At 49.2% G+C, this 69,617-nt stretch overlaps 2 protein-coding genes across 8 annotated transcripts in view; both read left to right on the forward strand.

Moving 5' to 3' along the window:
- The window catches only part of NOS1 (nitric oxide synthase 1), a 154,823-nt gene extending 143,304 nt beyond the window's left edge, over positions 1-11,519 (forward strand). For all 5 annotated transcript variants that reach the window (XM_066370812.1, XM_066370816.1, XM_066370814.1 and 2 more), the window contains 8 exons: positions 622-791; positions 3,164-3,374; positions 4,070-4,157; positions 5,451-5,572; positions 6,642-6,790; positions 8,073-8,267; positions 9,639-9,757; positions 11,166-11,519. In XM_066370812.1, coding sequence (XP_066226909.1) covers positions 622-791; positions 3,164-3,374; positions 4,070-4,157; positions 5,451-5,572; positions 6,642-6,790; positions 8,073-8,267; positions 9,639-9,757; positions 11,166-11,181 — 1,070 coding nt within the window. In that variant the 3' untranslated portion in view covers positions 11,182-11,519. The remainder of the gene's footprint in view (positions 1-621; positions 792-3,163; positions 3,375-4,069; positions 4,158-5,450; positions 5,573-6,641; positions 6,791-8,072; positions 8,268-9,638; positions 9,758-11,165) is intronic.
- Positions 11,520-27,844: 16,325 nt separating this feature from the next.
- FBXO21 (F-box protein 21) lies at positions 27,845-60,537 on the forward strand. 3 transcript variants are annotated; one of them, XM_066370818.1, is made up of 12 exons: positions 27,845-28,116; positions 28,993-29,128; positions 30,969-31,063; positions 36,471-36,592; positions 38,486-38,632; positions 38,944-39,080; positions 40,058-40,194; positions 42,798-42,977; positions 44,076-44,208; positions 49,918-50,129; positions 51,692-51,849; positions 58,181-60,537. In XM_066370818.1, the coding sequence occupies exons 1-12, from the start codon at positions 27,878-27,880 to the stop codon at positions 58,366-58,368; spliced, it is 1,884 nt and encodes a 627-aa protein (XP_066226915.1). In that variant the 5' UTR covers positions 27,845-27,877; the 3' UTR covers positions 58,369-60,537. The 3 variants fall into 3 exon arrangements, with proteins under 3 accessions (XP_066226915.1, XP_066226916.1, XP_066226917.1); XM_066370819.1 differs by having other exon boundaries at positions 49,939-50,129; XM_066370820.1 differs by lacking the exon at positions 58,181-60,537 and adding an exon at positions 57,881-58,174.
- Positions 60,538-69,617: the final 9,080 nt, after the last annotated feature.

Genomic DNA, 69,617 nt, shown 5'->3' on the forward strand with positions numbered 1-69,617 from the left:
GAGCTGTGTGACCGTGGGCCAATTCCTTAACCTCTCTGTGCTCCCACTGATCTCAGTCGCAAAAGGGAGATTAACAATAGCACCTACTACTCTGGTTTCTCTTCAGATCGCATAAATCTTTTGCCTTTTTAACAATAGCACCTACTATCTCGGAGAGTCTCATGAGTTTGGGGAGATGAGAAGGATTGTACGAAATCATAATATAAAGTGCTGAGAATAGTCCTTGCCATACGAAAGTAGTAGGCAAGTGTTAAAGCATGTTTGTGGTTTTAAACACTTAGAATCCCACTCAGGAGTGAGGGGCTGATACCGCGAGAGGACAGACAGAGCCAAAATAGACTCCTCACTCACGCTCCGTTGGTGGCTCAGTGCATAGAATGCCAGGGACTGTCTCGTGCTATTTTAATATTTGTTTTTTGTGGGTTTTTTTAAAATTTTTGGACTAGTCCGCTCAGTGGGCTTTGGAATGGCTCCTTGCCCCCGTGAAGTGGAGATGGGGGACATGGAAGGTGGAGAGGGTGGTTGGGCTCAGCCAGCCCCATCCTAACTTGGACCCAAGCCCTCAGAGCTCAGACTGTCCTTCCCCCACCCGACCCCCTAACCGCCACTGGGCCTCCACAGGAGTTATCAGTAACTGGACGGATGAGCACCGCCTCCCGCCCTGCACCATCTTCCAGGCCTTCAAGTACTACCTGGACATCACCACGCCGCCCACGCCACTGCAGCTGCAGCAGTTTGCCTCCTTGGCCACCAGCGAGAAAGAGAAGCAGCGTCTGCTGGTCCTCAGCAAGGTGGGTCCCTGCCTCCTACCACCCCAGGGGGTTCCTTTCCACCTCCTTCATCCTTGGGGAATTGTACTATATAGTATTACAATGATATTCCAGCAGATGGCAGTTCTGAGCAAGCAGTCCCGTTATCTAGTTTGCCGGCAAAGTCGCCTTATTGGCTGGTCCATGTGGGTTGGTCCTGACTTTCTGATTCTAAGCCCTGATAGAACAAGGGTGACCTCATTGAATCTCAGAGTCCTTTGACCACAGCAGAAATTGCCATTCCTCCTTCCTTTGGGACCCTGGAGCTCTCATTAGTTCCATCTTAGCCAATGCTTAGAAGAAAAAGAAACAGAGAATCCCACAATGCCCTGTTTTAAAGATAAGCCTTTTCCAGTGCAGAGGAGCTGTAGATGGGATTTCAAGGCAAAGGGGGCCTCCCGTGGAAAGGCAAAGCCAGCAATCACAACTGCTACTACCCTTGCTTAGAAACTGCGGACTCGTCTGCTCCAAGCTGCTGCAAAGCCTTGCTCAGGAAGAATCCTACCCAGGAAGTCTGACTGAGTCTCTCCCAGTGGGGGTCCCTCCCCAGTATGCAAGCCACCAGCAAAGGATGGTTTAGCTTTTGTCTGCTGTCCAGGAGAGGGGACAGAGTGCTGGTCAGCAAGGGTGGAGAAGCAGATGGTTGCTTCTCCTGTGTGCCCTGACCGGGAATCAAACCTAGGACATCCACATGCCCAGCCAACATTCTACCACTGAGCCAACTGCCCAGGGCTGAGGGGTTTTCTTAGGGGAAACTCTGTGAGATAAAATGGGAAGGGAGTCAGATACATCAAAACAAGTCTGACCCCAAGAGAAGGAAGGGGAAGAAGGTTGCGGAAGTGTCCAGGGTTCTCCATGCAGCCTAAGGAGAGATCGACACAGGTGATTGTGTCGGCTTCAGGTGGACGTCAGCTTCAGAGACAGCTGCTGGGCTCCTGGCCAGTTGTGCCCCTGCAGATGAAAGTCAGTGAGGCCGGAGTCTGGGAGGCGTGTCCTCACCAGTGCCCCACCCTATCAGTAAAGCAGAGGTGGTCTTTAGAGACACGGAGAAAGGCTTTGTTATCCAATGCACTTATAATAGTTTTACCCTCCTCAGAGTCTGGACCTCCTAGAACAGTGGTCCCCAACCCCCAGGCCGCGGACCAGTACCGGTCCATGGGCCATTTGGTACTGGTCTGCAGAGAAAGAATAAATAACTTACATTATTTCCGTTTTATTTATATTTAAGTCTGAACGATGTTTTATTTTTTAAAAATGACCAGATTCCCTCTGTTACATCCGTCTAAGACTCACTCTTGACGCTTGTCTTGGTCACGTGATACATTTATCCGTCCCACCCTAAAGGCTGGTCCGTGAAAATAGTTTCTGACATTAAACCGGTCCATGGCCCAAAAAAGGTTGGGGACCACTATCCTAGAAGCAATGTGGGACTTCCCAGGGCAGCTTCTGAGATGTAGGAAAAATAATTCCAGAGCTCCAGAGAGCCTCTCTGTTCCCAAGTAGCAGCTGGGCTTGGCTGTCAACATGCCCCCCCCCCTCCCGAATACAGTTGCCCACACCCTGACCTGCTCCTTTGGGGCTGTCATTTACCATCTGAGCATGCTCTCTGCAAATATACCTCCACCTCTGAAAGCCCACATACTGCACATCTGCATTCTGTACCTGCAAGTCCTGACCCCTCCACGGTATGTCTCTCTTGACCCTCACACACTATGGGAGCATGTCATGGTCAGGAGCCAAGATTCCGGGGCCAGAAAGCCTAGGGCTAGGCTCAGAACACTTTTTTCCTTAAAGGGCCAAGTAGTGAATCTTTTAGGCTCACGGTCCACTTGGTCCCTTTTGCAACTATTCAACTCTGCCACTGTAGCCCCGTGTGTGTAGAGAATACATGCGTGCATGGGTGTGGCTGGGTCCCAATCGAACTTGATTTATGGGCACTGAAATTGGAATTCTATATCATAGGTTTGTCATAAAGTAGTAGTTAGTCTTCCGCTGATGTTTTCCCCAAACCATTTGAACACGCAAAGCAAGGGAGGAGCCGGGTTTGGTTTACGGACTGAAGTTTGCCCCCCACCCCCGACCTAGATTCAAAACCCAGAATCACCCCCCCACCATAGGCATGGGACTTCCATCCCCCTCAGGGTCCTCTTCTGTCAAATAGGTCCAACAGTCACACTCATTTCATAAGGTCCTCGAGCGAGTTAAAACCGGGCACGGAATATTGACTGTGGATGTGTTAACTGTTATATTACTATTTTCTATTTGCCTTCTTCCCCGGACTTCCTCAAGCCCTCGCTGGAAATTTGTTCCAGGGTCTGAGTGAGAGCTCCCCTCTGTCCCTTTCCCTGGCACAGGGTTTGCAGGAGTACGAGGAATGGAAATGGGGCAAGAACCCCACCATTGTGGAGGTGCTGGAGGAGTTCCCATCCATTCAGATGCCCACCACGCTGCTCCTGACGCAGCTGTCGCTGCTGCAGCCTCGCTACTATTCCATCAGCTCCTCCCCGGACATGTACCCTGATGAGGTGCACCTCACCGTGGCCATCGTCTCCTACCGCACCCGAGGTGGGCCAAGGCGCTGGGAGAGCCTCCGGGTCTGCCACCCCCATGTCTACATCTCCCCCCACCCCACCCTGCCTGGGGCCCCTGCCGGTCTGCCAGAGCTCAAGTCCCTGGCTGGAGATCCACACCCACAGCCAGGAAGCTTTGAGAAGAAGCAGGGCAGACCAAGTGTCCCCTTAGACAGAGCCATCTCCATGCCGACTTAGGATGGGATTTGCATTACTCCCTTCCTCTCCCTCACACCCCCAAGGCAGCCGCTAGAACAAGCCACCATAACCATGCCCTCCCAGCAAGCAGGGAGCGCCCTGCTGCAGGAAGTTCAGCTGGTTGGAGGTCAATCAAAAACCTGACTTTTTCCTCCCGGACTTTCCCTTCTTAAAAAAGCAAGTGCTCGGTGCCTGAGAGAGTTCTGAGCCCAGGATTCCAGCACACAGAGAAAACACCCTGGCCGGGGCCCTTTTAGTAGGCAGGATTTGAATCCGATGCACGCCTACCCAGCAGGACCCCAGGCACGTTCACAGCTTGCACGCCCACCCCCAGCCGTCTTCCCCTTCAGAGGAAGGGGTCCAGGCAAGAAACTCCTAGGCAGAAACGTGGCGTTGGGGCTGCCAGCCTTCTGGGCAGAAGGGAGGGGGAGACCAATGACGGGGACGCAGGGGGACAGGACGTGAGCCAGACCACCTCGGTTGTTCCGCCAGATGGAGAAGGACCAATTCACCACGGCGTGTGCTCCTCCTGGCTCAACCGGATACAGTCTGACGAAGTGGTGCCCTGTTTCGTGAGAGGGTGAGTGGCGAATGCTGGGCCATGAGCAGCCGTCCCAAATCTGTGTACTGATGTCCTGAGTCAGGGCGGGTAGGCGGGCCAGCCCGAAGGGCTCTGGAGAGACGGCTGAATCAGATGGGCTCAACGTTCTGCATCCCTCCAAGTTGTCACTAGACGGAACACAGCAGAAGCTGAAGAAGTAAGTCCTCTAGCCAAGGTCAAGTCAATACAATGGATTGGCATCAAGTACATGCACTATGCTCGATGCTGAGGCTACAGTGGGGAACCAGGTGGATGCAGTCTCAGCCTTCATGCAGTTTGCAGACCAGGGGAGAGTCTATCCAAATTTTATAAGACACCCCATCTGTCCCCAGCTTCTGAGAAACAGGGGAGATCCAAACACCTTCCCCCAACCCTATCCACCAGAGCCTTCCTCCCCAAACCCAGTTTTAAAGGATATTCTTGCCTATAAATCGCCATACGTCATTGTGCACTTAAAAATTTGTTAAGAAGGTAGGTTTCGTGGCAAGTGTTCCTAACACAATCAATCAACCAAATAAAAAATAATACTATAAAAAAGAATGAAGGCTATGCCTGAACTCAGGCTCATGGTAAGTATCTGCTTTGTCAACCAATAAGTTCTCTACCTGAGCAGTGACCTTGGCCGGCCATGTTCCCGACTGTTGAAGGTAGAACATTCATGGGATGGCCCACATACCTTCAGGGGTGCTTCAGAAACAAGGTGTCCTAGCCCAGCCTCCCTGCATGGCCCAGGAATCCCTTTTAACACCCCCAGGTGACTCCCTGATTATAGATCTCATGGATGGTCCTCAATGAGGGGGTAATTTCCTCCACCCTCCCAAGCGACATTTGATAATATCCGGAGATATTCTTGGTTGTCACTGCAGGAGGTTGTTCCTGGAATCTAGTGGGTGGAGGCCGGGGTGCGGCTCAATAGCCTACAATGCACAGGACGGTCCCCACAACAGAGAAGTACACAGCCCCCGAAGGTCGGTAGTGCTGAGGCAGGGAAACCGAGTCCGATCAACCCACTGCTCTCAGTGGCTCGGCTCAGCACAGCACTGGGAATATTTGGGAAATGGAGGGATAGCCAGACTCTGAGGACCTCCTGCTTTGGGAATTATCCACGTCTGTGGGAACTCCCACCGCAGTGAGGGGCACCTAACCCAGGCCAAAGAGTTGCAGGTCCTGCTGTAGTTCTACCCAAGATGGCCGGCCACCTGGTCTACCCAAGACCCAACCGTTCTTGATCACAGTTGACTCAGGAAGCCTGATTTTGTCTTCCTGGTCCAGAGCGCCGAGCTTCCACCTGCCCCGGAACCCCCAAGTGCCCTGCATCCTGGTTGGCCCAGGCACCGGCATCGCCCCCTTCCGGAGCTTCTGGCAGCAGCGGCAGTTTGATATCCAGCACAAAGGTGGGTCCCGGGCCAGCAGCCACGTGCTTTCTGCCCCCTGGGCCCGGGGAGGCCCCCTGGGCCTCAGCAGCTCGGGGATACGTGATGGCATTATCTCTCCGTTACATCGCTGCCTGGGGAGGGTTGGGGGGGCGGGGGGCCAGTCCTGACCTGGCCCGTGGTGTTATTCAGAGGACCTGTCCAAACAAATCTGGCAGTCAGCTCACCCTAGGGCCTGGAAATTTCCCAACCCTGGTGTAATTCAGAGGACCTGTCCAAACAAATCTTCTACTCCGCTCATGCTGGGGCCAGAAAGTCTACATTTCTCTGATGGTTAAGATAGGACCCCTCCGTAAAGTTCAAGCAACCCTGGAAGGGGTGAGCATGGAGCCTTCGCCAATAGATGTGTGTGCTCATGGGAATCTCAGAGGCTCTGATGCGAGGGCAGGCTCTGCTGGGTGAGACGCACGCAAACGAGCTCACAGTGTTGTCCGTAAACAGGGATTTATTGAGCATCTAATAAACGCCAAACACTTCTGTAGGCACTGTAGGCGTGCCAACAAACAAGACAGAAAAAACTTAAAAACAAACAACCAAACAAAGAAACCTGCCCCTACGGAACTGTCACCTTTCTGCAGTATTTGCTCTGTGCTAGGCACAGTGCTAGTGTTTGGCGTTCATTTCTAACAATAACCCCGTAAGGCCGTTGCTGTTATTATCTCCGTTTTGTATGTGGAGGAAACGGAGGCATGGAAAGTTAAGTAAGTTGTTCACTGTCAGACAGAGCTGGGATTTGAACCCAGGCAGTATAGCACCGAGGTCTGGGCTCTTAGCACTTCCCACATGGGTCAGGTGGAAAGCTTGAGTCTCAGGCAAGGGAGGTTTGCTAAAGTCTGAGCACATGTAACCTACTTCTGTTTATGTGCGTGTCTGCGTGTGTGAGTCCATATACTGGCCTGCCGCTGTGTTCACGTACCTTTCTCCGCACGGTACCCCGCTGAGGCTCCCAGTAGCCCACCCCTGGCACTACCAGCCACCCCCAAATCAGGCATCAGAGCTGCTGGTGACACGAGATCTTCCTGGTCCCCAGGAATGAGTCCCTGCCCCATGATCCTGGTCTTTGGGTGCCGGCAGTCCAAGATAGACCACATCTACAAGGAGGAGACCCTACAGGCCAGGAACTCGGGGGTCTTCCGAGAGCTGTACACCGCCTACTCCCGGGAGCCAGACAAACCAAAGGTAACCCCATCTCATCCCCAGTCCCCCACCCGGCCTTCGCTCAGGCACGCTGGTGCACGCATGCAGGTCCCCTCCCCGAAGTCCCCTTCTCCTTCCTGAGTCCTCCGTGAAATCGCTCTGCTCTTCAGGAAGCATGGAGCCTAAAATTATCGATTTAAAATATTTAACAGCTCATAGTATAGGATGCCACTTATATGCAGTGTTGGAAACTGCCAAGTCCATAGAGACAGAAGGCAGATTGTGGTTGCCAGGGGCGGGGGGAGGGGGGCGTGGGGAGTGACTCCTAATCTGTATGAGGCTTCAGCTGGGGTGAGGAAAGGTTTGGAACTAGATGCTGGTGATGGTTGTACAACATCGTGAATGCACTTAATGCCGCTGACTCATACACTTTAAAGTGGTTAAATGGTAAATTTTATGTTATGTGTTTTTTAAAATACACAGTAAAAAAAAAACAACTTTAATGTGAATTTAAAAACATAATTAACAGCCCATAAGAGACCCGACCAGTCAGAACAGGCATGGGCCACACAGGACTGGAGCACACTCCTGCTGAATGTTGGGGAGGTCTGGGGGTTGGGGGGTCCCAGAAAGGGGGGTCAGGATGGCTGGGGTGAGGGGGAAACTCAGAGAATCTGGCCCCTTGACCACTGGCGTAGACGTAGATAGACGTTTTAACAACTAGGACAGCCAAGCCAGGTGTACCAGCTGAATGTCAGCCTCACCCGGTGGGAAGGTTCCTGGGCTAAAGACATCCCGGAACAAACCAGACAAGTTCCCTGGAGGCTGTAGCAAGCACCCTTGTGCCCACGTCGTGTTCTCTTAGCCCACTGCTTGCTCCAGCTGCAGCAGCTGGCTTTGCACAGGTGTAGCCTGACAGCCCCTTACCTGGCCCGTCTCTCGCTGTCTTCCTGGGGCTTCTCTGGTTCTCCTGCATAGGACACCTGCAGTAGGACCCTGCTCCTGTGAGTGTATAATATATAGTGTTCAACTGTGGGTCATCACTGGTTGTTGGAGAGAGGAGCAGGTAGACAGTGCCCTCTCTTATGCTCCTCCAGGTGATGGTTCTGGGGTCCTCGGCAGAGTTGAGGTCCAAAGTGGGGAGTGGCTCATTCATCTAGCCTCAGTTGACTTGCCCTCCTCCCCGATTTCACTCTTCCTAGCCCCCAGGGAACACCTCGCCAACCCTACTACCTGCCCAGAAGCTCCCGTCTCAGGCTCCGCTCCCTGGGGGTGGGGGGCCACGCGGCCCAGCTCCCCCTCACGGGTCCCCTGCTCCCCGCAGAAGTACGTGCAGGACATCCTGCAGGAGAAGCTGGCGGAACCCGTGTACCGAGCCCTGAAGGAGCAAGGGGGCCACATTTACGTCTGCGGGGATGTCACCATGGCTGCCGATGTCCTCAAAGCCATCCAGCGCATCATGGCCCAGCAGGGCAAGCTCTCGGTGGAGGACGCCGGCGTGTTCATTAGCCGGCTGCGGGTGAGTGACCAGCTGGCTTCTAGGCTCCCGTTCCGGACCCCATGCAGTGGCCTGTCTCCTCTTCCTCACCCCAGCTGTCTCGATGGCTAGGGCAGCCACGATGGCATCGCTGCCCTTTTCCCGCTTGTGGCTGGGGTAGAGGACTTAGGTGGTCCCGCCCGCAGGTGAGCGGAAGGGAGGAGGGCTGGGCGTGCAGGTGAGGTTGTTAAAGACAGTTGAGGGTTGTGGCGTGTGAAAAGTAGCAAGCGGGTAGGTCACTGGGTGGCTAGACAGAAACCATCCTGACCCAACTTTTCCTAGCCCCGGAACCAAGTGGTAGCACTGCCCTGGGCAGTCATGCAGGTTGGCCATTGCCCAGAAAGCTCGACCCCAGGGAGGCAAGTGGACGCTGTAAGCCATCCAGCCTTGGCTCCCTGAACTGTGAGCTGTGTCCGTCCAGACGGAGGGGTGCCTTTTCCAAATGTGCACAGAACAATGGCTAAGGGCAGCCCAGCATGCAAAGTCCGTGTAACCAACTGCTCCAAACAGAAAAAACTGAGTCCCCGTCTCCACAGAGCTCCAGGGGCGGTCCCATCCTCCCCCCTGCTACCCTAAATGAGCGGGAATCCAACATTTTTGCAGAAGGAGCCCTTGCTGTAAATCTGATTCGAAACCCCAGCAGGTTCAAGGAAATAAATAAACAAAAGGACTTCCTGGCAGAAGTGTCAAAGACCCAAGTACAGTTGTGGGGGGTGGGCATCCTCACTCAGTGCCTTTGGTATTGCCCTCAGGCGACACTTGCATAGACTCCTGAGAGTTCTGCAGAGTAAGGTTGAAAAGCCACCCCAGCTAAAAACAAACCCATTCTCCAGATGCACAGCTTTCTTCATAAACATCTGAATTTAAACCTATGCATCACGGTGTCCACATCTCCATGCTGTCAACCAGGGAGGGGTCCCCTGAGTGCTTAGTGGCACGTTTTCTTTTCTCCCATCTCTGCTGGTCTCTCTGGGCTGTGATGTTTCACGCTAAACCCTGGCCAGATCTGAGCTGGGCAGGAGTGAGGAGGGGGGTGGAACAGGGAAGGTGGTGAGGTTTCCGTTCCACCTTCTCACCTCTGTCCTCAGAAAGCAGCCGCATTGTTCCTGGATGGGAACGTGAGTGTCCATTGTCATCTGGGCTGGACAGGACCCCTGCCATGGACGACAGGGGGTCTTACACAAACAGAGTCTTGGAGACCTAGGGTGCTCCAAGGGGCGCAGCCTTATGCCTTGCTTCTTCAGGGACCATTTTCTTCGGGGATAGTTCATCCTGTGCGTTAGTGTGGCCGCCCCTCTCTGTGCCCTTGGCTGGCATTTGAGGGCTGTTCCCCGACTGTTTCTGCCCCTGTAGGATGACAACCGCTACCATGAGGATATTTTTGGGGTCACCCTACGAACGTATGAAGTGACTAACCGCCTTAGATCTGAATCCATTGCCTTCATCGAGGAGAGCAAAAAAGACACGGATGAGTAAGCTGGCCCCGCCCCATGGGCAGAGGGTGGGCAGATCCCTCTCTTCTGGGTCCTGATGGGTAAGGATGTCTGACCTCATGACCATGGCTTTCCCACGGAGGAGTCCCCTGAGACAGCAGCATCGCAACACCTGCAAACGGGTTAGAAATACAAATCCTAGGCCACTCCAGACATGCACAATCTAAAACTCTGGGTTTAGGGTACTGCAGTTTGTTTTTGTCTTTTGTTTGTTTGGTTTCGGGGTTGTTGTTTTTTTTGGGGGGGGTTGTATTTTTCTGAAATGAGAAGCGGGGAGGCAATCAGACAGACTCCCGCATGCGCCCGACCAGGATCCACCCGGCATGCCCACCAGGGGGCGATGCTCTGCCCATCTAGGGCGTTGCTCCACTGTAATCGGAGCCATTCTAGTGCCTGAGGCAGAGGCCGTGGAGACATTCTCAGCGCCTGAGCCAAACTTTGCTCCAATGGAGCCTTAGCTGCAGGAGGGGAAGAGAGAGAGAGGAAGGAAAGGGAAAAGGGTGGAGAAGCAGATGGGTGCTTCTCCTGTGTGCCCTGGCCAGGAATCGAACCTGGGACTCCCACGTGCCATGCCAACGCTCTACCGCTGAGCCAACCGGCCAGGGCCCGCAGTTTGTGTTTTAATACGTGCTCACCTGTGGGAACTCCAGCTTGGGATGCCGGCTTCTGCCTGGGGTGCCCCCTAGTGGAACAATGGCTCAAGGCTCTGAAAAGTTGTATTCTTCTGGTTCCCACCACCTCTCTCACCCTCCCCTCACATTGCTGGGAATGGTCTCATTGATGTAAACCCCAACTGGCATTCTTTCGATAACTCCACTCCTCTGGAAATTGCTAGAAACAATTTAGGGTACCCCAAGATGGGGACTGAGTCTCACTATTTAAACCTGATCATCACGCCACGACACAACCAACCTCACTTCCCCCATTGCCGGCCCCAGAATTCCTCGTGACTACCACTGTGCCCTTTAAATGAGGTGGGAATGAAGCCACCTGGTTTTGGGGGGCCAAAGGCACACATTCCACCTCTCAGGCACCCTCCAGTTTTCCCCTGATGACACAGCAGTCTCGAAAACCTAGTTTTGTGTCCAGAAGGCTCACATTACTGCCATCAGCATCACAGCTCCTTTGGTTGTCACAGAGCCCCTTGATGTCACCATGTCCCTCTCCCTGGCCAGTTGTGTCGGTGAGCGAGCAGTCGCTCATTTGTTAGTTCGTTCATGACAAGCCACAGCTGGGTACCGGGTGCTGTCCCAAGACCCCGGGGCTGTGGAGGAAATGACGGTGGGGAAGCCCACGTGCACAGAGGTCAGGGGACCCTCGCTGGTGTCTGTAAGGAAGCGGGCTCGCTCCTGTGGTGCTAACTCCCTCCTCGCTTCTTCCTCCACAGGGTTTTTAGCTCCTAACCGGACCTCGGACCTCGTTCCCAGACGGACGGCAGGGGGCCGCCCCGTGCGCTCCGGCGGGGGTGGCAGGTTGCGTAAGCGTGGACACTGCTGAACCTTTCCTTCTGGGACCCCGTGTGGCCCCTGCTCTGCCTCTGGTCCTGTCGCCACCATGTCCTGGTTTTCTTCCTCTGGGTCCCCACCTCTCGGTGTTTCCTTGGCCCTTCTTGGGTTTTCTCCCGGCGTTTTCCTGCTGCAGTGCCATGCCCTTATTCTCCGCAGTGGCTCTTACACAACTGTCCCCCACCTCCGCCAAGGACACACCAGCGGTGCGTGAAGACAGCAGAACGTGGGTGTCGCTTGTTTTCTGGGGCTTCCCTGGGGAGGCTGCAGGGACCACACAGGAGAGTTTTCTGAGCCAGTTTCCCTGCCGCTCAAGTCCCACCTCACCCTTTCGTATGACGTTCTGGTCGTGTGTACGTGTGACGCGCCTGGGTCGCTGTCCCTCCTCTTGCCTGGAGGAGCGCGTTGCCTGCAGACCCTCGGTGCTGAGAACCACGCCCTGGCCTGTGTTGGTTGCTCACATGTCCATGACTGAGTGTCCGGGCCTGTGTCCCTGTAACATTGGAACTACCCTAGTAATCTTGGTTATAAAGGGTCTGGGCGGGCAGAGGGGCATCTGATGAAGGGGGAAATCTCTAATGAAAGGGAGGACCAGAGAACTAGATGCATTTAGGCTCTGGCACAGTTAGAGGAGCCCTGTTGGGCAAGTAACCCATGGATTGAATGGGACAACATTCCCCCAACCCACCCACCCCAGTCCCTCCCGGGGCAATCCCAAACAGGATGCTAGAGTCCAAGGGATTGTGCTGGAAATAAGAAGCTTCACATCTTTGCCACCCAGTGACTTTGGATAAGTCTCTTATCCTCAGTTTCCCCTCTTGTAATGTCCCAAAGCTAAAAGAGTATGAATGGCTCAAACTTCAAAGTGGTGAAGACTGGAAACAATATCAAGGGAGAATATCATCATTTTTGTTTTTATCCCCCCCCCTTCAAATGGGGCTGCCCCCCCCCCCCGGAGATAGAATGACAGGAGTTAGAGTGCATTAGGGTGGGGAGGGAAGCTGGGATGAGGCACCGTGTGGCTTCTTCTCCATCCAGGCCCGCTGCCAAGGGTGGACGAGCCTGGCCTCTCTGCTTCAGGCCGCCTACACGTGATTCCCCCAACACGTGTAAGCTGCTAAAATAATGCTAAAAAATAAATTGTCCTTGACTCAAGTTTTAAAAAATGGGCAGCCAGGTCATTAGCAGGAATCCAGGCTGGTATGATTTCTCCCTGGCCAGCAGGCTGCTGAGTTTACCCTCTCTCAGCCAATGGCATGAGAGGGTCCCTTTTTTACACTGAAGTGCCAAAAATCAATGGCCAGGCATTGCCCAGAGAGAGCCAAGAAGTCCCAATGCCCACCTCCAAGGGACTGCTCTGGGGGTGTGCTCTGGGCCCCCAGGGATGGGAGGGACACATTCAGCCAGTCCCATCCTCTGTTCAACTTTGTCACACGGAAAGACAGCATTTGCTTTGTACAGAGCACAACGGCCATTCCTTTCTTGATGCTCCAGGGGATGGGCTTACCAAAGAGAGAGTGCCCTGGCTGGCTTTGGAAGGGCCTTACCATGTTGGTGCCAAGGAGGTGTCGGGGAGGACTCAGCCCCCAAGACTCTTTAAGTCAAAGAGGAAATTATATCCTACCTGTCTCCACCCTCCCTGTCAGCTCCCGTGGTGTCCCACCCCCTGGGACAGACTTATGACCTCCCTGCTGTCCTTGAGTCCTGTGTCCCCCTGCTCAGGTGTCCATGGGCGTAGAGACCAACTGTGCAGCATGCTCCCTGACCCTGTCTAACCGGGGCAAGCCTACCGGGAACCCCGCCTTCCCTGCAAACAGGAGTCCCTGTCCTAGTAGCTCTCCTTCCAGGGACTTTCTGTCTGACCCGTTGAGCCTAAGATATCACGAGCTTCCCAGGGGGCTGAACCGCTATGTCCAACCTCCAGCAAAGGGGAATCAGTCAGCGTTTCCCCTCTCTGAATTCAGCTTGATGCACGAATGCTTTTCCATCACCCAATAAATACTGTGAGCCCTCTGTGCCTGGCACCTTCTTTGCATATCCCTGTCCTTCTAGAAGCAGGCAGACAGATGGAAACATCATCTTGTTTTATCAGGGAGTCCAAAGAAAAGATTATATAACAGAGATTCATCTTTCTTCCCAAGAACTTTTTTTTTTTTAACTGAATACCTTTCAGCCACAGAAGCTGCTTCATAATTCCTGGCTGGAAAACAGAAGACTAGACTGATCTGCTTCTCTCGTTTGTCAGAACCCCTCACCCCGAAAGCCTGGCTGTAATGAGCCTGTCAAGAGAGGGAAGAGAGCGCAATCCTGATTGAGGGACCAGAACTCTGATCCGGGGTGTGTAAATGCTGCCCTCTTGTGGTGGTTTTTAGTTCAGTCCCAGGAACCAAAAAAAGAGGTGCCCAAGTTCGTTTAACAATAACAGGTGAGCAAAAATAGGGTTGACTGGGCTTTTGGGGGTTACCCAGTTTACAGACCTTTCATTTTCCTCTCCCTCCTTGAATTGGCCTGTAGTAGCTCCAAACCCGTTTAACAAAAGTGAGTTTGGCCACTGAGAATGGCCCAGGAGTAATGGGTCCTCCCCGGAATGGTCACGTTCTTCTATCATTATTAAGGATCTAATTCCCACACCTTGTGACAGAAACAAGCAGAAGTAAACTCCCCGAAAGGAGAAAGGTTTGCCTTTGGTTTCTATGGAGTGAGACAGCCAGGTGGCTTTCTTTTGGGGAGGAATGCTTCAGACCCACCAAAATGGGAGTTTGGGAAGCTGACCTGAGTCCAAAAGGCGAGATCGACTGGCCCTTTTTGTTGTTAGCTGGCCATGTTTACTTGTGTGTTTTTGTCTCCGCTGCCTCTATCTCCAAATGAGCCCCTGTTCCTGCGGATGCCTGTGGACCTTCTTGGGTTTGCATATTCACCTGTTATAACAGGGTGGATGGACAAAGCTGCTGCCCTAAGATGCCAGGTTACAGTACCCGGCCCACTGAAAGTGATCACATTTAATCTTTCCCACTTTTTTTTTTTTTTTTTGGCCCCTCCAGTATGAAGAAGACAAGGGAAGCGTACAGAGCAAAATCCAGCTTCCCTCCTACAAACAGAACCTGGTACGCAGAGACACAGCTCTTAGAATCCACATAAACATCTGGGGTTTGAGAAATGGTTGGGTTCCACCAGGGTTTGGGGAGACACGTTTGCCAGAGAGAAGGAGGGGGGAGAGGAAAGACAAGGACAGAAGGGGGTGGAGGGTAAACAGAGGACAGGGTCAGATGTACCCAGCTTTGGAAGGCCGAGGAGGGTCGGAATGGTTAAGAGAGACTCTAGGAAGATGGTCAGGGACCGAACAGTGTGGAGGGGCAAGTGGCATATTAAGCAATCTTGACTTTATTTGGTAGACAATAGAGAGTCCTTAAGAATGTTTTCAAGAAGGAAAAATAAGGTTATGCTTGGAAGAGAATGTTCTGGCTGCGGGCCCGGATGGCCGGCCTGTTTGACCTATCGGCAGGTGATTGCAGCAACGAAGGCTGGGATGAGGGAAGAAAGAGATGTGGCGATAAAAAGAAATTCCAGGGGTTGCATCAATAGGACCTGGTGACCTATCTCTCTCCAAAGATGAAAACAAACAAGAAAGTCAAGATTCTTGCCCCGAGGTTGAGAAAGGGGGCTTGGGAGATAAAGCAAGGTCCCGAGAAAGATGAGCGTGCAATGCTGAGGTAGCCAGCTTCTCCCCACGTCAACAGGGTCAGTCCTTCCAAAGTTCAGCCAGGTCGGGCTACGCAGAAAGACAACTGACCCCAAGGTCAGTAGACCTTGGCCTCGGAACACAGGCTGGTCTCGCCGGGCATGCTGTCAGCTGCCACCTGCTTTGGGCTCCAAAAGGAGGTCAGTTTTGCCCTGAGTCCAAAACACGTGAGGTTTTCCAGCCCCAGATCATGGGGCACACGGTTCCTGCCAGAATGGGCAAGCCAGATGTCTGGGCCCCCTTCGCCCCGACAGCACCAGCCCCTGCGATGTCCTTTTAATTCCCGCTGTTAAACCGTGGACTTGGGATTTTGTTTATAGCTGGTCATTTTTATTTGTATATTTCCATCTCCACGGCCTGTCTGCAACACAGTCTCTGTGTCCGCCTTGTCCACAAAGCCTTCTGTCTGAACCTGCAAATTAATCTGACAAGGTGAAAGAACGGCTTAGCTGAGCTTTCTGTATGACCTGTCCATACTCCCTGCCTTCTCCCAGCTCTTGTCCCATCTCCCGCATACCAGGGTCCTGTTTGGGCTCAGGAATTAAAGGCCGGGAACTGAGATGGAGGGATCAGAGGTCTGACAGTCTGCGGGAGGGGCCCTGCCTCCCAGGGACTCAACCCAGATGGTTCCTCTGAACCTGAACTTGGCCTTTGGGGGCTGACACCTGCCAGGCTTCTCCAGTCCCCGCCTGGTGGCAAAAGGGCGTGAGAGGAAAAGTAGCCTCTCCCCAAACACTGATGTGTCTCAGATGTGAGGACCTGAGTCAACTTTCACACCTGGAAAGCAGGTCTGTTTTGGAGGTCTCCTCTCCAGTCAAAGCCACATACAAGGGAGGAATGCATATGCCTTGGTACGTTAATGAGTGTGTTTTGTCCCGGAGTGTGTGAGCAGTTCTGAATGAGTCGGACAGCTCTGTCTGGTCCAGGACAGAGCCCACTCTAAACGGGGCAGCCCTGGCAGGCAGGAACCAATCTGCCTTAAAGATGCCGCTTTCCAGAGTCTTCTAGAAAAAGACTTCAGGACATCAGAGAGCCCAGACTTGGCTCCTGGGCTCTTAGGAAACTTTGGCCTGGAGTCTGTCAACCTCGGCACTACTGGCTTTAGGGGCTGGAGAATTCCTTGTGGTGGAGGCCATCCCAGGCATTGGAGGATGTCCACACACTAGATGCCACTAGCAGCCCCCAAATCGTGACAACCCAACATGTCTTCAGACGTTACCAGCTGTCCCTGGGGGCAAGCCGAGCATTCCTCAGCCCTGTGGTTTTGTCATTGTGACCTGCTGCCACACTGAGGTGGGGAGGATCGCATGGGGGCACAAAACGGTGGTTTCACCAGCTCCCCCCCAAGACATAAGGATGACAGTTCTGTTTGAGTGACAGGCTCTGCCCTCGGCGTCCGTTCAGATGAAGACCCACAGAGGCCCGGTGCCGTCCGTGCCCTGTCTTCCTTCCTCCGCCCCGTTCTCCTTATTGCTGTGTTGTCACTGTGGTTGTAAGACCCGCTCTGGGCTGGGCAGTGATTTTTCTGGAAGGCCGAGAGCGAGCGCCCAGATGGCCGGTTGCCCGCAAAGCGAAGCTGTTCCCGTGGTTTCCGCTCTGGGCTTGGGGAGCTGGGCCGATGGGCAGAGAGCAGTGTCTGCTCTGACTGCACACACGCTGTCAGAAACGTGGACTCCCCCTACCTCTGAGCTCTCGCTGCTGCTAACCTCTCTGCCGAGTGTCCCGTGCGCTCCAGCGCCCTCCTCCGAGGACCGCCGCCCGCCCCCACACTCTCTGCCGGGTCGCCCAGGCTGTGCCCTCCGCATGCTCTCCCTCTGTACAGTTCTTGTCTTCTGGCCAGACAGAATCCGACACCAGTCTACTCCTGCCTGTTTGCATTGTGGTTACCAATATTAAAAAGTGGACTCAACATGGCCGACTGCTGTCTTTTGTTTGGTTTGCTTGGCATTTCTCATGCCTCTGCCCACTGTCGCGGGTCAGGGGCCCCCGGGATACCCACTCTGAGACAGAGGTGTCCGGACGCATATTGGGGGGGGGTCTTGGGAAGGGAAAAGTGAGATGAAGGGGGTAGGAGCAGACCAACTAGTTAGAGGAAAAGCATCACCTGCAACATTCTCTCAACCAAAACTTCGGCCAACCTGGGTGTCCCTCTGCAGGGAATTGCGAAGATGACCTTCAGGGTGAGGTGCGGGTCAACGACAGGGCAGGAGCCAGTGTCTGGCTCCACACCGCCCCGTACAAGTTTGTCCATGATGGTAATGGCTCACAGTGATTAAACACTGCTCTTCCCCAGAACACTCTGACATGTTACCATGACTCTCCCCAGTGTAAAACTTGGGAAACTGAGGCAGAAAGGGATCAGCCGGTGTGGGCAAAGTCGGCATGGCTGGCAAATGTCAGAGGTGGAGTTTGGACCCAGACTGTTCTGCTCTAGAATCTGCCTTCTTCTTTATCACCCAGTGCTGCCGATAAGAAAGACGTCGGCTGTCACGGTGCAAATCCCGGCTCTTCCACGTCCTCGCTGTGTGACTGTGGATAAGTGGCCCAAACTCTCTGTGCCTTCATTTCTTTACTGTAAGATAAGCTGTGATTGTTTCCAAGTCACTGCATTGAGATAGGATTGAATGGGTAAACATAGGCAACACAATATGGATGGAACAGGACAGAGTAGCCCCGTGTTACAGAACAGAAAAAGTTTGTCCACTGGGCCTAGCAGAACCAAACACTAAACACCGAGAACTGCAGTGGAGGAAGATTGGCTACTTTATGATGAACTTTGCCATCGGGGAGAATGGAAAGCTAGTGTTCAAAAACCCCAACCCCCCTGTGGTGTGTAGGATACTAATTATTTAGGGCAAAATCTCATGATTCTGTAGGTTTGGGGGTTTGGGGTCATGCTGGGAGCTGATTAGTCAAGAGGTAGGGTAAGGGTAATAAATCATTTCTTTACATCCTGAAAACAGCTCTGAAGTCTGTCCTGGCGTCCCTCTGTCTGGTTTCATCAGAAAGTAGCCGGGGAGTTGTCCCACCTTAGGGCTCAGGAATTGGAACATAACTTAGGTCAAGATGTTATCTTTGCCCGCCAGAGGCTCAGACCTTGTAATCTTGAGTCAGGTCCGGACTATGGTCTTCTGCTGCCTTGGGGAGTGTTGATTATGGGGATGGGGGGGTGGGGGAAAGGCTAGGTATCTATGCTGGGAGTGGGGAAGATGATTTCTAAAGCTAGAATTTAAAGCTAAATTTCATCAGGTTCATAAGGACCCTCGGTTTCAAATCCACGAGTAAATGCACTAAGATCCACGCTCTGGTTCCTTCCCAACTTTCTCAACCCTTTTCTCTTATTGAACAGCCCCATCTTGATGTCATTTGCCATTTGGTGCTTAGGCCCTGGGCTCCTCAGGCTTCCTCAGCCCACCTGCCATCGCGGGAGTCACTTATCTGAAAAGTCGGTTCCTGGTCTCTCCCCACACCTGGCTGCCCTTTAGCGTCCACCAGGAATTAGGGTCTGATACCTGCTTAGGTCTTGAACCATCTCCCCTGCCTACTTCACACACTCTGCCGTTCTGACAGGCCCTCCCTCAGAGGTGGCTGGGGACTAGTTAACATTTATATATGCGTCCTGACTGAGGGGAGCTTTTGTTGCCAGGCAACCAGGTGAAAAATCCAAGTTTACACACACACACACACATACACACCACAGACAAATATCTTCCCAACCACAAATCCAAAACAGAAGGCAGTAGGAAACAAGTGTGTGTGTGTGTGTGTGGGGGGGGGGACACAAAGGATTTTTGAGTCACCAAAGATCAATATAGAATATATTGAGCTTCCCAATCAGTTTCATAGAAAAAACGTACTTTGGCCCTGGCCGGTTGGCTCAGCGGTAGAGCATCGGCCTGGCGTGCGGGGAACCCGGGTTCGATTCCCGGCCAGGGCACATAGGAGAAGCACCCATCTGCTTCTCCACCCCTCCCCCCCCCTCCTTCCTCTCTGTCTCTCTCTTCCCCTCCCGCAGCCAAGGCTCCATTGGAGCAAAGATGGCCCGGGCGCTGGGGATGGCTCCTTGGCCTCTGCCCCAGGCGCTAGAGTGGCTCTGGTCGCCGACGCCCCGGAGGGGCAGAGCATCGCCCCTGGTGGGCAGAGCGTCGCCCCTGGTGGGCGTGCCAGGTGGATCCCGGTCGGGCGCATGCGGGAGTCTGTCTGACTGTCTCTCCCCGTTTCCAGCTTCAGAAAAATACAAAGAAAGAAAAAAAAAGAAAAAACGTACTTTTTTCTTTGTACCCTTGGCAAAAATCACCAAGAGAGCCAAAGCAGATAAAGCATTTACCAATCAGAAGGGTCAATATAAATAGAGATTAACCCGTGTCGCCGAGAGGAAATCGCTTTAGCGAGGGCCTCTGGAGGGGGAATAAGATTGTTAATCAAATAGCAGATGACTAAAACCAGACTTTTTAACAACGTTAAATCTTTACATTAGACTTGGGGGTTTGGGGGTGGAGGCGGTCAGGGGCAGATGGTCCCCTCTGTTTTTTCCACTAGAACTCAAGAGTTGAGGTCGGACATCCATATCAAAAGGCCACTCAGTTCCTTTGTAATTTACTGTTTCCAAGAAATTGGGGATCTTCAAGGGCGGTCAGTTCTGCTCTCCACACTGCCCCTGGCCCTGGTCTCACGGGGATGTGATCCAGTAGAGAAAGCTAAATGCCAAGAAAGCCTCTGAGACACACTATAAACTCAGAGTGGTTTTAATTAAACCTCAGGCACTGAGTAATTGAATCGGTTTTGTTGTGGAGGCTTTAAAAAGAGTCACTAATGGAGATGCAGTTATTAGCCGACGAGCTGTCGGCAGAAGTCTGTGGGGAGAAAGAAACCTGTTTCTTTTTCCTCCAAGAGACCATGCCTCATCTTCCATGACAAGTACACCCTGGCCTCACATTGCCCTTCCAGAAACATCTCTGTCGACCAGTCAAGCCTTTGCTCAAAGGTATTCAGTGCCACCAGGGACCAGAGGAGGAGGACCAACCCCTCCAGCCAAGAGTCAGGGCCTGCTCTGGCAACAGGCAGCCTTCTCTGCTTCTGTTCACTTCTTTGCTTCCCACAAACTTTCCCTTCTGTGGGTTTGCCCTAATCGTTCTAACCACAGCTTTTATTCTTTACCTGCCTGATCTTTGCTTTGCCCACCTTCCTCCCCCGCCTCCGCTGAGCCCGCTTCTGTGGCTGGGGATCGGATTCAAACACTGTCTTTTCAGAGCTCTGGCCTCCAAACCCTACTTTCTGTCTGTCCCAGTCATCGGGCACCTTAGAGGTCTTCTTGCCTTGCAGGAGTTGCGTCTGTTTGCGTGTCATGTGTGTGTTATCGGCCTCTGTGGCATCCTTCCCTATTGCCCCAACGATGCTGAGCAACAATCACAACATCTCCCCGGCCTTCTGCGTAATTGCTGCCTAGGTTGGAGTCACGAGGCTGTGGGGGGAGGAACGCAGGCGGCTTGCGCAGGCTGGGCAAAAACAAGGACAGGTTCCGCCAAGAGCCTCCCAAGACAGAGCTCAGTCAGCTCTGTCAACACCTTCATTTTAGCCACGTTCGACCCGTTGGAGACTTCCGACGGCCAGAGCAGTTAGACAATAAACGTGTGTGCTGTCTTAAGCCACTACGTTGGGCTTAATGAGTTCAAGCAACAACAAAACACTGAAATCTGTGTTAGTTCCTTATGCCTGGGTCCTAGGGAAGAACCCTATTCTCTCATGTTTTCCTGCTTCTAGAAGCTGCCCCCATTTCCTGGCTTATGGCCCAGCAGCACCCCGACCTCAGTGTCGTTACATCTTGTCCTCTGACCCTGACCTGTCTGTCCCCCCTGCTTCTAAGGACTCTGGTGATTACATTGGGCCCACCCAGATGACTTTTGCCATGTAAGATAACTGTAACATTGTGACTTCTATAATAAGAAGTATCCATGGGTCTTCCTCCCCATTCTGGTCAAGAGCTCCTAAAACCCCTTGGAATTCCCTAAGTGAACAGAACAATAAAGGTGTCTCATTAATCTTAACAAACCCCTTTTTATCCACACCTGAATTTATTTTACTGAGTGACTTATGGAAAGCACCTGAGGATGGGGGCGGAAGTCAGTTGCGGGGGGAACCAACCAGGCGATTAGAGGGCTGCAACGTTCAGTCCCACCCCCTGACCTTGGGGAGGGCAGAGAGGCAGCGGGTTGAATCACCAACGCCCTATGACTTAATCAATCATGCTTTGGTAACGAGTCCTCCATAGAAACCTAAAAGAAGCGAGTTCCGAGAGCTTCCGGTTGGTGAACACGTGGAGGGCCTGGGAGAGCGGTGCCCCTGGGGAGGCGTGGAAGCTCTGTGCCCTGTGCGTCTCTTCCATCTGGCTGTGCCTGAGTTATGTCCTCCTCTCATAAACCTGTAACCTAGTAAGTAATGTTTCTCGGTGTTCTGTGAGTCGCTCTAGCAAATGGACCAAACACAAGGAGGGTGCTGGTCCATCAGGCGCACAGGTGACAACATGGACTGGCAGTTGTCTTCTGAAAGGGGAGGGACAGTCTTGGAGGACTGAACCCTTAACCGGAGGAGTCTGTCTCCAGGTCATCGTGTTGGGTAGACAGTGTCGGAATTGAGTCAACTGTCCGGACACCCAGCTTGTGTTGGAGAAAGGATCGGTGGTGCGAGGGGTAGGGGTGGGGGGGACCACATCATAGTAATACAGGGCAGGCAAAAGTAGGTTTATAGTTCTAATACAAATAAGTGATATAATAATTCATAAATAATAATAGGAGAAGATAAACTCCATGTTTTGCTTAGTCACAACTGTAAATCTACTTTTGCCCACCCTGGTATAGTCACTGGTTTTAGGGATTAGGATGTAAGTGTGTTTGGGGCCGTGATTCAGCCCACCTTAGTCTGCCCTCTGGCCCTCAGAGATCCTTGCCCACCCCACGCGCCAAGCACATTCGGCTCATCGGAACAGCACTTAGAGGATTAATGCACACATTCGCTAGAAATATAATGAGGACCTGCTGTTGCCTGGCCCTTTTGTGGGTACTGGAGATTGGCCAGGGCTCCTTCACATTCAACTGGAAGGAGAGAAACCATTGGTCACTCGTTTTTGTTTCCAGAGGAGAGTGTTAGATGGTGATGAGTAGTGTTGGAGAAGAAGCAGGTGGTTGAGGTGTGTCTCGGGGAGAGCTGAGGAAGGAGTAGGAGCAAGCCCTGCTTGTAAAGGAGGGGGGAGGGTCTGCAGCGTGTCTCCATAGGGTGGACCCTCTCTCACAGCCAATCCACTCAATAGATAATGTATTTGAGCCAGATTGGACAGAGGCCCTGCTTTCATGGGGGTTTACTACTTTATAGAAAGAGCCATTTATCATGGAGCTAGTGAAGCTTTCAACTTTAAGCCCCTCACTTGGCAAGACCCCCCCCCCAACCCTGCCCAAGGCACCTTCTGTTCTCATCCTATGTAAATACATTTCTGTTCATGCAGGAATTCATCCCTGGGAATCTCTTTTCCCAAATAGGGCCTCCAAACAGGACCTGCCACACCGAGGTTCTGCCCATGCTGGTGGGTAAACACCATCACCCTCCCCCCAACGTGCCTGTTATGGCAATTTGGGGATGTGTAATGAAGGAAGGGAAGGGGTCCTGGAGGGCACGGGACAGGAGTCTGTGCTCAGCAGACACGTATTTCTGCAGACGAGGGCCTGAGCCGAACCCTAACGGGGCTGGGAAGCGAGCAAGTGCTTTCGCAGAGGCCTCCAGGTGGGAGGAAGGGTCTAGGGAGATGGACTAAAAGAGAAAAACAAAATATGTTTATTTGGAAAATAAGGACAGTCACTGAAGATGTCAACAGGAGTTGAAAGGTCTCTCTGGCTCTACTGTGCAGAGCTCATGGGAGAGGAATGTTTGAGTCCTCCGGCCAGAGATAACCCGAGATACACCGATTGTCCACAAAGATAGGTTTATCAGCTTGCTGCCGTAGGTGCAGGGACCTGGAGGCACCAGCTCTGGCAGGGGGCCAGGATGCAGGAGCCCAAGAGGGGGCTGCGCTAGGGTCTGGACTTGTGCTAGATGATTATAGGTTCTAGGATAGTGGGACCAACTCTCAGCTGAAAACAGTTGGCGGTTCAGCAAGAGGGTCCTGAAGGGTAAATTTTAAAACAGTTTTCCCTGTGGCCAAAGGGGAAAGACAGCCACTCTGCGCCTTTCTTTCTCAGAGCATTTCCTGGAGAAATTGTGTGTGTGTGTGTGAGAGAGAGAGAGAGAGAGATTTTGCGTGTGCCATTTTTTTCAATGACAGTAAGATAGACAACAGAAAATTTACCGCTAATTTTTTTAAAAAAGTACAGTTGAACTGCATTAGAAACATTCACAATGTTTTGCATCGTCTCCACAATCTCTTTCCAAAACTTTTTTATCCTCCTGAACAGAAACTGTCCCTGTGAAGCAATAACTCCCCTTTCTCTTCTCCCCTCAATCTCTGATAACCTGTCATCTATGCTCAGTCTCTATGAATTGACCTATTTTAGATATTTCATGTAAGTGGAATCATGCGGTATCTGTCCTTTTCTGTCTGGCTATTTCACTTAGTGTCATGTTTTCATGGTTCATCCACATTGTGGCATAATATTCCATTGAACAGATATAGTACAGCTTGCAATCCTTTAAAAATAATAATAAGCCTCTTGCTGGTGTGGCAACCCTGGAATGTTTTTCCTAAGGACCTGGAAACCATCCCCTTGACATGAAATTTCTAGGTGGGTCTATCTCCCTATACATGGGAGTGTAGCCTGAGCCCCCTGTTCCCAACTGTAATCACCTGCTTGTCATAAAAATGAGAAGTTCTATTATCTCTTGAGACAAAAGCAATTAGGTAGCCCAATGGGTACCCCAACTACCAGGTAAGCTTAGGATGAAATTAGAAAGGAATATATAACAAAGGTGCAGTCAGATCCTCTTACCTAAGGACAAGTTACCCTTCATCTCAGGAGCGTGTATGCCATGCAGTGCTTGGCTGTATATAAAAAGGGTGAGACTTCTCTCTGTCTTTGTAATCGCATTAGCAGATTACCTGTGATGTGCATCACAGGGTGGTTTAACGTGTGTTCAATAATAAAACCGTTCTCCTTTGGTAGACTAGTGGCAAGATTTTCTGGATTGGCAGGAGATTTAAATTTTTTCCCCACTAACATCTTGACCACCTTTAATCAAAAGACAGAAAATCAGAAGGAAGGCTGGGTTGTCATTGATTAAAAAAAAAAAAGCAATCATCATTTATGAGAATGGCTGACCAGTCATCTCTGCAGCTGTGGGCTCTGCCGTCCACCTAATGGGCTGGTTACTGTTTGTTAAGGTCTGAGTCATAGGAGCTGATTTTTACATTCTCAAGGCCAGGGCAGAAGGTGGGAGAACAGTTAGGAGCCACAGTGCAGATATGGACTGGGTCAGTGGCTGAGGAGACGGTGACAAGGAGACACATCTGACATATGTGTGTCAGATCATAGGAGTGATCTTTTAGAAAAGAAAATGCCTTCTGTGTTCTGAAAACTGAGGCACAGAGAACTTAACGTCTGTTGGGTGTGTGAACGTGGGTAATGCTTCCCAGCTAACTTCAGATAAAATCCCAGCCCTCTTTCCAAGGCCTGTGGAACCCAACAGAGGTTAATACAGTATGTGCGATGGTTCAGAACAATGCAGTAATTGTTATATGCACTGCTTCATTTTATAGGAAGATCTACTGTTATCCTCATTGTATAGGCAAGAAAACCCAGGCACTGCGATGGTAACCTCTAGGGGGCATTTGGATGGTGAGGTGTCAAGGAGGGCAACGAGTTCTGCTTTTGCAGAAATGGATGGATGGGCAACCTCTCCTAAAACAGGAACCATTGGGAGGGACAAAGTAAGTGGGGTTAGGGGGATGTGAGTTCCATCCCGAAGAAGTTCAATTTCAGGGACCCAAGGGAATGTCGGGTGACCAGTTGGCTGAGCAAGTCTAGCTCTCATAGGAGCAGGCTGGACTAGAGAGAAATGGGAACATTTTCACTGGCGTTGGATTCAAGTTGTAGATAGGGGTGAGAAAGGGAAAGAAGGGGGCTTATGACTGTGTGCCCAGCATGTGACTGGTACCCCAGCATGTACCGTCTGGGTGAGACTGCAAAGAAGACCTAGAAGGAGCAGGCCTAGAGACTAGGGTGGGGCCACCGGCTCAAGGTGAGTCAGCATTTCAAGAAGAAGCGACATGGTAAACAGTGTCTGTTACTGCCAGGCAGATGGCAGAATAAGGATGCGTCCAGTGAATTTAGAAGTGTGAGAGTCTAGCCAGATTCTGTCCTGGATCTGCCTTACTCCAGGGGCTCCTCTCAACCTTTCTGTTTTAATGACTGCAACAATCTCCCTGGCCCCCAAATTCCTATGTTGAAGCTCTAACCCCAGGACCTCAGAATATGACTGTCTTAGGAAACAGGGGCCATATATATACATATATATATATATATACACACACACACACACACACACACACAAACACACACATATATATATATAAAGAGAGAAATTTGAGAGAGTGGCTTGAGAGAGAGAAAGAGACACTGATTTATTGTTCCACTTATTTATGCAGTGGTTAATTTTTGTATGTGCCCTGACTGGGGATTTAACCCACTACCTTGGCATATTGTGACCATGCTCTATCCAACTTAACTACCCAGCCAGGACCTGGAGACAGGGTCTTTAAGGAGATAATCAAGGTTGATTGAGATCGTTAGAGTGGGTCCTTATAAGAACAGAAGTTAGGATACACGCACACACAATTACCATGCAAAGACAGCCATCTACAAGCCACAGAGAGAGGCCTCAGGGAAAAAAAAAACCCAATCCTCGTTGGCGACACCTTGATTTCAAACATCTGGCCTCCAGAACTATGAAAAAATAACTTTCTATTAAGCTGCTCGGCCTGTGGCACTCTATTCTAGCAACCCCAGCAAACTAATGCAAGCAGTAGCAACATGTTTTAACAAATGTATTGAGATGAAGTTCACATAACATCAAGTCCAACCATTTAAAGTGAAGGATTCAGTGGCATTTGGTACAGTCATAATGCTGCACAACCACTAGCATGATCTAGATCCCATACATTTCCATCACTCCACGATAGAACCCCACACCCACTAATCAGTGTCTCCCCATTCCCCCAAAACACACTTTTATCAAGCACTGTCTTTATGCCAGGCATGGTACTATGCTTTACATAAATGTGCTCACTGAAGTTTCTCAACAGTCCCAGGAGGCCAACTTTATTATTATCATTCCTGTTTTACAGATGACAGATTGGGAGTCAGAAAAATTAAGTAGCTTGCTCTCGCTAAACAAGTGGTCAGACCACTGCCATTGACAAATATTGAGAGTTTGCTGTGTGCAGGGACTGCGCCAAGTACCTGGGCATCTGGACAGTCCTGACTCTGAAGTTGCTTCTGATCTGGTGGGAAAGACACAGGTTGGACAATTATAAATTAAGTAAATCATTACGAGACTGCAAAATGCTGGGAAGGAACCATCTCTGGTTCTGATTCTGGGGCTGGGATGAGGGAAGGGGGGCCTGGAGGAAGAGGAGGAGCAGCTGGGATGAGAGAGCGCTGGCATTAGTGCATGCCAGGAGTGGGAATTGTATGTACGTGAAGGCCAGAAGTTCAAGGAGAGAGCCCAGCCTGGCTTGATGTGGTTACCGAGGGAGAGAATGGCGTCAGACAGGCGTAGAATGGTAGGTTGATAAGGGTCTGTCCCTTTGCAAAAATGTTAGGGATTTCAGATGTATTTCTAAGGGCAATAGAGAACCATGGATGGCTTAATGTATCCACTAAGAGTAATTTCACTAGCTCAACTGTCTCAGGGCACTGATTTTCCAGTTTGGGGTGGGGGAACATTATCAAGCCCATAATGTACTAATAACAGATTGTTCTATACCTGTGTGTCCCCACAGTTGGACTTTAAGAGACAGACACGGTTTATTCACCTTTGTATCCCCAGGGCACACAGCAATAGGCCTGGAACTAAACTAACTTGAGTTAAAAAATTAAAAAAAAAAAAAGGTGCAGGCACCAGAAAAGAGTACTCACCCATACCTGAGAGGGAAGTCCTGCTTTAAGGATTCAAATCCAGACTCCACCACTTTTTGTCTCTGTGACTTTGAACCAGTGACCCCCACCTTTCTGAGCTTTGTTTTCCTTATCTGTAGAATGGATACACCTAGGTTACCTACCATAGAGGGCTCAAATGAGGGGGTCCTTGAAGTCCATAGTGCTTGGCACAAGATCCATGCAAGAATATTAAGTTTATTATGATTACAGCATACTGGTTTAGATCTGCATGGTCAAGCAGATCTGGATTAGAATTCAGGTAGGACAAGGGACTCTGAGCAAGGCTGTTTATCTCTGTGAATCTCAATTTCCCTAATCTGTAACTTGGGGAGAATATTAATAGTTCATAGGGTTATTAAGAGAATTCAATGAGGTCATGCCCAGGAAGCGCTAGGCACGTATATATAAGAAAGATAGACACTGTTATAATTGGTGCACGGCCCACTTATACCGCTCACAAAAATTAGGGGAGATTTCAAAAACGAATCTGAAGCAATAAAATCTCCCCTAATTTTTGTGGGCAGTGTATTTTTCAAAACGCGTTATTTTCCCTTCGCCCTCGCTGGGGGGCGCTTTCCAGTAGTCCGGGCGCAGTGGGTGTGGCTATGGGCGTGCGTGTGGGCGGGGTGACCCTATGTCCGCCCCTTGACGCAGGTGGGCGGGGCCAAGTGGGGTTCCCCTAAAGCGCGCGCGCCGCAGCCCCAGGTACTCTGACAAGATGGCGGAGGCAGCGGTCGACAACCCAATGGAGGTGGTGCAGGCGCTGGCGGACGAGACCATGCCCGAAGCCGCGGAACTCAGCTGCCTGGTCAGCCTCCCCGGAGAGCTGCTGGAGTACATCCTGTGCAGCGGCTCGCTGACGGCCGCGGACATAAGCCGCGTCGCCAGCACCTGCCGGAGGCTGCGCGAGCTGTGCCAGAGTAGCGGGAAGGTGTGGAAGGAGCAGTTCCGGGTGAGGTGAGCCTGCCGTCCCTGCCGCTCGCGCCCCGTTCTCCATCTCCGGGGTCCCCGGCCTGGCTGGCCGGAGCTGCCGCCTCCCTCCCCCCTGGCGCGCGCGGACCCCACCCCGGATGCCACCCCCGGACCGACAGACAAAGGCCTCCAGGCCGCCGGCCCTTGGGGTCCCTGCCGGCGCGGACCCTCCGGTGCCCGAATTGCGCACCGGGAAGCACCCAGCGGCCAGGCCCTCCCGGAGGCATGACGACGGTAGGATCCCAGGGCGTCAGTTCTGCGCGCTTTTGTGCCCAACTCCGGGCTCCGATGTTTACACGGACCCAGGGATGCAGTGATCCCGACAGCCCTTCGGGGAAGCGGGCGCAGCATCCCCGGCGTGTTGGCGGAGAGGACAGATTTCGGGGCGGGACCCAGGATAAAATCTGGCCCTGGCATCCTCGCGGTATGACCTTGGGGTAGACTTCCCCTTTGAGGGCCCCATTCATCGACTTGGGTGATAAGTAGACCGTCCTCGGACTGTGGTTATGACAGGAGACGATGTGTCGATGTGTCGGGAGCATAGACGCAGGGCCCGGCTCTTCGGAGGCGCCCCAGAAATGTTAACTGTTTTTGTCATCACTGTTGTTATGATTGCTACAGCTGTCCCCGTTTCATAGGTGGGCAACGGCGACACAATGTGCATATTGCTATGCCAAGGTCACACCGTGAGCCAGCGAGTCCGTGCGTGCCGGGTGGGGATTTGAACCAGGTCCATCGGCGGGAGGGGCCCCCTCTGACCACTAAACCATACTGTTTTCCCTAGCTGCCTTTGATTCGTGTCTGCCTGCCTGCCTGCCTTTGAGTCCCTGTTAAGCTGAGGGGGTGTTTTTCTCCATGTAGGTGGCCTTCCCTTATGAAACACTACAGCCCCACCGACTACGTCAATTGGTTGGAGGAGTATAAAGTTCGGCAAAAAGCTGGGTCAGAAGCCCGGAAGATTGTCGCCTCCTTTTCTCAGAGGTTCTTTTCTGAGCACGTAAGGATCTGGCGATGAAACTCGAAGCTTTTGCCTGGTAGTGGGGGGCATGTGTGTGTGTGTGACTCTGTAGGCATTAGCTCATCCAGCTTTTTTTGATATCTCTCTTCAGTGCTCTCACAATCCCTTACTCACTTATGGCCGCAAGAGTCATTGTGTCCGTTTCCTCCTATCCAACAACATGAAGTCATTTGTCCCTGCCAGCTTTACTTTTTAAAGCCAGAGAGAGAATGGGGTTGGAGGGAGGAAGGGAGGGACCCGCAGCACAACGTAGAGGGTGTTCAGTCAGGGTTATTTCTCTGTGAGTGGGTTAACCATATATATATATTTTTTTTTTTTTTTGCAACCTCCACGTGATTTGGGGGGAATCATCAACAATTGAACACTACCGATTTCACCCAGTTGTTTTCCCAGGAGAATTGGCGAAATTAATACAGTTCTCTCTGCCTTTGCAGATTCTAACCAGTAGTCAGCTGCGCTATTTGTTAAGCTAACAGGATTAAAAGCTATCTATATATCAGAATTATGACTCCCTCAAGTAACTGTCTTGCATTCATTATCTATGAAAAGTTTGTTTTTTTTGTTTGTTTAATATTACTGAAATGCATGAGGGTTTTTTTGTTTGTTTTTTCTTTCCACAAAGCATCCATAGACATTTCTGGGTCAGGTCCTGATTCTTAACTTTTTTTGTAACTCTGGAAAATAGTCCACACGAATATTTTAAATGTATTTCTGATGGTGGGGGGGCACTAGAAATACAGCCAATCTGATTTATTTTACTATCCCGGTTTCCTGTGGATTCATTCCTATCTTTTAATTTTAATTATTATTTAATGGAGTTCATACATTTGAAATGTGTTCAAGGCTCTTTACGTTTTAAAAGGAAAAGTTCAAAATTTGAACTTGGGGCAAATTTGAACTTATTCTCCTATGTAGAATAAGACCAGCTATTCCCTAGTGTAATTCATTTCTATAAATAAATGATTGTTAATGTTAGAATGGCCAAAATTTATGTTCCATTTTGGATAAGCCATGCCCTAATTTAGATGCTGGTTTAGATGTGTTTTCATACAGCTATATTTGGGCGCTAGATGTGTTTGGCACACTAGGCTATGGGCTACTAGTTTGCAACCCCTGCTTGTATAGTCCAGCTCATTTTGTGTGCATTTTTAATGGCCTCTGCCTTTGTCTAATAATGATGAATGTTGTGTTTTTTCCTTAGTGCCCTCTTTCCCTGTGCTACTGCTTAATTAGAAGTATGTCAGGGACTTTGAACATAGCAAGCGTATATTTAAGACTGATCTGTGGGTGGGTGATTACCTTGGCTCAGGACCCTTGTATTCCTGTGTTCTTTGCACGCACATGGGTTGACTTGAAATTTCCTGGCTACTTTCAAAAAAGAAAAGTGGGAGAAGTAATAGAATTTTAAACTGAGGGGTTCTGAAAACTCATTGGTACCACTGCCTCAGTTTATGGAGAAAACATGCTCAGTGGCTTGAGTAGCTCATGGACTGCATGAAATTGGCATTGTGAATACACTTTTGTATTTCTGGTTCTTGTTGCAGAACTATTTTTCTTCATATTAGAATTCCTGAGTTACCAGTTTTAGAAATTTCAGTCTATGAAAATAGAATTCACTTACAAATCACAGTAAGATCTGAACAAATTAGCGTTACTTTGTATGCTACTTTCCACCGATGGTAGGTGGCCCAATATAGTACAGTATAGCCCTTACCACTTCCATGAAAATGACTATCTTTCTCTGCAACTCAGATTTGTGTGTGAGAGTGACAACAACATTATTACTCATTACTGAGGCCTGTTTGTGTCTTCTTCGTAGGTCCCTTGTAATGGTTTTAGTGACATTGAAAATCTTGAGGGACCAGAGATATTTTTTGAGGATGAACTGGTGTGTATCCTGAATATGGAAGGAAGGTAAGTCATAGTTATAATTGGGATTTTTTGTTTATTCATTTGTTTTCATAACAGCCCCAGAATTATAGTTTGTATGTGGCTGAAACCTGGGATAGTGTTTCCAAATATCCTTTGTTGCTACATTAACATTTTTGAAAAATGTGTGTGTATGTAAAGGTAAGTACACCAAGGCAATTGATATTTAAAGAATCCGTCTGTTTGGAAAGAAAAGAGATTCAGTTTAGTCTTAGTGTGGGTTAAGCACTGTGTTCTGGGCACTTGTATCTGTAAGGTCATTTAGGTAACACACGTTATCCTTCCTTTGCTATTACCTGTCCTCCTATCACCATCACATGTGCCTGTCATGCACTGACTATTAAGTAATTTCTTAGGGAAGTCTTCGTTTAATGGATGGGTTCTTTTTTTTTCTTACAATTTTTGAATTTGGGTAAGAAATAATCTTACTCTGGCCATGAACATTATAGGTATTTGGTTGACCCTTCCTTTTATCTTTCCTGTGATCGAGAAGAATCCATTATCTCTTGGTTGTTGCTTAACATTTTTTACGACTCATATTTTCTGCTCTGAGGGTTAATTACCCATTGCCTGAAAGGTGACTTGGCTTCCAGCCTAACTTATCTATGAGAAAGATTCTGTGCTGTAAAAGTTCTGGAAACTTCACTGGTGATGGAAGATAAGTATGTTGGTTTACCATCTTCCTTAAGAGAGATCATTGTGCAATTTCTCACAAACAAGGCATTAAGATATTTTTCGTGCTGTTTTTAAAGAGGTTTAGGAGAGAGAAATATCTGAGTGGAACAACTGTAGAGGAGAGGTAGGATGTGTCACTATTCTAGGCCTTGGAAGAGTTCAAATGCAGAGGTCATTTTTCTGTTGCTATTTTGGTTTATCTATAAATGAATTGAAGTATGATCTAATAGTCAGTATTTTGCAGCCTTAAAAATAAAAGCTGACCTGCCTTTTTTTTTTCGTATATCCACGTACATAAATGCAATATCATACATACTGAGTGTATTGTTTAGTTTTGATACACTTGTTAGTGCAGACTTGGTTTTTTTTCTTATGCTGGTTTTCTCTTCTTCCTTAGCCCATTTGTATTGGCCTTCCCTGCTCCCACCCCTGTAATTCATGATGACACACTATGTTGTATTCTTCCATTCTCATATACATTGCTATATATAGGGATCAAGGGGGATCATTATTTGACAAGATTATCATAAAATAGGTACTTTTTATATCTGTTTTTCTCATTCAGTATTACCTTATTGAAATCAGTCCTAATCAACTGGTAAAAATAATCTAATTCATTTTTTAGTGGCTTCATACTGTTTTGTAGGGTACACCTAACTTATTTAACCATCCCCCTATTGATGAAGAAAGTGGAAAACCACTTGCTTCTCTGGAGGGTGGGTGGTGTTACAGTGGTTTCACGTCTCAGTAAAACATTCCTGGGAATGGGTTTTCTGGGTCAGACTATAGAACGTTACTGCAAGACAAAATAAGAGCATGCTCTTGAATGGGAAGAGCTACCATCACAAATAACAGCAGTTCTTCCGCAATTAATATGTAAACCTATTGCCATTTTAATTAGGATCCAACAAGAGTTTTGGGAGGGCAGAGTTGTGTGTGTGCATGTGTTTTAACTGGATAATATTGTCAAAGAAGAAAATATTCATAAGAAAAGTCAGGAAAAATATTTTTTTAATAATCACAATGGGGAACCTGCATCACTAGCTATTTGAACATATTATAGAGTTACCTGTAATGAAACAATAATAATGTTTAAGTAAAAATCGCCAGCCACATCCATGGCAAAGATTATTTCAGAAACACGTCCAAGCATGGAAGATAATATATTTAAACAAAGGGGAAAAGATGGACTAGTTAGCAAATGCTGTTAGATATAACCGATTATCCACCTGGAAGAAAGTAAAACTTGCATCATATATAAAAACTAAGTTCCAAGATTAAACCTAAATTTTACCACAATGTAAACCCTTCAAAAAAATAGGAGATTTTGTGTACTGTCTAGGAGACCGCCTTAACCAAGACTGGCAGTACAGAGGCAATAAAAGAATATGGGCAGATGGTTTTGCAATTTAAAAAAAAAACAAAAAATTTCTGTACAACCAAAGAAACCATAAAGTCAATAGAATTCTTAAAAGTTCCAAAAAGAAATGGAAAAAATGGATAGCAAGGATGACATTTACAGAGCAGCAAATGTAAGTGGCGGGCATCGTGCAAAAACAAAAACAAAAAAAAATACCTTTAAATTCACTCTTCAGAGAAATGTCAAATAGTGAAATACTGCTTTTTTACTTAGGAGATTTACTTTGACCTGATATTCACATTTTGAGCTTAAAACAGGGTCTTTTTTTAGATAACAAGGGATACTGTCACATTTATAAATACTTTGGGATGCCAGTTGTCACGAAGGACCCTATTTGTATTTTGGACCCTATTTGTATTTATTCCTGGCAGATTCTTATTGTTTGGATACGGAAGACGTAGGAAGGAAGAGGGTAGTTTCTGTAAATGGTAAAGCACCTATCCCTGGATATTTGAAAACAGTTTGCACTCATGGTGTTCCATGTGGTCTTTGAAAGGAGTGCATCTAAAGATTTGAAACAAAACATTAAAAGGATACACAGTACCAGTGAGAATTGACCCAGAATGACCAACATACTGAGGCATATTTCAGTAAGATGATTGTATATTAAAAACAGAAAAGTCCTTTGGTTATCCAAGAAAAAAATGAATTTACTAATCAGGAAAAGAAAATCAGAAAATCATTAGACTTTTAACAGCAATGCTCAATGCCAGAGGAAAAAGGAATAACACACTTAAGATACTCAAGGATCAAAAATGTCAGCCAAAGATTTTTATATCCAACCAAACTGACTTCCAAGTGTAAAGGCTGCAGACAAACTTAGCAACTTGCAAGAACTTGGAGGCTTTTGAGCCCTCCCTGAGAAATGTGCTCGAAAATGAACTTTAAACAACCAGATAATCAGAGAGACATTGACATAAGGACGACCAGTGGGAAGCAATGAAAATGTATATACTTCAGAAATATGTATTTACTTGTAGAATTAAATCCAAGTGACAGTAAGGTGGTCAGTATTGTATGGACGGGCCATAAATCCTGACAATGTGGATATAATATAGTTGTTTAAAAAACTGAGCAGGGTGGCCCTGACCAGTTGGCTCAGTGGTAGAGCGTCGGCCTGGCATGTGGAAGTCCCGGGTTTGATTACGAGCCAGGGTACACAGGAGAAGCACCCATCTGCTTCTCTACCCCTCACCCTCTCCTTCCTCTCTCTCTTCCCCTCCTGCAGCCAAGGCTCCATTGGAGCAAAGATGGCCCGGGCGCTGAGGATGGCTCTGTGGCCTCTGCCTCAGGTGCTAGAATGACTCTGGTTGCAACAGAGTGACGCCCTGGATGGGCAGAGCATCACCCCCTGGTGGGCGTGCCGGGTGGATCCCGGTCGGGCGCATGCGGGAGTCTGTCTGACTGCCTCCCTGTTTCCAGCTTCAGAAAAATACAAAAAAAAAAAAAAAGAAAGAAAGAAAAGAAAAAAACTGAGCAGGGTATAGGGGAGAACATAAGAATATTTAGCTGTTTTTCAGTCATCAAGGTGATGGGAATACTGATCATATTATTCTGAAGCTAGTGTATGTATGAGAGAGACATGAAATAAAACGAGTATGTTTGACCTTTGAACAACTCGGGTTTGGACTCTGCAGGTCTGCTTATGTGCAGATTTTTTCCAGCTGACACTGTGCAGTTCAAACCATGTTTTTCAAGGGTCACTTGACAGTTGGGAGGCTGCATTCGGAGTGCTAATATAACTTATACATGGATTTTCAACTCTCTGGGCAGTTGGTGCCCTTAACCCCTGTTTTGTTAAAGGAACTTATGGAATTGGACAAGTAGGATTCTTGTGGAAGGAAAATGATACAGATATAAAATGGAAGAAGGTAAAAACTGTATAGTTCTGATTTTGAATTAGAAATTCTAGTGTAGCCTGACCAGGCGGTGGTGCAGTGGATAGAGCGTTGGCCTCAGATGCTGAGAACCCAGGTTCGAAACCCCAAGGTCACCAGCTTGAGCATGGGATCATAAATACGACTCCATGATTGCTGGCTTAAGCAAGGGGTCACTGGCTCAGCTGGAGTCCCCCAGTCAAGGCACATATGAGAAAGCAGTCAATGAACAACTAAGGTGCTGGGTAAGACGGCCTTACTCGGAGGGAGGTTTGAGTCAAAACCTAAAAGGAGAGGAGGGCAGTGATTGCAGACCTCCAGGGGAAGAACGTTCCAGCCAGGGAACTGAGCTCTGCGGCCTAAGGGAACCCCAGCCAGGATGCACAGAGGGAAGCTGGCATGCCTGGTGGCTGCCCACTGGGGGTGAGGGAGTGGTAGTGATTGGGGGTAGAGGGGCACGGGGACAAGAGTGTGAAGGACCCTGCATGTCAGCATCAAGACTTGGGCTTTTACTTGGCCTAAGGTGGAAGACATGGGAGAATTTGGGACAGAGAATTTTTGTGCTGTGATTTGATGTTAATTAACTAGGGTGGTTTGACTACTGTATTGAGTGTCGACTGTGAGGGCCAAGGTTCAAAGCAGGGAGCTCAGTGAGGAAGACACCACTCTGGTATAGACAGAAGGTGGTGGTGGCTTAGACGAGTTAGTGAGAAGGGGTCATGTGCCTGACGAGTTACTAGCATTGGAGGAGGGATGGATTGTGGCATACGAGAGAGCCAGGAGTCCAGGGTGACGCCAGGGTTTGGGGCCTGCCTGGATGCTGGAGCAGCCTCCCTCTGGGGGCAGAATGACTCCGGGACGGGGAGAGCGTGGATGGGCTCCCCAGGTCCCCACTGGGGTCATGGAGCAGCAGTTGGATATGTCGGTCTAGAATGTAGAGAAGAATGCTGTTCTGGAAAATATATTCCGGGCTGGCGTGTGGATATCTGAAGCCGTGAGCCGGGGTGAGCTCACCTTGGCATTGAGTGTCGGAGGAGAGTGGCAGCCCAGGTTCCCTCTGCCAGGTGCGGGGAGTCCAGCAAGGATTCCGGACACCTCACCCTCTTCTGAGACCCACCCAGCTTCCCTAACTTTGCAGGTTTCTCTCTCATTCCCTTTCAGTAAATCTGAAGCCAAACAGATAACGTCTCTTGAACTTCAGCACAACTAATTTAGTGTTATGTTACAAATGCAAAGTCTTAAATTGTGTTATCTGTTCCCACGATAATAAGCACTGTATGATGGTGAACCAATTAGACCTGTCTCTTTAAGTAGACTCTTGACGTGGTATAATCAGCATGAAGCAAAAAAATCAATTGCTGAGTTTTTGTATCTTAGTGTTTATCGACTTACTGTTTGTTTGCTTGTTTGTTCTTGCCAGGAAAGCTTTGACCTGGAAATACTACGCCAAAAAGATCCTTTACTACCTACGACAACAGAAAATTTTAAATAATCTCAAGACTTTCCTCCAGCATTCAGATGACTATGAATCATACCTGGAAGGTGAGACACGAATGGCGCTGTTGCAGCGGGCACCTGAGCGGACGCTGTGTTTGGTGAACAAGCCATGGGGATGCCAGCTGGGCCGCGCAGGGTGAATTGTGCAGGCTGGGCATTTAGGTGGGCAGAACCAGTAAATGGAGAGCAGAGCTAACATCTTGTTAAAACCTTTAGCTCTCAGCTGAAGAGACAGCGTTTTCTCAAGATGCATCATCGGTCAAAGCACGAGGGGCTGATATTTCAGCTAACGAGATTAATCCCGATTTTCTAAGCTTTGAAGCATCACTTCCAAATCAGAAGTCAGTTTGTGCACTTTTGTCTCCTTGTGACCTGGAGCAAATCCCTTCACCTCTGGTTAGAGTCTAATGGGGCCAGAATGTTCTCACACATCCGTGAGCCTGCCTGGCCCTACGGAGAAGTGAGGAGAAGGAAGCCATGTGGACAGGAGAGACAAAGGCCATAACTTTCTGCTCCTACCAAGTTGAACAAGCAGGAACAAAATGTGACTTTATTTTTTTCAAGTGACTTTTCATTCCTAGCACATTACACAAACACTCCTGGAAGTTATGGTTATGAAATACATACATTCCTTATCCCCAGAGCTGTACCAAATTTGTTTTTTCCTCTCCTGTGTTCCTTGTATCATATCTCCATTCTCCTACTGGAGATACGTGGGCTGTCATCCTCACTCCCAGCAACAGCTGTCTGAGTAACACCTGCCTTCGTGAGCATCACCCCTTCTGTCCTCACGTCGGCCAGCACACCAGTGCAGCCCAGTCTGAAACCCTGTCTTTCCCCATGCCGTGTGCACAGCAGTGGGACCAGCTGGTTTCCTGTTTTTTATTTAATCTCTGCTTTTCATCCTCTCCCTATTCAGTCCTTCCCCTACAAATTTCCAGGTAACCCACCCAGCTCAGTACTGTAGATATTGCAAAGTAGTTGAGTGAATGGAAGTAGGCTGCAGAGTTCTGATCCTTAGTGATGGACTAGATCGTGAGCTTCCATTGACGCAGTCTAGGAGCCATAGCATTAGGGCAGAGACATTAGGAAGTTTGGCAGACACTCCTGCTTGCAGGTGGAGAAGCTAGGTCCCACGGAAGCCCAGGGGCCAAACCCTGCTAGTGGCAGAACTGAGACTAGGGTCCTGGTATTTTGACACCGTGGGGAGGGGCTAGTAAGGTTCTGAGCTGGTTTTACCTGCTTGAATTTAAAATGACTTTCAGACTTCCCAACTCAAGATGTCCTGCAGCCAGATAACCAAGGCAGCCCACTGGCCTCTGGTTAAATGATTGCCTAAGTCAATGAGGAGTATGGATTGTCAGGGGACAATGCCTCCAGTGTCCTTCGTAGCTTTTTAGCTGCAGGGTCCCTGAGTATGCCTGGTCCCTAATCTGCAAGGACGGTTATCTCTGGAGTCCACGCAGTGGCTCTCCTTGAGAGGTTCTGTTTGTTGAAATGGCACATCTGTCATTGAGAGCTTTCGACTTTTTTTTTTATGTTAAAGAACTATCTTACAACATTAAGTTTTTAGAGTTGTTGAGTTTTAAACTATAAGGGAATTGGGAGGAAGAAGTAGCTGGAAAGATCTCTTTCATAGTACATATTTCTCTTTGTAATAGAATATGGAAATATGCCATGTATCACAGTGGTTTTTGAGTCCAGGCCTCAGAGGGAGGGTTAGTTTATTTTAATGAAAGCGCAGTGACGTGTAAGCTAAGCTCCTTTGTTGAGAGTGCCTCCTGCTCCTTCTCAGTGTCTTTGCAGCCAGGCCTGACAGCCACCATACAGCACCGTCCTGGGGGATGGTGTCAAGAGCTGTGGCCCCCAGCATCTGCAGTAAATGACTAAGAAGGAAAGGTTACCAATATTTACTCAGTAATTCTTGCTCCTGTGCAGGTGCCGTGTTCATTGACCAGTACTGCAACCCTCTCTCAGAAATCAGCCTCAAGGATATCCAGGCCCAGATCGGCAGCATCGCAGAGCTTGTGCGCAAGACCCTCCGGGGCATCAACAGCCGCCACCCCAGCTTGTCCTTCAAGGCAGGTGGGTGTGGCACTGCTCCAGATCAATGCCACATGTGCGCATGCATGGACAGACACCTAGAGTAGTGGGTCATTTGGAAGTTCTGCAGAGCATTCCCCATTCTGTCACAACAACGCCGTTCTGACACAACCACACGTTCACCTTTATAATGTAAAAGACTTTAACTACATACTCTCCTCTTCACTCTGGATTGGTAGAATCCAATGAATGTGGTTAGGACTTGGCCAGTGTCTGCATGTCACAGGTTGTTGGGGACACTGGTCACCACATTGTTTATGCTTGTGTCTTCAGAGTAGATCTCTATGTTTCAGGTGAATCCTCCATGATAATGGAGATAGAACTCCAGAGCCAGGTGCTGGATGCCATGAACTATGTCCTTTACGACCAGCTGAAGTTCAAGGGGAACCGAATGGATTACTATAATGCCCTAAACTTATATATGCATCAGGTAAATATGAGTATATTTAAAAATAATAATTAAGCTCATCTCTGATAAATTGTACAGTTTTTGAGGGTAACTACTATATTTTTTTCATCACTCAATGCTTAGAAGTCATTTTTTGCCTTTACTATAAGGATATTACTATTTTTATATATTTTATATATTTTACTATTTTATATAAGGATATTGATTTTTGTTTCATCAGAAAGTATCCTCTGAAAACCTTCAAGATGAATTCCTGACTAGAAGAGGTATTTCTGTGACTCAGTTGGTCAGTTTGTAGCTTAGGAACCCGGACTGAACCCGGACCCGGTCTCTGCGCACAGGCCTGCAGGAAGGTTGGAGGGACTCTGTGGCCACTACATCACTGTTTATGTTTTTGCTTGCTTCCTACTTGACTCCCTTTTCCATAGCTATTCTGTTGCTCTGTGTGCTACTGTACTTTTTTTTCCCGTGTCTTACACACTTTCCTTGAAGTGGCCTTCTCTTCTGGAAGAAGGAGGGCTTAAACCACAGGTCTGCAAACCTTTTCTGTAACCAGACAGTGGCTTATTTTGGCTCCTCAGGCTGTGTGCTCTCTCTGCCCTGCTCAGTGCTGCCATCTTAACTGGAGAGGGGGCACAGACAAACAAAAACAAATAACGTGGCTACATTCTGGTCAAACTTTATATCTAGACATGGAAATTTGACTTTGACATCATCTTCATGAGTCACGAAATAGTATTTTTCTGACTGTTTTGTTAAACATTAAAAAATGTTAAAATTCTTCTTACATGGGCCATACAAAAACAGGTGGTGGGCCAGAATTGCCTCATGGACTGTACTTTGCAGACTCCTGGTCTGAATAAATAAAATACTCATCCACTTGAGCCTCAGAACCCAGCCACATGCCTGGCGCACCGTAGGTGCCTCATAAAAATGGGTCCTGAAGCAAGCAAGGCCCATCATTTCTAGTAAGCTAAAGCTTTTTATTCTTTCTTTAGGTTTTGACCCGCAGAACAGGGATCCCAATCAGCATGTCTCTGCTCTACATGACAATTGCCCGGCAGTTGGGGGTCCCCCTGGAACCTGTCAACTTCCCAAGTCACTTCTTACTAAGGTGGTGCCAAGCCGCAGAAGGGTGAGCCACCTGACTCTCCTGCTGGGTCCTCAGAGCTCGTCCCACTGTGCTGAGATGGGGTGTGACCAGACAGAGGTTAAAGGAGGACCGGGTGGTGGTGGAACTGTTTTGTTTCTGGACTGTGTCCACGTTGATAACCTGGTGTGGGGGAAGGGCATGCCAGTCTTTCTGTTTTCTTGTAGCTGCATGCCAATACACAGTTATCTCAAAGCAAGAAGTGTCAAGAATAGGACTAGGGGCTCAAGGGCGGCTTCTGTGGATCTCAGAGTTCCAAAGCAGATCAGATCAAAGAGTTCTTAGAGAAAGTCTTTCTATTCTTCCATGAAATCTCCCGCTCCTTCCCCATGAGGGTGGGAGACCAGATTAGCCAAATTTTTCATTGACGTGCAAAGCAAATATTTGTGTTCTCATCTCACTCCTTTTAGACAAGGTTGATGACTGAAATGCATTGTGTAGACCAGGGTAAGGACTTTTTGTTGTCTTTGCTTTTTTTTTTTTTTTTAATTTTCCCACTGATTTGAAAGAGAAAGGGGGGATGAAGGGAGAGAGAAGCATCAAGTCGTTGTACCACTTAGTTCCGTTTAGTTGTATACTCATTTATCCTTCCTTGTATGTGCCCTGCCCAGGGGGTTGTACCCACGACCTCTGATGTACCAGGTCAGCACTTTATCCATTGAGCCACCCAGCCAGGGCCTGTCCTCTCTTTTAAACCTGGTGTTCTATTAGGCATAAAGCTCCTTTTAAGCTATAGGCTAACATTTCTGCAAGTTCATCAGATAGGTAGAATATCTTTTTATTAAATGTGCCCTTTACAGAGAAAAGAAGCAAAATTATTTAATTATGTCCTTTTCTTTGAAACTCTTTCTAATGACTAGTTGTAATGCCCTTCGGTGAAGTGATAAGCATTGTGATAGAAAGTACCAGAGACTTGAAATCAGACTAGGTTCAAAGCTTGGCTTTCTCTGAGCCTCAGTTTCTTCCTCTGTAAAATGGGACTACAGTTTTCATAAAGTGGCTTGGAGGATTAAATGAGATGACCCAGTGCCTTACACACCTATTAGAGTTTCTGACACATACATAGAAAAATGATGTAACTAGTTTCTGTACTTCTACTTCCTAATTTAAGAAATAAAACATATATGCAGTTGGAGCTTCTCGGGTATTCCTCCTTATTCCTTTCTCCCTCTTTCCCTCTCCACTAGTTAGTTTGAAAGTATTTGTTATTTTCACTTAAATGTTTGAAGTTTTTTACATATGTATTTTCCCTTAAATAATTTGCACAAACTTCCCTTTTTTTTTTTTTTTTTTTTTTGTATTTTTCCAAAGTTGGAAATGGGGAGGCAGTCAGACAGACTCCCGCATGCACCTGACCGGGATCCACCCGGCATGCCCACCAGGGGGCGATGCTCTGCCCATCTTGGGGCATTGCTCTGCCGCAATCAGAGCCATTCTAGCGCCTGAGGCAGAGGCCACAGAGCCATCCTCAGCGCCCGGGCAAACTCTGCTCCAATGGAGCCTTGGCTACGGGAGGGGAAGAGAGAGACAGAGAGGAAGGAGAGGGGGAGGGGTGGAGAAGCAGATGGGCGCTTCTCCTGTGTGCCCTGGCCGGGAATCGAACCCGGGACTCCTGCACACCAGGTCGATGCTCTACCATTGAGCCAACTGGCCAGGGTCCCTTTTCTTTCATATATAATCTGTTCCTAAAAATGTTTCAGTAGTTTCTTTTTTGGAGAGCAAGTACCCATTTTCCAAATGAAAAAATGATTTTTTCAACCAACTTCCACTCCCCGAATAATCCAACCTGTTTCTCCAAATATCTCTAAAATATTCTTCAGTGTCCATATAATAACCCACCAAGGATTTCTGCACATTATAAAGCACGTAAAACACCAATTACCATATATTACTTCCCACAGCAACTTCACTGGTACAGTTGTGGCAGCAGTATTATTTTTCCTCCTTAGGTTACAGTGAACAGTGCAAACAGGCAGTGAAATAATCTGTTAGCACCCCAGGTCCCTGGCAGAAACAGACATTGAGAGCCATCAAAGGCTGGGCGGGCTCCAGGGAGAGGCGGGAAGAGTGGGGAGTGTGCAGTCCGCCCGGCAGCTGGGTTGAGGCCCTCTCTCTGCTTCCTCCTTGCTTACCAGTGGCTGCACCAACACCATATTGTTTATTCATGTACCTCTGTCATTAGTCCTGATACCTGGTAGGTGAGACCCTGTCGAGTTCTTCCAGTTGCCTTGGCTGTTTGCAGCCTTTTGCTCTAATACAGATTTAGAATCAGTTTGCGGGGTTTTTCCAAACCCCCATGTGGATATTGATTGGCACCAGTGCTTCATTGATTGGATTCATTGATTGATAGGAGGAATATCGCTAGCGTTTCCCTGAGTCTCTGTCTGTGGACGCAGCTCCCATACATTTGAGTCATCTTCTATGTCCTTAAAAAGATTTTGTCATTTTCTTCATCGAACCCTTTGATATCTTATTAGAGTTATTCCTAGTACCTTAAATTTTTGTTGCTGTTGTAAATGGTGCGTTTAAATATGGACGTGCTCAGCTCTTATCTGAGATTCGGCTGACTCCACGTGTTCCTTGTGTAGGGCCAAGCTGGACATCTTTGACTACATCTACATTGATGCCTTTGGGAAGGGCAGGCAGCTGACGGTGAAGGAGTGTGAATACTTGATCGGCCAGCACGTGACAGCGGCGCTGTACGGCGTGGTCAATGTCAAGAAGGTGCTCCAGCGAATGGTGGGAAACCTTTTAAGCCTGGGAAAGCGGTAAGGTTTTCTTGGTCCTGCATTGCCTCTGTGGCATGCGTGTCTTTGAAGGCTTGAGTTGCCTCACAGGGACTTTTCTTAATGAGCCTCCCCGGGACACAGCATAGCACTGAGTGAGCCATGGCACGGCTGAGATAGCTGCAGCTGTCACCCTCCCTGAGAAAAATGGGTGCCCGTGATGTAATGCTCCCCAGGTTGAAGACATGCTAAGTGAGTTTCAAGGTCTCTGCAGTAGGCTTGGACAGGCTCTCTTCAGAAATACCGAAAGCAGCCTTCAGTACAAGAGACTGGCAAAGGTGTTCTCTCAGGGGCAGGATGTGCTCATGTCCATGTGCTTGTCACCTTTTAGTTTCTAGCTTTCTGTCACTTAGATAAGAAAAACAAAAGTATGACCCCATCTAGCTTCTGAGTCCAAGGAAATTTGTCTTACAGAGAAAAATAGGAAGCTGCACATTGTAGCAATAGTTTCCTGCCTAGTAGTAGAATTTTCTTTTAGTAGACTTTATTTTTTAGTGCAGTTTTAGGTTTGTTGCAAAACTGAGCAGAAAGTACAGAGTTCCCATAGACCTCCCCACTGCCTCCAGGCACACTCAGCCTCTCCCACATCAACATCCTGCACTGAAATGGTACATTTGTTACGATTGATGAGCCTGCACTGACATATCTAATCACCGGAAGTCCAGAGTTAGTTCAGACATTCAGGTTCACTCTGGGTGTTGTGTGTTCGTTCTCTGGGTTTTAATAAATATTTGATGACGTGTCTCCCATTAGAGTATCACAGAACATTTTCTGCTCTGCCAATTCAAAATTCATTTTTAATTATATATGGTATTATTGAGGTGACTGCATACGGAAAAGGCTCACGATTTTAGCTTATGCCTATCAGCAAAGTGGGGTACACAATTTTTAGTTCTTGTGTGTGTGCATGCGTGCGTGTGTGCATGTTTAAGACCATTGTAACTATTTGCTGAACAGAGAGGACGTATCAAAATCACAAAATGTATGGGGCTTGCGTCGATTATTTCTAAAACCTATGCCTTGCAAAAGAAGTCTTCCTCAGAAGCACACGGGGTAAGACGCAGGTTTCTCCCCCTGTAGGGAAGGCATCGACCAGTCCTATCAGCTTCTGCGAGACTCACTGGACCTGTATTTGGCGATGTACCCGGACCAGGTGCAGCTCCTCCTCCTCCAAGCCAGGCTCTACTTCCACCTGGGAATCTGGCCGGAGAAGGTAATTATTGAACTTTGATGCTTCGCACTTGCCTTAGAGAGGGACATCCTAGCTTGAAGGACGGCTCTTACAGGTTTATCCTCCCATTAACACGGAGGATAAACAGATCTGTTCAAGTCTCTCAGACCCATCATTCAAAAATTTTTTGTCTCCTTTTACTTGACTAAAAACTGATTATACTTATAGGAGTTGCCCATTCCCTATGTGGTCAGTGCCTAAGTGTCCAGAACCACGGGACCTCTGCCCTGCCGGTCACCTCCTGCTGCCCCTAAGATGAATTTCCCCCAGTCACCCTGACTCAGCAAAGGGCGGCAGACCTAAATTGCACAGCCGCCCCCTGTGCTGCTAGCAACGCCCCTGCTGGACGTAGGGAAGTCAGGTGTTAGCTGTGCTCACGTCTGGCTGTGGGGCCAACTCAGGGCCTGTCACGCCTTTAAAACACCGCTTGACTTGGACACTGCTCCCCACGGGTCTCCCAGTGGTGTCATGGCCGCCCTGGCCAGTGGCAGGCTCTTCAAAAAGGCTGCCGTGTGGGAGGGCAGCGTGTTCCAGGCGGGCTGTGAGCACGGCGGCTGTCAGGGCCAGGTGTGTGTCCCAGAGCCGGCGCAGCTGCACGCGGCTCCACGTCCCCGCTTTTCTGGGGGAACTGTGTTACTAGTCCAGGGTGTACTAGAACAGTGCTGAGAGTCTTGAGCGCTGAGGCATCCCCATATAGTCAGTCATCTGCTCGTGTTACTAGAGAGCAGTGAAAATCTTCTTGAGAAAGTAAATTGTCTAAATGACTTGACATTGCTTAGGTTTAAGTTGTCTCAGTTACTCATAACCTCAGAGATCTAAAATAATTCTTAAAAAAGGACACATCAGTAAGAAAATTTCTAGACTCCTATCTTAAGAAAAGATGTCCTTTGTGGTGCAGGGAACAAAGGCATGTGGTCTGGTGGAAGAGTTAACGTTAAATCTCGACTCATCACAGTCACCACCCCCTTCTCTGAACCTCCGTAAATCCTGTTGTGCAGGATCTCATAGCTTATTTTATTTATTTTTGGTACTTGGATATACATAATTTGTGCCACTTTTTACTTTAGTTAAGGAATTTCAGGATACTTTGTAAAATGCAGAGGTCTTTTTAAAGCAAGATATTTGATAAATGAATTCTGTACTTGAATTACACGTGAGCCTTAGAAGGGATGAGGCTCATACTCCTTTGTGGGGGAGGGTCTGCAGCAGCTCTGGCCTTACCCTCCACGACCAGTGCAGGGTAGTGCTCACGTGCTGATCCTGAGGATGTGCCTCAGTGTCCTCGGGATGGCCACGGTTGCCTTGCTGCCAAGCAGATGTCACTGAAACACGTTCCAGATCTGTTAGATGCAGAACATTTGTCCTTGTGATGACCATTTATGTGGGTGCTCCCCTCATTCAGAGATCAGGAATGGAAAGTGGCTCATTCCCAATGCACTGGGACCCCCTTGCAGGTGGCTGTAGCCAGGGAGCCGCCTCCCTGGGCAGTGACGGGAACCAGTAGAGCTCCCCAAGAGTAAGTCGGGGGTGCTGAGGTCATTAGAAAAGGCACCCCTCTGGAGGAAGGGTTGGAGGTAGACATTACAGGATGGGAAGGCATTTCAGAAGGCAGAAAGTAGGTGACTTAATTGCAGTGGGCGAGGTCGGCATGTGCACAGTAGGAAGGGGGAAGACTCGGTGTCCGCAGCGGGCTCGGCTGACAAGGGTCCTTGTACCTGAGTGTGTGCATGTATGCGTCTGTGGATCTTAGCCATTTTCGGGGCATGACATCTGTTTGTGGAGGGCTTGGTATCTGTTTGACCTTCTTAAGTGAAAGGAAACATCCTAACCTGGGAGGACCAGAGGTCAGTTTGTTTTTAGTTGAATTCAACCAGGAAGAGCCAGTCCTCTTGGTCACTGTCATAGTAACCCAGGGTTATTGTGGCTGTGATGGAAACGGAGTGTAGGATGGTCAAGTCTTAAAGCCACTAACATTTATCCAATGCTTATCCAACATCTTCCAACCCTGTAGGGTGCATACCTTTTTTTTTTTTTTTTTGCTTTTTACAAATAATAAAGCTGCGGCACTGAGAAGTTGGGAACTTGCTGAGGCCTTTACACAGACATGGGTGACACCCGAGACCACCCACAGGCATCACTGCCAACCCTGGGACAGTGGGCTAAGGCAAGATTGTTTCCAAAGAAGCTGACAGACGGTCATGTCCTCCCTGCGGCCAGACCGGCACCCCTACTCTGACCTTTCCTGTTTCTCAACATTGCGGTGGAAAAAATGTTGCTCCATTTGTCCAAGGCGAACATGCTGTGCTCTGTGTCCAACTCTCCTGTTTATACTTGGATTGCTAAATTCTCCTTTATTCTCTTATTTTCTCAACTCTACTTCTTTGTCTGCTGTCAGCATTCAACACACTCAAGTCTCTCATCTTTGGGGGAAAAAACAAAGCACTCCCACAATAGCTGGCATTTCCCTGCGGAGACCTCCTTATCTCTCTCCTCCCCTGGTGGCTCTGATCTGCTGGACGGCCATGCGGGCCTAGCTGCCTGCCTCACCTCCCACACAGACCTCAGAACACAGGGATCTGCTCTCACCCCCCCACCCCAGCCCCCGGAGCTGTACTTGCCAACGAGGCCAATGACCCCTTTTTGATAAATCACTTTTTTGCTGCCAACTCCAGCAGATACTTGTTTTTCTGTATCTTTCCCATCGCTGGGGGCCACTCCCTGCTCAGTACACTCTGTTTCTCTTTGTCTCTGGTTCTCAATTCTCAGGCTCTTGCTAGCTCCTTGCTAGCCCCTCCACTTGTTTCTAGACTTCTATTCGCTCTGCACTGACCCTGAGCTGATCTTACCTGCTTTTGCTTCAGCCCCATCTCTGGACTGACAGCTCCCCAGGCTTTGCTCTCTGCTGGGGCCCTGGTCTGCAGACCAGTTCTCCCTGCTGTCCCCTCCTCACCTATACATGGCTCTGTCTCCTAGATGATGACCTAGGCCTCCTGCATGGTCGCCTTCCTCTTCTCTTAGACCCTCGACCTGTTTTATATGCCGTAGCCAGAACAACCTCAAAACCTCAATAAAATGTCACTTAGTTCCTTTCACTGCTCAGAACCCTCCGGGTGGCTCCCCGCTGTCCTGAGATCAAGCGCTCTTTTTGGTGTGGCCTAAGAGAATCTCGGTGGCCTGGCCCTCCTTGCCCTAGCTCTCTCGTCTCGCTCAGTGGCCCCTTTTGTACTCTGCTGCCGTGGTCACGCCCTCCATTTGTTCCTGTTCTTTGTGTCAGTTCTTGGCATGTCCTGCACCCCTCCCTGGAACACCCTCTACTGGCTCCCTTGTGCCTCTGAAGCCCCTCCCCGGGCCCCTCTGCATGGGACCAGATCCTTGTTGCGTGGCCCCAGCTGCCTTTCACACAGCTCTGTGTCACTTCCCCACGTGGCCGTGCTCTGTAAAGATGCAGTCCCAAGCGGCTCTGTTCTTTACTGGAGCTGTTTGTTGTGTTGTTGGCGCAGTGACTGCCACACAGCAGGTGCTCAGAAGTTTTCATTAGAATGAGGAAGAAGTGACAGAGCTTCATTAGCTGCAAATAAGGGAGAATGCTCAAAGAGGATAGTTCCCAGCGACTATTTGGCCACATGAAAAGCGGGTGTTTGGAGAAAAGACCTGTTTCAGGGTGGGGGAGGGTGTCAGTCTGGGGTATGTTGGATTTGATAGAACCTGGAGCCAAGTGCCACTGTCCTAGAGCATTTGGCAGGGCTCCAACGTTAGCATCTGGTGGTAGAAGCCCCCAAAGTAGAAGAGCCCACGGACAGGGGACATCCAGGGGATGGAGCCAGGACCTTCAGAGCGGGCCTCAAGGAACCTGCAGCAAGGGGCCCAGTGTCCTGTGGGCCCGAGGCGCCTAGTTGTGTTTGCACATGGACATGCCTACTGGCTGGGTCAGGGACCAGGTGGCCTATAGAGCCTGAAGTATTGCCTCTCTGGCCCTTGACAAAAAACGTTTGCCAGTCATGAGTGATGGACCCCTCTCTTCCAAGATCTCTATCCCAAAAGTTGTGGACTCGGGACTCTAGGCCTAGATATTGGTTTGGACCCGGCATGGAACCTAGCTGTCAGCACTGTCCTAAGGTAACAAGGCCCAGATCCCTAGATCGCCTCCGTTTCTGCTGTCCCTTCACCCTGTCATCCACACATCAAGGGAAGGATGCGGTGATTGTCCCTGGTCCCCCCATCTCCTCCTGTGATCCTGTAAGTTTGAGGATCCCTTTGTGGCCTGAGGATTCCCAGTTCGGCCTATTTCCTGCTCTGGTGGGCGGGGCTGCTGGGAAGGAGGGAAGTCTAGTCAGGAACTGGTTGGGACTGCAGAAGGGAGGAAAGCAATGCATTGCACAAGCCCAGTGAGTGGGAGCTTACTGTCAGACCCCTGCTGTTCGCTACAGGAAGATAAAGGTTGTTAGTGTCTCCAAAGTTAAAGGTCCTCTATTGGAGGGGGGTGCGGGGAGGTGTTGGCGCTTAGCTGACAGTGGCTGAAGCTGGGTTTGAGGTACTACTATTCTGCCCATTTTTAAGTGTTTGAACATTTTTATAGCTGTTAAAACACTCCTACTCTTGCTTTGGTATGGGAGTGAGGCCTGGGGTTTTAGAATTAGCCCGGGTCTCATCCTCACTTCAAGTATTCATACCCCGGGACCTCAGGCGAGTCACTTACCTTCCCTACGCCCGTTTCCCCTCCTGGCCATGATTGTTGCTGACACTCAAGTTGGGAGGATTAAATGAAGGACAGTGATGGGCTTGGCTCAGTGACCAGTGAAGAATCGGTATTTAGTTACTATTGAGACCCGCAGATCTTGGTCTGGAAGGGGAAATGGGTACCAGAACAGTAATACCCTGCGTGGCATCAAATGGTGCTTTTCACGACACGTTGACAGGTTCAAAATATGAAAGGAAACAGGTCCTTTATTAGTTATCACTTGATAAGTGAATAAACAAATTCGAAGGTGAACACAGCTATTTTGACAGATCTGGGACTAGCATCTAGGTTGCTTTGTCTTAGGACTCAGTACATAGGGAAAGATCCTGTTTACAGAGGAAATACATCAGAAACCCTCTGCTAAAGGCTGTAATTGTGTGTGTATGTATATGTGTGTGCATTTGCACCTGCATGCAGGTAGTAACTTTATCAGAATTTGTATTTTCCCTGGAAGCCCGGGTATAATAGGAAGAATGTAACCTTGAGTTCTTCTACCAGCTAGTCACTTAAAGCCCATGGGGATATGGTTACTCTCTACCCACTTGAGTATGAAATTTTGTTGTGGGTTAAAGTAATGGAAATGACCGGCAGGATTTCAGAATCCCGGTACACACCTTTGTTCTTTAAGTATAACATCAGAAACTAACCTGCGTCCCTTTGGTGGCTTCTTTGTGACCCCTTCTGCATTCCCCAGCACTGAGGCAGCTCTGTCTGACATTCTCTTGATTGAAGCAGCTTAGCATTTATTTTCCCAACCATGAGCACAAGGAGACTTAAACTGTTCCCTTTCTGTGTGTAAAAGATTGAAGCCCACACAAAATCCTAAGACCCTTGGGAGAGTTCCATTGGTTTGGGGACCCAGGCCGTCCTTAGGGCTCACCTTGCAGGTTAGGTAGGGCTAAATCCCAACACGGCAAAAGGGAAAAGGCCTAACTAAAAATATTATCACCTAGTCTTTTTGTCTCGTCTTGAAGGTGCTTGACATCCTCCAGCACATCCAAACCCTGGACCCCGGGCAGCACGGGGCCGTGGGTTATTTGGTGCAGCACACTCTGGAGCACATTGAGCGCAAAAAGGAGGACATTGGCGTGGAGGTGAAACTCCGCTCCGATGAGAAGCACAGGGATGTTTGCTACTCCATTGGGCTCATTATGAAGCACAAGAGGTGAGTGCCCATGGCGTGCGCCCCACCGTGGCTGCCGAGGACGCTGAGAGCCTATGAGCAGCGGCAGCGAAGCTCTTGAAGGGGACCTGATGGACGCCAAGCAGTGACCGCGCAGTCCCACCGCAGGAAGGCCGCCAGCTGAACCTAATCATTAACTTTTTTGCTTTTTAAGCAGGGACTCGCTTTCCTGACTGGGAGGTCTTCTGTTTTCAGCGACCTTTAGGTGTTTGACCCTTCTGGCGGGGGGATGGAAGCTGCTGGATAGAGCTGATGTCCTCACTGTCCTTGGATAGAGCTGGTCTCTCCTGTCCTCTTGTCCTCCGTCTCTCCTCTTCCTCCTGAGCCCCGTGGATTTAAGTTGCAGGAAGGGACTCACTGGGTCATTGAGGATGCTCACAGTCAGTTTGCTAGACAAAATTAAATTGTGCCCAAAGTGATTGTCCTAATTTATATCCCACCAGCCGGCTGGGAGCTGACAGTTCCCATTCTTGCCAACGTGTGTTATTGCCAGACCTTTAAAATTGCACTTAGGTCGTAAATGGCAAGTGATGTTTCATTGTGGTTTTAATTTGCGTTTCCCTGATTACTACACAGATTGAGGTTCTTTCCTGAGGTTTGCTGGCATTTCAGGTTTCCCTGTATTAAATGCCCTTCTCATATTTCGCTTCCGACCTGTGTGTGTCTTTCTCTGTGTACATCCTCAGTCTCTGTGTGCACCTGAGTTCCAAATGTCTTTCCCAGGTTTCAGCTCATGTTGTCATTCTTCTGTTGTTTCTGTTTTTATTTATTCTGGCGATTCCAAACATCTACGAATAAAAAGGTGACTAGAATGAACCAGGCGATGCTCCCATGTCAGCCTCAGTGGTCAGAGTAGGGTCGGCCTCATTGTTCCCTCTCCGCACACCCTTCCCTCCTCCTCCCGGGACGCAGAGACCAGGTGCCATTTCCTCTGTAGTCATTTCAGTGTAGCTCTGAAAGGTGAGCGCCCTCTCTTTTGTTAAAGATACATTTACCTTCCTGTTGTCAGAGCTAAGAAAAAATAAACAATTCCTCAACAGATAGGTAGGTAGGTAGGTAGGTGGATGGATGGACAGACAGATGGACAGACAGATGTTTGTTGAACCAGGGTCCTTTAATGCTGTCAGATTGATCAGTCTCTTCTTGCATGGATTGTATTTTTAGTACCTTGTTTAAGAAATTGTTTACTGTTCTGACTGTCACAAAGCTAGCTTGAAATTTAAAGTTCTGCACTTTACATCTGGGTCCCGCTAAGAACCAGTGTTGTGCATTGTCAGGTCTGGGTCTCGATACCTTTTTCCATTTTGATAACCAGTTGTCCCATCACTCTGTCAAAAACTTGGCTCTTTTCTAATGGAAGTGCCAGACAGAAAAATAAGAGGGGTTTATAAAGAGGAGTGGGGTGTCCCAGAAAGTGACTCACACAGAGCAAAAGCAGGTTCATTTGTGAGAATGGGAGCTTCAGAGAAGCCAAGCCATCCTGTGTGTATTTCACAGTTGCCTGGATTCGAGAGTTGATTTGCCCTTGCTTTTATGTTAATTAGGTATGGCTATAACTGTGTGATCTATGGTTGGGACCCCACCTGTATGATGGGACACGAGTGGATTCGAAACATGAATGTCCACAGCCTGCCTCATGGCCACCATCAGCCTTTCTATAACGTTCTGGTGGAGGATGGTTCTTGCAGATACGCAGCCCAAGGTAAGTGACTTGTTCTTGTCTGTACCTTCAGTGATACCTGGGCGTGTTTTAAACACACATTTGAGCACTCAGGCCCTGTGGGGACAGTCATCAGTTTCCCATAGCTCACCTCATTGGAGCTGATATATAGCTAACAAACATGGGTAGTATGCTCTGGTGGAGTCAGACCACAGGCTGTAGTCAGGGTCCACCAAGTCGCCCTAGCCCCTGCCCCTATTCCAGTCACCACCTCAGCTAGGACCTTCTTCTAGTGTTGCTGCTGACCTCTGTTCTGATTGGCCATTGCCTTTGCCAATCAAATCTCAGTGCCTACTTCCCAGGCACTGCCACCGGCTTCCTCCAGGTAAGGAGGGTCAGCTTGGCCCTGCCCTTACCGCCCAGGTTATTTTGCCCATTGTTATTCTGGCAATTTCAAACATCTACAAGTAAAAAGGTGACTAGAGCTAAGGTATAATATAATTGTCCTGCCTGTACCTCCATGCTTGAACTGGAGGGCGTGGAGGGGACACGATTGGGGGAGCTACTCTAGCACCCTCCTGTGCTCCCCCCCACACACACCATTGCGGCCCGCAGCACTGGCTCTGCTGGGGGTGGGGGTGGGGGTAGGTGGGCCTCTGCCAGCCCTGACAAGTGCTCGCCAGGCACCCCTGGGACCGACAGATGGAGCCCATGGAGGCAGGGCAGGGGCAGAAAGGCCCTCTCTGTGAGTCTCCCTCTCCTGTGTTCCTCCGCGTAGTGGGCCGGACTTGCTGCGCGGCTGCCCGCGGAGGCGTCACAGTCCTCGGTTATTAACAGGGAGCGCAAGCGCCGGCGTGCACTGCTGTGGCCCACCCCCTTGAGGGCTCCCGCTTCCATTGCCCTCATACGCTGTACCCGGGAACCGGGTGCGCATGGCGCCGTCCGTGTTTTCACCCACAGTGTGTGTCCGAGCCCGGGCAGCATGGCAGGGCCTCATCCAGGACCGTCATGCTGCACCTCTCTGTGTGACCTAGAGCGCGTTTGACCCAGTTCAGTGTTACTTAAGATAAACGCCTCATTTGAAATATTAGGCATATAAAAATTTCAGAAATATCAGAAAGACTAAAAAAAGTTCATAGGAATTATTGTTGATTCATCAGAAACAGAGAGGACCACATATAGAGGAATTCTGTTTATTGAAACCACAGGTGTTAAGCTCTGTCCATCTAGTGATGAAATTCTAGGAGGGGTGATGTGTCCCTCCCTGTCAGACCAAGGTTCTGATGTTGACTTAATTTCTGAAGCTGTGACAAATCATACTAATAATTTCTAAAAATCAACATGATTTAAAAATGAGTGATTTGTGGACTTGACCCCCCTCCCCCCCCACACACACACACCATCACTTGGTAAGCATTCACACCATACGTCACAGGGAGTGTCACAGTGATAAAGGCAGTTGTTTTGTGACCAACACTATGGGCCAGCACCTGGCTTCTCCTTGTGCCTTCCTTGCCCGTTATATAGGGTGGATCTGCAGACTTTCAATATTTGATATTTGGAGTTTCTAGAAACATCTATGTTAACTTAAAATGGGCTTTTTAGAGTAAGTGGAAGAGCATTTGGCTTTAGGTGTTCTGCATTTGTTCAGTGTCCACAGTGACGAGTCAGGAATTCATCTCTGATCGTATCTTAGGTAAACATGCATTGCAAGGCTTAGAGTCACTACTACAGTGACTGTAAAAAAGTAACTTCTGATTGTCAGTTTTACAGTCTCTAAAACTGAGATTGAACTAAGTGATTGTGGGCACTGTTAGCAGCTCGCCTTTTCACATTTTAAATTCTGAGGCTTTTAGAAAATTCTTAACATCCAATCTTACCCTGTGGTAGCTGTCTACTTTTTTCTGCTAGAGGTTCTGTGGGCCCTGGCAGTGTTCTCTGGGCATCTGGCATGCCGGCTGGGTGCTGGCTATGTCCTGCAGAGCTGGAGAGGAGCCCCGTCAGGTCCCCCAGGGGGGTCTGGTGTGACATGTAGGGCTCCCTGGTGTCACCCCCTTCCCTCTGTGGTCTGGTTAACTGTTTACACACATGCTCACCATACCCAGAGCCTTGTGTCCATCCCAGGCTCTCCTCTGGGCCCAAGCACACACTGCAGCCCACCCCACCCCCGAACTCTGCACGCAGGGGTTCTCCTGGTAGCTCAGATGCTCTTAACTGAACGCATTGTGCCACTTCTCATCCCCACCCCAGCATGGTGCCACCTGGGCCCCATCTCTAACTTCTCTGCCCATCCCCTCATGTGTCCACCAAATCACACCAGTTCTGTCTCCTAAGTGCGTCTCATACCTGCATCTGCTTTTTCCATCCCTGTCTCCCCACCCCTCTCCGTGCCACAAACACTTCTTGCCTAAATTGCACTAACTTCCTAGCTGGCGCCCACCTGCAGGCTTGTCCCCCACGGGGCGTTTTCCTAGCAGCTGGAGAAACCTCCACTTGCTGCTGCTTCTGCCTGTCAGGAGTGTCCTGGCTGACTCGATCGGCCTGGCCCAGAGGTGACGCAGACCCTCTCACAGCTTGTCACTGTTCCTAGCCAGCTCACTGTCTACACCAGCCAGTTAGCTGGTTTCCTGAGATTATCACTCCCTCAGGTCTTCACCCAGCTGGTTGTCCCTTATGGGCTTCCCCCACTGCCCTCACGTTTGGTCATCTGTCCCTGCTCTGCACTCCTGAGTACCTCCCCTTCTGAGTCATGACACCTTCACTTCCAGTATTCCCCATTGATCGGGTCCCCTTGCTCCATCGTAAGCTCTGTGAGCTGAGCAAGTCTGCCCTGTTCTCGGATGGGTCCCTGGAACGCGGGTCATTGCAGACGATGCTTACATCTGGCAGAGGGAGGAAATCCCCGCCACAGGGAGAGGTTTGTAAACAGAGGTGCAAACAAGGAGGTATGTTCAAATAGTGTGTGAGCGAGGGGCCAACATTAATTTTAACAACTTTAATACATCCATGACTTAAGCACTCAATCATACATGTAGTAAGAATAAGGACATTTCACTGCATTTCCAGTTACAGCATTGCACCTGACAAATAGAAATTAGTTTATAATATCTAATATTCAGTCATTCAGAGTTGCCAGCTGTCACAGAATAGCCTTTGTAGTGGTGTGTGTGTGTTCATTTTTACATTGTGATCCAACCAGGATTTATGCACTGTATTTGGTTGTTGTATCTCCTGAGTCTCTAAGGAGAAAAACAGTTCCTTGTTCCTCATTTTTTTTCTTTGTTCACAAGACTGACTTTTTGAAGACTCCAGCTGGTTATCCTGTATTCTGTCTAACTTTCTGGATTGGTCATACTGTTTGCTTATCTGTGTGTTGTCTGTAAACTGGGTGTTAAGTCCGAGGCGTGATCAGATCAGGGCAGCATTTCTGGCAGGGATACTCATCATCAGATGCCGAGTGGGTCACGTCGCCTCTCGTCCTGAGGCCTGCAGGGCTCGCTGTCCATTGTCAGTGGGCAGATTCTGGTCACTTGGCTAAGATAATGATTCACTGTAAGGGACATTTTTCCTTTTGTAATTAACGAGAAACTTGTGGAGTCACACTGTGGCATCTTCCCCAGTGACCTTTCTCCTTATGCTGGTGTGAGCAGCTATTGAATCACCTTGCTTAAGTGATTACGCGAGCATTGCAAATTGATGATTTTCCAAGGCTGTTATTGCTTCCACTTCTGTAAATGAGAGCTTTTCTCCCCTGCCATACCTTCTGCCTCTCCCCTCCCCACTGCTGTCTTTCTTCTCTCTCACCCCTCCCATCCCCCTTCCCCCCTCCCCATTTCCCTCTCCACCTCCACCTCCACCTCCACCTCTCCTTCTTCCTCCCATAGATTCCTGGATTTTTTTTTAAATTTTTATTTATTTCTTTCTTTTAAAGAGGGGGGAGAGAGAGAGAGAGAAAGGGGGGAGGAGCAGGAAGCATCAACTCCCATATGTGCCTTGACCAGACAAGTGCAGGGTTTTGAACCAGAGACCTCAGCGTTCCAGGTCGATGCTTTATCCACTACGCCACCACAGGTCAGGCAGATTCCTGGATTTTTATTTAGTCGATGTGTTACAATCATTTGGAATGATTTTTTTCTTTTTGCTCAAATTGGCCCATATTTAGCCAGTAGGAGAGACCTTGAGAGGCTAATTTTAAAAAAACACTTATTTAAATGTTTTTTAGCATTTCTGGGTTAACTTATTTACATTAAATTATTTTGTTTTACAACTATTTCTTGATCTAAATTTTCAGACTTTGGCTCCATAACCACCTGGGTAGAACCCAAGTAATGAATACTCTTCTAATTGTTAGTTCTCTGTAGAGACAGAGGGTAGATTTAAACCTCTGTAGAGACAGAGGGTAGATTTAAACCACTTGCATGCACGATATCTTCCAATAGTTTTATTCTTCACCAGGGAATTTTCCCAACAATGTGTTAGACTGCACCTAAATCCTAATGGAGGGAGACGGCATCTGGCGTGTTTATCATGTTCTCCACTAGGGGGCAGGCTGCAGCAATCTGCCCCAGGTAGGGGGCGGCATCTCCTCTCTGCTGCTGGGGGAAATGAGTATCACCCGTGCTCTGAGCTTCAGTCAGCTGCCGGTATTGAAATGAGGCATTGATCTGTGCCATGGACATCAGTTCTTAACATATGTTCTGTATATAAGGATAAAGCACCTCGTACAATACTTGGTATATGTGTACCCTCACCAAATGTGAGCTTCCGTTTCTGTAATTTGTCCTACATTTGCAAACTAAAGTTTCTACAATACCCCCCCCCCCCGCCACACACACACACACACCCAGTCAGTGGCGGTCTGCGCACACTGGCACGTGTGCGAGGATGCCTGATGTGAGGGCTGAAGTATCCAATTTCAGCTGGTGCAGAGGGGAGTTTGGTGCTCTCTTTTAAATGGTGAAAATCTCTGACCTGGCAGTTCCATCCTTCAGTAAAGGGCGTCTTCGCTGCCAGTGCCATTTGGAAACGTACTTTCTTTTTTTTATGTTTTTTACATTTACTGCATTTTCCAATGACAGCAACTAAGTGCCCAGTTTCAGAGAGCCCGGTTAGAAGGCGGAGCTCTGCCCCATGGCCCCAGGCTCATTCTCAGGGTATTTGTCTGCACTCCCAGCCCCTCCGTGGGGTCTCTGCAGCATGTGCCTGTTCTCCAGCTGCTGAGCATTCCGCCGAATGTTGTGCCATCCTGTACACAGTGACCTGCAGTGGGTGCCTCAGACGTGATGCTGGGACAGCCGCCTCGTGGCTATTCTGTGCACCCAGGGGAGGCAGTGCCTCTGGGTGGGGCACCCCGTGGCCTGGGTGCGTTTCAGGATGTTTGGGGTGATGCACTGCGCGGTGGGTGTGAGTTAGCCGTCGGCCAGGCGTGTGCAGAGTCTCTCCTGAGTTAATTCCAGTGGTAGGCTATGCATAGTGTGGCTTCGTACTGGTGGGGACCGAGAGTGTACCAGACCACAGTCAGAGCTGAAGGGCGCCCGCTCCTTCCTGGTGGGGGGGCCACACCCAGTCTTGGGCCGGTGAGGAAGGATCACACACACCGTCCTCTCATTGGGCCGATGCAGAGCCGTTTTCCAAATAGTTTTTGGGGAGAAGCCATCTGTAAGGATTTGAGGCTTTTAAAATACCTTGCCTGTACAATCACCCTTTTTGTTATTACTTTTTAAAGTAATCTTTTTATTTCTTCCTCTGGCCATGAAGTAGAGAACAGGGTGTGGAGATTTCCTAGGAGAGGATAGAGATGCCATACCCACATGCATGGATCGGCTAGGGGTGCTACTCCTGCTGGCCTCCCACCTCCCTGCGAGGCCCTGGCCTTTTGGGGGCGGAGGCACATGGCTGGCATTGGAAGGGGGGACGGGGTGGGCAGTGTGGCCTGTGTGGGAGGAGTCCATGTTAGAGGACGAGGCTGGCAGGTCGAGACTGGTCATCGGTGATGTGGAGGCTTAGGCAGCTCGGTGCCAGTGGAAGCGGAGCAGGCTAGGATGCCCTTGTCCGTGTGTTTGTGTCCGATCAGGTCGGAGGACCGTGGTGACTCTCTGGTTTGCCAGTCCCCGGGAGACCGCTGGAGCATCGCTGGAGAATAGGAAAGTACTCCTGTTGGTGTGGAGCTGCTGGGGGCCCTGTGCCACCACCCCTCTGTCCCCCGGTTGCCACCTGCTGCCTCTTTGCTGTTAGCCCCTCCACATTCCATAGCCCCGTCTTTCCTTTAACTCCACCTCAGACGTGCTACTGAACACGGTTGCTAGGAGGTTCTCTGGATAAAAGATGCCTCAGGAAAGTCCATCTTAACGAGAATGTGCCTCTTTATCAACAGAAAACTTGGAGTATAATGTGGAGCCTCAAGAAATCTCGCACCCCGATGTCGGACGCTATTTCTCAGAGTTCACGGGCACGCACTACATCCCGAACGCGGAGCTAGAGCTCCGCTACCCGGAGGATCTGGAGTCTGTGTACGAGACGGTGCAGAACATTTATAGTGCAAAGAAAGAGAGCCCGGAGTAGCGTCCAGGCGAGGACATTGTACCTTTGCTGCTAGAGAACAGGATTCCGGAAGTCTCCACAGATCCCTCTGGACTCGTACCAGCGGGAAGCCACTTAGCCCGGGTGCTGGGTGCCGCCTGTGAGCTTCGGCAGCCTGTGCTCTCCTCCAGCCGCAAAGACGATGTTGCTCTCCGCCTACACTAGTGAAGTCTCTGAAGGGCACTGTGTCCAGTGGCATGGCTTGTCTGCTTGTCCTGTGGTGACAGTTTATGACATTCTGTCTTCATGAGGTTTCACCGTCAACTCTCTTCTCATCTTTTTTCTTTTTTTTTATTCACTCTTCATTCTGTCTGTCTTACATTTGTCTCTGAACATTTCCTTTGCTGGGAAGGTGGGGTTATAAGTTTGCAATAGTTTCTTTCTGATCTTTCTGGGCGTGTGCAGTCCCGAGTCAGGGCTGTTAGCCTTTGTAGCCTGAATTTAGTTGCTTACTCAGAGTTGACACTAAGTGGTTCCTGCCGCATCTTAGAGATTAACAAACTAATGGTAATCAGAATCATTTGCATTTATTTTTTCTAATATGTGAAACAGATTTTTGGGCTTCTTTTTCTGTATTTGAAGTAGGAGAATGAGTTTTTCTCCTAGATTTACGCTCCTATCTCTATGACTCATTACTTTTCACTTTATTACATGAGATTCTTTGAGAAAGTGCATAGTAATGGCCTTGGTGGTGGGTTTTTCCATGTTTACTATTACCCCTTTAAAGAACTTTTTTTTCATTTTAAAACTATACTATCGCAAATAGATCTTAAATCAGTGATGAGTTCTCTTTATAGTAAGAAGTACAATCTGATGTTAAAATGTTTGCTTTTTGAAATTATACTTTAGGGTCTCCAAAGACCTAAAATTGAGATTTCACTTTTATAACCAGAAGTAATGAACCTTAAAAATGAAAAAAAGAAAAGAAAGGAGGTCTCCCGCGCCCCCTCCCCATCATTCCTGAGACGACCGTCAGGTCCTTTCTGAACGTGGCAGGGCAGAGAGAAACAGGTCTTGCACTGGAAGAATGTTAAGGCGGGTGGGAAAGACGAGGAGTGTGGTCTGCTTTCTCGGGTCACTGTGGCTGTGAAAGCTCCAGATCCGCGGGGCAGGTCCACCCTCTGACTCGGACCCACCGGCTTCCTTCCCATGTGACTGAGCAGTGAAGGCCGCCCCATACCCCCGTGTGCAGCTCTGGGGACCCCCCCCAGCCTGCCGGGTCTCTAGCAGGGTCGTCTTGCAGTTTACCTGTCCAGGTAACCCACGTCTGGGGCCAGGGCCTCATTACTTTGCTCTGTGAGTTTGAAAGAACCCAAGTTGATCTAGTGAATGAGGCTTTAGGGGGCGGGGACCCAGGCCCTCCCCTCTGCTTGTGTTCATCTGCATGCAGTATTTTCACACCACATCTGATGCCTGCCTCCCGTTGATTCTTTAGAAACCCTGGGATGACCGAGCTTTAGGGACTCCACCCTAAGACACTTAGTAGCATTAGAGAGAAGTGGAGAGGGGGCCGGCCCGCTGCTTCCAGCCTGAATTGGTTGTTGCCCAGTGTCCACGTTCCTCATCAAAGCTCAAGTCCAACAATATTGGGTTTGCCTTTGAAATTGTGATCACTCACAGCGCCCAGCCTGCCTGACATGGGGGTTTTACACTACTCTGCTTTAAAGGGGAAAATGAGGAAGTGGGGGGTCAATACTGATGAGGCACATTACTAAGAAACGGCAGAGTGTGCTGAGAACCCTGATTGTGGGCTGTCTGGTTTGACGTCCTTTTTTCATAGAGTAATGTCAAAGCCAAGAAAGATGGTTTTCCTTTTACTTACCTGGTGTAAATATGTACCTAGACTGCTTTTAAATATTTCTTCGTGAATGCTTCACTTGGCTCCAGGAGGTCTCTGTCACCTGTGTAACTTGGTATTTGGGCACTTTATATTTTTCTAAAAACGTGTTTTGGAACCTGTACTCTAATAAATCATAACTTTCTTTCTAAAATTTTTCCAAAGCTTTCCCCTTTCAAAAAGCCTTGTTATAAAAGTAGAACTTTGAGTAATGTTATAATATTAAGTATTTGGATATAGTAACTTCTCTTCTGTTGAATGCCAAGATGATTATTATTTTGTACAATGATTAATAAAAGGAACTTACACAGAGACACCACACACGGCCCACCTAAGTCCGTGACGGGAGCAGAGAGCCCGCCGTGACCAGTAGCAGGACATCTCTCACTTCTCTTCTGATCAAAACAGGCAACAAATTTGCTCTGCTGAAATTTTTCTTAACGTTGTTGAGTGAACAGGATATCTTTAGACTATGGTTTTCCTGCCAAACGTGAATTTTGTAAGCTCACTCATACTCTTGAGAACGTCTGGTTATAATGCAAAGACTGCCGCTTTTTAATGATGCTGAAGTGTGTGTTTGTACAAGGAGGACCTGATGTGCTTTGAGGGAAACCCAGGTTCCCCGGGTGTTGTTCACGTCAACCCAAAAGCCGCGCAGCACACAGCCTGTCCAGAATGTCCTGTGCAGTCCCCATTCGCTGTGGTGTCACCAGGTATGGAAGGAAAAGTTCGTGGGCTGAACATAGTCACCAATTCCCTACACAGCGGTGTGTCTCAAAGCCTGTAACATGCTGCTGGGCGTCGTGACTTTTTCCAAGAGTGCGTGGTATGCCTGCTTTCCTGACTTCTTAGACCATGGACCTTCCCTCCCCAGACGCGCGTGCACACACACATACACACACAGCGCCCCTGAGGTCCCCTGCGTGCAGACCTCCCTTGGGAAACGCAGTCTCAGTGAGACCCTGGTCACGTCCAACACTAATCCACCTGATCATCAGTCCAGTTTTGCCAAGCATCTCACTTGGAAACAGGATCCATCTAATCGGATTCTGAAAGGCCGGCTCTCTGCTGTATCTGCCCTGAACCCCCTCATAGATCTTCACTGTTAAGTGCACTCACCCAGCAAAATTGTTTTCTTGTGGAAACCAGCACTAAAGACTAACTCAATCTGACGTTGTACCATGTCTGCTTGCTCTGATTTTGAAATGCCGCGGTCTTCCCTGATGTATTCTGTTGAAACGCGCTTCTACGCCCTCGGCTTCCTTCTGCTGCCGCCAAGTCCCTCTGCTTCTAAGGGGAAATGGCACCTTTCCCTTAGTTCATGTTCCGGGTACAGGAGATCGAACGACCAGCAGCTCTCATCTGAACGTATCCCATGACCGTCATAATCAAGGTGTTTGTCTTTTTGTTTCTGGGAGGGGGGAGATGAGGACTTCGACCCTGTGGCTGTTTATTTTGAGGAGACATGAATAGCTGTATTGCGTGTTTTGCTTTGTCTTGCTTGCTTGCTTTGAGCCAGGCACGGCCCAAACTGTCACCAACCCTCACGGCGACTCTAAGGCAGGGCCAGATAGCGAACCTCTGTCTGGGCTGCGTATTGTCGCTGTCACCTACTTCTCTTTGTTTAAAAAAATAAAATGTGTACAAAACATTCTGAGCCCGGGGGCTGTGCAGACACAGGCTGAAGGCTGGACGTGGCCCGCGCACGGGCCATCGTTGCCAACCCCGGTGGGGGTGGTCCTGCCTGGCGTTTCGCTGTATAGATGGGGCATTGCGCGCCCTGCTCGTTTGTAGATGGGAAACCTGGCATTTGACAGCCACACTACTGACTACCTCGCAATGTTTTAATCCTTTGCCTTGCAGCAACTTTAACTTCTAAACTTTCACTTCTGAAAATTTTAAATCAAGGGAAAGGGACATTCCTTCGGTGATTAAAATGATGTGCAATTATTAGTATAAATGTATTCTGGCCATTTAGCAATGATTGTATTAGGGTAATGCTAGTTCTGTAATAAATAGACCCAAAAATATACAATGGCTCGGACACAAAAGAACTTTCTTGCTGGAGTCACCTGGGGATGGGGGGAGTGGGTGGGCGGGCTGGCAGGGGGCCCTGGGGCAGTCTCCATCCCACCCCAAGGGTATCTAGCCTAGAGGGACATGTCTGAGAGTGTCCGGTGAGCCGGGCTGGAGTGGCACTTACCTTTCCATGCACAGTCCCGGCCAGAAGTTTTCACCTTCAGGTCATTGAATTGGGGAGCAATTAGAAAGCACTTTTAATGGGTTCACTGTACCCTATTTCCAAAACACTCCCATTCAAGGTATTAGAATTCTTTAACAATCAACAGCTTATCACGTGGCATCCTCCACCCCAATCTTTCTTAACCTTTTCTCCCCCCCATATTGTACCCACATCCCACCAGGAGCCTTATTTTAGACAAAGGGCTATCCTTTTAGGAAACTCGTCCCTAAATCGCTTGCATGAGACTAGAGAGTCAGAAACTAAAGGATCCCTTAACCATCAGCTGCTAGATCATTCATTCCAACGTTTACCAAATAGAAACCATGAAGACCGTGGAGTCAGGTGACCTGATCTGGCAGGTGTCTCAGAGCAGGGGACACAAGCCTTGGCCTTTGGACTTGACTGAGGCAGTGTCTCTACTGCCCCCAATTTGCTTCCTCTATAGGGTTTTCTTGCCCTACGCAAAATGATTAATCTGCTCCTGTATGTGCCCCGACCGAGGATCAAACCCACAGCCTCTGCACATTGGGTCCATGCTCTAACCCAGTGGTCCCCAACCTTTTTTGGGCCACAGACCGGTTTAATGTCAGGAAATATTTTCACGGACCAGCCTTTAAGGTGGGTTGGATAAATGTATCATGTGACCAAGACCAGCGTCAAGAGTGAGTCTTAGACGGATGTAACAGGGAATCTGGTCATTTTTTAAAAATAAAACATCGTTCAGCCTGACCTGTGGTGGCGCAGTGGATAAAGCATCGACTTGGAAATGCTGAGGTCGCCGGTTCAAAACCCTGGGCTTGCCTAGTCAAGGCGCATATGGGAGTTGATGCTTCCAGCTCCTCCCCCCTTCTCTCTCTCTCTCTCTCTCCTCTCTCTCTGTCTCTCTCTCTCCCTCTCTCTCTCCACTCTAAAAATGAATAAATAAAAATTAAAAAAAAAAAGAACAGAGGGATTCTATCTAAATAAAATAAAATAAAATAAATAAATAAATAAAACATCGTTTAGACTTAAATATAAATAAAACGGAAATAATGTAAGTTATTTATTCTTTCTCTGCGGACCGGTACCAAATGGCCCACGGACCGGTACCGGTCCACGGCCCGGGGGTTGGGGACCACTGCTCTAACCAACCAAACTATCTGGCCAGGGCAAAATGATCACCCCTTATTATTTGGCATTGGAAAACCTTGTGATGTCATCACTATGTGCTGTCGCCCCCTCCTGGCCACCTTCAACCCCTCTCTGATTTGGCTTGTTTACTTTGTTGAAGGAAAATGAGTGTTTCCCTCCTTGTCTCAGCAATCTGTGATCTCTAAATTTGGGGAGACCCTACAGAGACTTTAAGGGAAGTTGCTTTTATTGAGGTGTAATTAGTATACGAAATACTGCACATAATTAACATAGGCGTTTTGGCGAGTCTGGACTTAACACATACAATGGTGTTAACATCACCTCGATCCAGGGAATAAACCTACCATCACCTCCAAAAGTTTCCCTGTGTCCCTTTGGGATTTTTCATTTCTTTGCTTATTTTGTGATTAGAAGATTTAAGATGTTTTTCTGCCCTCTTAACAAAATTTTAAGCGCCGTGATTCAGTCTACGGGATTGGCCAAGAGGAGTGATCTGGGATGAGGAATAATCTAAGGTTGGGACAACATGGCTCTCAGCAACCCCGTGTGGGTCTGTCTTCTGAGCCTGCCTCGTCATGTGAGCGAGCCAGTGTCCCCAGCGCACTGACATCTTCATGCTCTCCTCTCTGGCCCCTCCTGTGCTGTAAACTTTGACCTTCAGGCCCCCTCAGCTTGCATAGCCAGCAGCATGGCTACACCAACGTGCTCATGTTTCTTGCAAGCCAGCCAGCCCGCCAGCTCCATCTTCCTTCATCCCGTCTCTAATGCTGTTTAACACCGCCCTCCGTGCCCAGGCTCACGGGGCTTTTGTTTTCCCAAGCACGCACCAGGGAATGGAAACGTTCTTCCACATGTGTCACTCTCCTCAAAGGGTTTTCAGTTTTTAGAGACTTCAAAGCATTCATCTTGAGAGGCCCAGGCGGAAGTCGAGTAGGGACTAGAGATACGACGTGCTAGGGCTCAGCCAAGTCCCTTGGCCTTAGCTGATGCTGTCCCTGAAAGCGTCAGCTCTGCTGGTGGGCCTGTTGTTGGTTAGCGCTTGGCATGGGTTGCCGGTCGTGGGGCCACAGTTCTCCACTGTGACTAGTCTGTTCATTGTCTGCTGTCAGACCCGGACCTCATAGTGCAGAAAACACAGCAGAGGTTTATTCAAGCCTGGAATAAGTGTGTGTATGTGTGTGTGTGTGTGGGGGGGGGATTCAGATTTGAGGTGACCACATGTGTTATGTCGTGGCTGCCTGGCTTGGGAGCGGAGCTCACCCCACCACCACCACCACCACCAAGTGGAGTTGGCACCTTCCATGTTCAGTGAAACAGACTTGCCTTCCGATTTGGATGGGGGTGGGGGGTGGGAATGGCTTGCTTTTGTTTCTTGTAGACCTTAGTGGGGTGTCAAGTATGAGCTCCTGGGGTCCTGTCCATGTCCGCCGCCACTGACATGTAAGAGGCAGGTGAAGGCTTCTAGAATGCTAGATGAAGTCGTTTACCTTCCTGCGATCAAAGCACTCTGCTAGAGAGCTCAGACATTTCCCACTGTGTCAGAGCCCACACACTTCTGAGCCTTTATTCCCTGCTAGCCCTGGGCGCACGTGGAATGATCCCAGTTTGATACACAAGGAAGCTCGGAGAAGCTGAGTAACTCGCCCAAAGTGACACAGCTGCCGAGAGACAGGGCCCAGATCCTAGCCCCGCTGCGCCTGACTGCACAGCCTGAGCCGCTCTTTACAGCTGCCGTCCCCTGGGTCTGTGTCCTCCTCAGAGTCCCAGGTGAAACCTACCCCTCCAGGTGATGGTATTGGGAGGCGGGGCCTCGGAGAGGTGATGAGGTCATGGGGGTGGAGCCCTCAGCTGGGATTAGTGTTCTTAATAAAGAGACCCCAGAGAGCTCCCTCACCCCTTCAGCAGCAAGAGCACAGCAAGAGGCTGGCCATCTGTGAACCAGGAAGCAGGCCCTCACCAGACACCGAATCTGCTGGTGTCTTGATCTTGGGCTTCCCAGCTCCAGGACTGTGAGTAATACATGTCTGTTTGAGCCGCCTGGTCTAGGGTATTTTTGCTCTAGCAGCCTGAGCAGATTAAGATAACTGCTGTGGAGTTTAACTCCTCAGCCTCCTGGAAACATACAGGGTAAAGGCAACCCTCCCCTGTAAAGGTGTCTCCTTGACAGCGATCTTGCTGGTGACAGAGTACAGCGCATGCAGTTGGGTTGAGTTTGTCTCAGAACGGGGGACTCAGGACACGCATGTTGCGACCTCACGCTACAGCGTGGTCTATTTGTGTGCATGGCATCCTTTTGCCTTTCCGGGGATCAGAATTAGCCAGTCAGAGAAGTTCAGAGGACGGAGGCTGCATGTCTGTTGGCTTCTTGGTCTCTCCGTCACCTCTGTCTGCGAGCACGTTATTTGTCAACAGCTAAGGTTTCCTCCGCGGGTCCTGCCTTCCACCCTTCCTCACTTCTCCCATCACTCACTGGAGCACCTTTCAGCCTTCCTTAGTCACTTCGGTTCGGTTTCACCCTCTGCTGGGAGTGGGGGCGGGCAGTCAGCTGCTGAGCAGAGGCTGGTTCCAGGTCTGAGACACACAGGTTGCCGACGGGTGGAGCTCAGCCCCAGAGTGAGCCCCGTAGGAGGGAAGCAGAGTCCCTGGGGCAGCCAGGCACAGCCCTGTGCCCACAGTAACGGAGACAAGCAGATGGTTCCGGAGTGGGGGAGGGTGCTGGGATCTGGGGCACTGTTCTATAGTTTTGTCTGGTAGTGATAGACTGCTGAGTGTCACCGTCTAGGCAAGGGACACCCAGGATGAGTCACCCAGCAGTCCAGATCGCATGGCAGCCCAAAGCGAGCTGCACCACTCATTTAAAAGCTCATTAAGCCTCTAGCACTCTGAGACCTGCAGAGAGAAGGTTGTGCCGAACAGGGAGCAGCGAGGGCCAGGAGGAGCCGAGCCACCGCACAGAATGGCCCAGGTGTCCTGCCAGCTGGGTGCACACCCCAGGCTGTGCTGTCCCCTCCAAGGAACCCGTGTTCCCATTTGGGAATGAGAGAGAGAGGGAAAGTGGGAATTTTCCATCCTCCCTCCCCGGTGACTCAGAAGAAAGCACACTCTCTCCCAGCGTGTTCCTCTCCTCATGTTGTTCTTCTTGCTGAGCCATACCAAGCAGAAGCTCGGCCAGTGTCGTCTGCCCCGCTGCCACGCCCGGCCCTGCCTTCGCAGGCCCTGCTCCCCTTCGCACCCCCAGAAGCCTTGTATCTGCCTGGGACCCACACTTCGCCCCAAGATGCTGTTTCTCTGTTGTCATTTTATTTTAAATGAAAATGCCACTGCCCCTTGGTGGCTCAGTGTCGAGTGGGGTTCAGGAGGCTGGGACATGAGGTTTTGGTCACTTGTCGCTGCCTGGTGGCATGGGCCATGGGTCCACGAGAGCACAGCAGGCTGGGAATACCTGTGAGGGAGGCCGTGCCTTCCAAAACACTATGAGATAGTATTTGCACATCAAACCTGGGCTTCCCCGATTCCAGTAAGTGACTCAGAGAAGACACAGTTCCTCTCTGGCCCCCATGCCCAGGACTGGCTGTTTCTCACTCAGAACTAGAACCACCTGAGTGTTGGGAATGACTTGGCATTTTCCCCATCAGTGGCTGTTTCAGGCACGTGGGAGACGTTGATTCACTGGGTAAATCAGAGGACGGTCAGTTCTGTGGCCTCGTGCCCTGTGTTTGGAAAGGACTGCTCAGGGGGTCAGAACCTGCCCTTCCCACAGGGGTCTGCTAAGTCCCTTCCCTTCCACTGTGATCCCCCTCCCTCCCCATGGAAACAAAGGAGAGGCCCACCACCCCTTTGCCCACTGCCCAGAGCCCACCCATCCCCAGGTCCTGCTAAGGAGACCACATGGACCTTGTCCACCCCCCCCCCTGCCACCACCCCAGTCCGAGACACCATTGTCCCCTGTCTTGGAAGTTCAGTTGCCTCCAATTTGATCTTTCTAAAATACGTACGCCCTCAAGTGACTCCCTTGCTTGATGGCTTCCTGGTTGCCCTGTGGATCAAGTCCAAACCCCTGAGCACAGGCAGCTTACCGCCCACCCTCCAACGCACAACAGTCTCCGTGTCAGCCGACTCCCCTACGTGCCCCTACCTCCGGGCCATTGCACAGACTGTTCCCTCTCCTGGGAACACCCCACCCCCAGCCCCACCACCCCGCCCTGCCCCTCCATGCAGTTTCAACCTCCTTGTCTCCTGCCCGACTCCCCTCCACTCTGCACCGCCCCCTGCCGGCGCATGGGACACGCAGCACTCCCCTGGCACCCTGTTTAACCCTATCCGAGCACTGGCTGCTCTGAATGTCTGTTTCCTGCCCGTGTGCCCCAATCTGCCTGTGCTCCCTAAGGGCACAGGGGCCGGGTCACCGTTAATGTGTTTTCTGCACCTAGCCTGGTGCCTGGCATTTGCTAACTGCATGGAGAATGCCCTAATAATGTTTTTAAAAGCTGGCATCGGGTAGAAGAAATAATTTTAGAAAAGGGACATAGACATCTGTTTTATGAGTTGCCCCAAAACTGTTCCAGACCTATAGATTCTAGCGATGGGGTATGTCTATTGTTTTCTCTTTTTGTGCGTGTCATCTTCCAGCCAGACTATTGTTAACCTGAAGGCAGCCCCCCCCTCTTTAAATAATGGGGCTTATCACAGTGAGGCAGGGGTGGACACACGTTTTCTCTAAAGGGACAAATAGTGATTATTTTTGGCTTTGCCGGCCAGAAAATCTCTGTTGCCACTACTCGGCTCTGCTGTTGTAGAATAAAAGCCAGAGACAGCACAGAAACGAATGGGCATGGTTGTATTCTAATAGAACTTCATTTACAAAAACAAGGTCAGTCATCATTTGCCAACCCTGCAATAAAGAGGCATGGTCATGTGGACCATCTCTAGTCCCGCCTTCTTTGCCTGGGTGATCCTTACGTGCTTACCACAAAGCCAAGACAGTAGTAGGCACCTGGTCGAAAGTACAGCACATAAAACTGGGTACCTAATGGACCCCAGGGCAGCTTGCACATCGGTTGCCTAGTCAACAGCCATTCCTCCTCCAGTCCTATGACTAGAACCTAGAATTCGTTCTGGCAGCGGTGTGCCTAGCTCCAGGATGCAAACCATTAGAGGTTAATGAAGTTTGCAGTGACTGATGTGTATGTGACTGTCTGACATACATTAAGTCTGCAGAAATAGTTTGGTAAGGTTTTGCTCCCTGATGAAGGGGGAGAACCTTTCCTTTTGCTGCCTTTATTCCTGATTTGAATACCATCAAGAGAGGATGTGATGCCTGCTGCATGCCGCAGCCACATTGCAGCCATGAGGGGAAGGTCCAGAGAATTTCAGAAATGCCAGCCTGGAGCCTCAACTTTGCTAAATATGTGCACCAACCCTAGAAATGCCCATCTCCAACTTGCTGAGAAGAGGGATAGTATCTGCCTGTGATGTTTACAGCAAGTATTCTTCACTCACACAGTCTAAGAGATGCTAAATAATGTAAATAATGCTCTAGTGCCTAAACACGTGCTCGTTAGAACAAAGAGAAGGCGGTTTAATACATTTCCTTCTGTCTTGACTTCCCAATCTTGAATCCTTTCCCTGTTTACTTTCCAATCAAATATGCAGACTCCTTGAGGAGAAATTTTCTGGTGAAAACCTGGTTTCCAGGGAACCAGAGGCCCGAGGAGCCCCAGCTGGGGAGAGCCATCTGTCTCCTGTCAGTCTTAGAGAATCCAACTTGTGTACTCTCCCTGATTTTTAGATCCAAGAACTAGCTGAACAAGAATGGCATGGGCAACGCGTGAGATGACAGAACATTGTCACATGAGAACAGTCAGCGAAGGAAATAAACTCCAATGCTCTCTTCTGAGCGAACTGGAGAGGATGTGGGAACCTCCCAGCCCACGTCCGCCCCAGGGTGACAGAGCCACACCCCGAGAACAGGAGTCCCAAATCCGACAGCCTGCATTTGAAAAGTCGCCTGGCTGTCTTCAA

Source organism: Saccopteryx leptura, chromosome 2 (genome assembly GCF_036850995.1).
Source record: "Saccopteryx leptura isolate mSacLep1 chromosome 2, mSacLep1_pri_phased_curated, whole genome shotgun sequence".
Lineage (NCBI taxonomy): Eukaryota > Metazoa > Chordata > Mammalia > Chiroptera > Emballonuridae > Saccopteryx > Saccopteryx leptura.

What these genes read in the sequence shown, in the direction of transcription:
- FBXO21 (XM_066370818.1), top strand. Translation starts at nt 27,878, where the DNA reads ATGGCGGAGGCAGCGGTCGACAACCCAATGGAGGTGGTGCAGGCGCTG. An exon ending in CTATGAATCATACCTGGAAG is followed by an intron (nt 36,593 to 38,485) that starts GTGAGACACGAA and finishes GCTCCTGTGCAG; the next exon opens with GTGCCGTGTTCATTGACCAG. An exon ending in TAAACTTATATATGCATCAG is followed by an intron (nt 39,081 to 40,057) that starts GTAAATATGAGT and finishes TTCTTTCTTTAG; the next exon opens with GTTTTGACCCGCAGAACAGG.